Source organism: Mytilus galloprovincialis, chromosome 6 (assembly GCF_965363235.1).
Source record: "Mytilus galloprovincialis chromosome 6, xbMytGall1.hap1.1, whole genome shotgun sequence".
Lineage (NCBI taxonomy): Eukaryota > Metazoa > Mollusca > Bivalvia > Mytilida > Mytilidae > Mytilus > Mytilus galloprovincialis.
This window is the reverse complement of record NC_134843.1, coordinates 91,502,702-91,574,790: the sequence shown is the minus strand read 5'-3', so window position 1 is coordinate 91,574,790 and position 72,089 is coordinate 91,502,702. Positions and strand designations below refer to the sequence as shown.

At 32.2% G+C, this 72,089-nt stretch overlaps 1 protein-coding gene across 4 annotated transcripts; it reads left to right on the top strand.

Moving 5' to 3' along the window:
* Positions 1–15,246: 15,246 nt before the first annotated feature.
* LOC143080700 (sodium-coupled monocarboxylate transporter 1-like) lies at positions 15,247–70,140 on the top strand. Of its 4 annotated transcripts, none has more exons than XM_076256691.1 (15): positions 15,247–15,620; positions 51,647–51,712; positions 53,932–53,983; positions 54,785–54,852; positions 55,831–55,985; positions 56,395–56,535; positions 57,447–57,573; positions 58,359–58,447; positions 62,546–62,831; positions 64,379–64,608; positions 64,837–64,937; positions 65,829–65,852; positions 66,926–67,023; positions 68,328–68,509; positions 69,060–70,140. In XM_076256691.1, the coding sequence occupies exons 1-14, from the start codon at positions 15,273–15,275 to the stop codon at positions 68,493–68,495; spliced, it is 1,953 nt and encodes a 650-aa protein (XP_076112806.1). In that variant the 5' UTR covers positions 15,247–15,272; the 3' UTR covers positions 68,496–68,509; positions 69,060–70,140. The 4 variants fall into 4 exon arrangements, with proteins under 4 accessions (XP_076112806.1, XP_076112805.1, XP_076112807.1 ...); XM_076256690.1 differs by lacking the exon at positions 15,247–15,620 and adding an exon at positions 37,476–37,946; XM_076256693.1 differs by lacking the exon at positions 15,247–15,620 and adding an exon at positions 48,892–48,911.
* The last annotated feature ends 1,949 nt before the right edge of the window (positions 70,141–72,089 follow it).

Below are 72,089 nucleotides of genomic sequence, written 5' to 3'. Positions count from 1 at the left end.
AAATGATTGAACCATCAATTTAGAGTCATTTCACATTCAAGTTTCTTCTTCTGTAGTTTATACCTTAAATTGAGAGATGATTGGAAATCACGGTATACAGTATGCATATAACTGTGTTCGTGCGCCGCTAGTTTACAATATTTATTTTGAAAATGCAATACATTCAACGTTTTAAGTCTGACAAAGATTAAGGACGACATGGATACAATTGTTCAAAATTGCAAACATATGTTTGACATATGCAACCCTGAACTATTAATCAAAAGAGAGTTTAATTTGGATTACAACTAGTTAATTCACTAACATATTTTCAAGTTTCTCCATGTCTGTTGTAATTATAATCACATATTGTAACAGTAACTTTATACAAAAATACAATATAGCATCTGTTTTCCTGAAGGTAAATCTGTTTTTATCTATCATGGATGTTTGGCTGTTATTGCAATAACCTGCTTTTTAGATCATATGATAATAAGTGACATAAACCATGCATACAAATCATCTTCCTATATTTACTAGCTGTATAGTATACAGTCTGATATGCAAACAAGAATATTGCAACTGTTAAAATAGTAACAATACTCTTACAACAATATTATAACAGTTATTTTATATACGAAAAGAACACTAAATACACAATTTGAAAGAAGACAATGAGTACAACAACTTATCTGGCTCTGCTTGATGGGTTTCTTCTAATTGACATATTTAGTAACAATGAGTCCCCCCACCCCTCGCTTCTTAGACACGAAACAATATTAGTATTCAATAGCATCATTTATTTTGCCTCAGATACGCCGAGTTAGAATGTTTCATTTAAACTCCAACCTTTTATTTTCGTCAAATAAGACTTCTGAAACCAACTATTATAAAAAAAAGTTGCAAAAATCATCATTCAGACGTATGATAAATTTTACCAAAAGTTAAAAGTACGAATAAAGTATCAAATAAAAGATACACACATAAAACATTCAAAGAACACAAGTGTCAGTACAATTGTATTTTAGTCATAATAACAGTGGCGGATCTAGAAATTTTCATAAGTTGGGGACCACTGACTGCCTAAAAGGGGGCCTACTCCAGTCATGCTTCCCTATATTATTTATCTTTTTTTTCAGAAAAGGGGGCGGACCCCCTTCCCCCTGTCCCATACCCCCTAAATCATAATGAATAATTTCTATAATAAAAACTAGATTCAAAATCATGCAACAATTTATTAAGATACGAAAATTACGCAATTTTGACACGTTAACGAATATAACCAACACCACACTACAAACCATTAAAAGTCTGAAATGGCCTATATCTGTATTCGACTGTACTGATTTTTACTCGACCAGTCTGAATTCGTCTGAGATTTACTTGATAATACTCGACTGTAGTCTGAACCATACTTAACAGTCTGAATGTGTACTTGACCAGTACTTAACCATTTTATACTAGTCTAAACCGTACTCGACCTAGTCTGAACCGTACTCGACCTAGTCTGAACCGTACTGGACCTAGTCTGAACCATACTCGACCTAGTCTGAACCATACTCGACCAAGTCTTAACCATACTCGATCTAGTCTGAACCATACTCGACCAAGTCTTAACCAACCTAGACCTATTCTTTGTATCTATCAACTGAATTTTATCAATTTAGGATTTTTTTTAAATAAAAATGAAATTTGAACAACAAATTGAAATTAAAAATGTATTCAATACAGTATTGAAATTAAAATTTCACAATAATCAATCATAATATAACGTCAACACAATATTAATCATCACTTACGTAAAAATATATATCAACTTTTAAAATATAAATAAAACAAGCTGATCACATAATCTAAAAAATTGAATTGTGACTAACAAATGACTAATATTTTCAATATTTATTCAAAATTTTATGAATACTTCGGAAGCATTTTATGGTAACTGGACTATTTTCACCATTAACTTAAACCTATTAAAGATTTAGTTGAGTTGAATTAATAATGCAGTGAATGGTTTTTTTTTATTAATATATATATAAAATAGTATATAAAACAACTTAATAAATTTAAAAAAATGAGAGCTTAATTGTTTTGTTTTATTAAACCAAGAATTTAATGTAATCATGATAATAGAATTTCCATAGCAATCCTTGATAACCTTTTTAAAAAAAGAAATGTATTCCAAAGTAACAGTAAAAATTTATTTCAATTAATTTAAGTAATTTTTTTTGTCAAATTAACATGGCATACAGAAAGCACTTTAACATGTTCTAATTACCTCAATACATGTGTGTTGTTTTACAGGTAAAAAGAAAGCCCTATTTTCTTAAATTCGTGTATTACTTATCTAGTACATACATGTATATTTGAAAGGCCTTGTTATTTAACTTAAACAGGATGTTGCAATTTTGAATCAAAGTTATTTAGAATTTAATACCTCTGACCAGGTGTGATCTTATTTATGAGTTTGCCACAAACAGAGGTTATTCTTTATATTTCACCACTAATCAGAAAAACAATTTTATTTATTTATTTAATATTATCCCTTTTTGATATAAGTTTTATATAATATATTTTTTTTCATCCTAAATATAATCATAGATATATTTCTAATATAAGGTTAATTTTTTTTATAAATTTTGTTGGCTGTTGTTATATATGTCATTAAATAGAAATTTATTTTAACAGTTAAAAAAAGTAGAGTTGTTTGGTCTAGTATGGTTCAGACTGGTCGAGTACTGTTCAGACCTTTGGTTAAGTATGGTTCAGACTGGAAAAATAGGTCGAGTACAAGTCGAGAATGGGTTAAGACTGTTTCAGACTGGTCGAGTAATAGTTCAGACTATTTTCAACGGCAAAGATAAGGGTCAAGTACGATTCAGTAGAGTCAAGTATGGTTCAGACTGGGGTCGAGTAATGTCAAGTAAAAGTCAGACCAATTCAGACTGGTCGAGTAAAAATCAGTACAGTCGAGTACAGATATAGGCCATTTCAGACTTTAATGGTTTGTAGTGCCAGTATCATGTGTTTTAGAAAGTAGTTTATAGTTAATTTTTTAATTATAATTCATTTGTCTGTATGAAAACAATCTTTTTGCTATAACAAAACAAACGAACCAAAACAAAATACCTATAACAAACAGAAACACAAATCTATATTTAGAATCTAAAGGTCGTGTCAATTTCAACTCAGTTCGTTTAAGGTCTGTTTGATTCATCCACTTGTGCATAACAAAGTTATTCCAAAAAGAATCATAAACAAAGGGTTCTAGAAACGTTAAAATCGCTATCAAATAAATCGTTAAGTTAGATTTTTGGTGATACGCAAAACTTTTGAGTTTTGACGATCTATTCATATGTATTGAACAATGTTACGTTTATCAGTTCTTGCTATACGGTGATAATGCATTTAAATTGTATAAACAATGAAATTCCCCCGATCATGAACCGTTGTAAATTTTCAGCTCATTCTGCTAACAACCATTCTTGCATATCTGTGTATAAAGTTATATATCATATTTTAATAGGTATTCGGTATCATAGGTATGCATTTCGACTCCCGTTTCATTCCTGAGCATCTATGTTCTGCATGGTTGAAATGGTGTTACTGAATATTTTGTTTTCTGTGAATATATGTTGCCTTGTAAAATGCAGTATGGTGAATGACTGATCCTAAAATAAATTTCATGTGGAATCAGGGGAAATATTCTTATTAGCTATCATACCTCATCTACCTATTTTTTTATTGTTTGTTTCTTTTTCGTTTTTATACGCCTTTGATAGAAAAGGGGCATGATGTTTCCAGTTATGTACATTCGTCAAATCAACAAAAAAACATAGTTCACATGTTCATAACTTTAGTGGACTGTTTAATATATTTGCCCAATTTCCACAGTTTCCCGAACTTCGAAAGATGATAGTCTGAGCGGGTATGGGTTCTTTTCTAATATGTGTGATGGAGCAAAATATATTACCCTTATCGTAAGAAAAATCCAAGGAGCCGAATTTTAGAATTAACTTTTTCCTGCCAAACTTAATTACAGAAATTGATTTGCAAATCCAGCAACAAGATTAGGAGCAGACAAGAAACAAACATGAACTCACAAAAGGAGCAATAACATGTGTGTAAATATAGGACAATTACACCTGGTGAGCATATATTTCTCTCTTTAAGAATTCACACTCAGTCAACAGAACACAATGAATGAAGTTTCAAACCAAACTACTACAGCTAGTGTATTAAGATCAAGAACACATGTTGCTCTTAGTACAGCTTTTTGCTTTCTGCAAAACCTGAAATTATGAAGATGTGAAATGATTGCCAATTAGAAGGATATGGCATCATTGCCAATTTGAAGAGGATTTGGAATGATTGCCAATTAGATAAAAATGAGGAATGATTGCCAATTAAAATAAGAAGTTCTGTTATTTTTGCAAATAATCTGTAGAATGGAATAAAAGTAAGAAAAGATGGATGAAATTTAAAGTAAATATTTTTTTTAACTGTATCACATGGCTGAAATGTCTTTATCTGACGCCTTGTCTTATTATACTATGCAACTTTGCACATTTCAGGAGTTTCTAGTACACAAGAGTGAAACAATTTAATGTGTGATGATTTCTTTTAAAAACATTAGGTAATTATAACCATAACATTTCACGAAAACGTCGATGAAACAACTTTTGTTTACGTTTACGTGGACAAAATAAATACGTATGATTTTATGAATTTAAGGCATTTATTATTATTTTTTCTTTGAATTGGGTAAAGATCTAATGAATATGAGTATATCGTCTGAAGAGCTCATCTGAGTTAACCTTTACCAGGATCGCCCACACCTTAAACATTTAAAAATTGGAATTAGATTTAAAACAAAGCCATCGCCTTGGTTAACTTAAATAAAATAACTAGGTTAGTTTAGTTCACGAATATGAAAGGTACAATTTATTATGAAACCAAACAAAATAGTAATGCACTACATGACTTTAAGTAAGAGGAAGACGAAATCAGAGGATAGGGCAATCCGAACCAATAAGTCGACAAAAAAAACAAAAAAAAACATCATGACCAAATAAACACTGATGAAAGAAACCGGCGTATCATTTGTTCCGTTTATGTAAGAATCATCAGTGGCACTCAAATAAAATCAGTTTTAAAAGCGAACATTCTAAAAATGCTGTGCTACATACGACTATGGCCACCTTTACCTGTAGAACACATAAGGCTTCCGACAATTGAAACAAATGCAGCCGAAATAAGACCTTCAAGTCGTAATTTATCCTTAATTTGGATTTCGACTGAGAAAACGTGATTCACTTTTATAATTTTAGGATTATACCCCTTTACACAACATTTTGTCATTAAAAAAAAGTCATGCGTCAACTTCATTTCCCCTCCTGATTTCTGTATCATAGAAATACTAAATATATATAAATATAAATAACATTGATCAAAATTATTCTGCAAAGATTATCTATCATTTTCGACATAAGAAAATACCTATACTAAGTCAGAAATATGACAGTTATTTACCATTTGTTTGCTAGTTTTAGAGCTTAGATTTAGTTTTGCCATTTGATGAGGGATTTTTTATTTGATATTTTAATTGGAGTTCTGTATTTTGTTATTTTATTTTTTACAGCAATACTGAAAAAATATGATATGTGATGCAGAATCAGAGCGTGTATTAAACTGTTTCAATTCAAGACTTTAAAACAGTTAAATTGTTTTTCATGTATCTATTCATTGTTTTCGTGAATCTATTGATAGTTTTGTTCTCAAACAAACAAAAAAATTTAGCTCATCTTTTTTTAGGTTTGTTCAATGAATACTATGAAATGAAGCCATTTGTTCACAAAATTGAACGCGGAACTATGTAGACAAAGGCTATACTTGGTAAGACATTATGATTTACATTAGATGTATATAGGTAGTTTATTGAAGGTCAATATTACAACTCTTTTGTTCATAGCCTTTAAACATTAATTAAAACAGATAAAATGTATGATTTTAAATAATTCAAAACTCGACTTTATATATCTCTACAACAATCTTTTTTTCAATTAACTTTTTCAATTAACTTTTTCAATTAACTTTCAAGACAGCGTCATCACCTAACACATGTACAGTGGCTGGTGATAGGGTATGATTTTGTAAAAGAACTTATGTTCTACTCTTTACATTAAGTAATTATTTATTTGAATAACAATTCTTATAACTTTTTTTGCTGGTTCGTTTCCTACTAAGACAGTTACCTGTAATCCATGTACTGGAATTTCATTACTGTACATAGAAATGAAAAATTCACAATTGAAATCCATCTTTTCTGTCGTTATGTTTAGTTTTTATCTGACTGTCACTTTTAATTTTAAATGTAAATTGATAAAGACTTAAAATATACTTGAGTGTGTCTTGTGTATCCTTCTTCAATACTCAATGAGATAAATGTGATTAACATAGTCTTTAAACTTTCTTATAATAATTAAGGTAGAACACGTTTATATTTACTGCTGAATGGGATTCCAATCTATAATTGTGACTTCCTGGCATTCTCCTTGAGTGTGCTATTTGTCTGTCTATAAGTCAGGCGTCTTAACATTATTCTTAAGGTGTATGCTATTCGTCTGTTTTTAATTTAAACGTCCTAGCATCTTTCTTAAGACGTTGGCTTTTAGTTGTTTTTAATTCTAGTTTGCTAGTATTCTTTCTTTAGAAGTGTGATATTCGTCTGTCTTTAATTCTAGCTTCCTAAATAAAGGCATACTTCTTAAGAAGTGTACTATATATCTGTTTATTATTCAATGAGTCTGATCATTGTTTTTTACACGGAAGTAATCTGGTAATAAGCATATTGCTTCCATGTGATCATATATTTATCGTAGACTCGATAGAATGTCATAGCATCATAATTACCCTGAATTTCGCTGTCAAGTAGTATTCATTGGATTTCTACTGCAGCTGATCAATAAACTGTCATAAACACATTGTAGTTTATTGTATAAAAATGTATATAGCTTATTCGTTTATATTTTGACAAAAATTTAAGTTGATGTGCATTTAAAATACCACACTTTTATAAAATGTTGCCGCTTGCATACATATGTTACTTAAACGTACTCCACATGTTATCGTGTCTGTTGTTCACTTGTTAACTGGTAATTAAAATAGCAAACCTAAATACTTAGCAAGTATGTTACAATTACTACAAGCAGCAAAGTAATCACTCGTTTTCTTAGGGCACAATTTTTCATTCAGTTTGCCAAAGATATTTGGCTTCTTCAATTAAAACTTGAACATTCGCACGTTACACTACATCTGACCTATAAACATATTTTTCGTATTGATTTATTAAATACTGATTTAAAACGTTTATATCAGTAGAACTTTTAAACAATTTTCTTGGACTAAGTAGTATTCCGTTTATTTAGAAGAACACAAAACTTACGAAATAAACCGTTTACAGTAGTTTAATCTTTAAAATACTAAGACTCTTCTACATCATAAATAGACTAGCTATATTTGGTAAAAAAAAAAAAAGGAATTTTTGATCCTCAATGCTCTCCAACTTCGTAATTTATTTGGCCGTTTTAATTTTGATTCGAGCGTCTCTGATGAGTCGGGCGCAAATACAAAATTTCAATCCTGGTATCAATGATGAGTTTATTTACAACCACCGGGTCGATCCACTGCATGTTGAGTTTATCACCAGCCCAGTAGTCAGTACTTCTGTATTAACTTAAATTATCACTAATATAGTCCGGCGGCTACAAGCATATTTCAGACGAATTGTGCACATCCTGCTACAAGCATGAAATTTGGCATAGACCTTCCTCAACTATTACTCTATTATTTCAGATAGAAAGGCATTTGAAAAAAAATGTCTCACTTCCGGTAAAATCCAAAATGGCGGACATCATACTTAAATCAGCCCTATATCAAAGGCTAGTATGTGAAAAGGTGTTATTATCATGCTACTAACATACTATTTGTTACCAACCTTTTTTATACACTACTTTTAGATATATGATATAGATAAGATGTCTTCAAAAACCCTACTTCCGGTAAAATTCAACATGGCGGATATAGTACTAGGATAAGCTTATTTTTAGAGAGGGTAATTGAAATGTTTTTAAATGTATTGCTACTATAATTACATTGTACAGGAACCTTTATTTTGTGCTTCTCATGGATACAATGTATAAGACATATCTCTTTAAAAACCTTACTTCCGGTAATATCCAAAATGGCGGATATAGAACTATCAATATTCTATTCATCTTTTTTCAAAATGTAAAGAAAATTTTTTTTGTTGTTTTTTTTTTTTTTTTGCTTGTCATTCAACTATTGGCTTCTAGTTATCCTCAAAACCACTAACTTTATTCTGTTGTAAATTTTTAAATCACACTTCCGGTAAAAAAAAAACCACCAATATGGTGTAAATTTCAAAAATGAGTCCTCAATCCATATCTTTGAATTATAGTTTTAGATAGATTGGATCAAACAAAATAAAATTACTGAAGTATTAAAACATTTTTCAAATTACTACTATTTGGCTAAAAATGCATGTTTATTTACAGTCACCACCACATGCAAACAAAGCAGTGCACGGGAGACCCGATTTTCCACATTAACAACGACCGCGACATCCTCGGTATCTGTATCTGTATCTGTATGAATACGTTGTCGATACCAATTCTGGCTTTAATACAACGGTTCGAGAGAGCGCCGCCGATTTATTGACGAGGCGTAAGAGCAGATTTGACGCTCTCTACGCTTGATGCGCGCACTACAGTGTCGTCTAGCTGATTCGACGCGATCACTGTCTTTACAAAGAATGAGTTTGAGTATTGTGGTGTTTTGCTTAGTGGAATGTTTAAGAACTTTAGTGATTTTATTTTGTTTAAATCAATCTATCCAAAACTCTACATCGAAGATATGGATTGAGGACTCATCTATGTAATTTACGCCATATTGGTTTTTTTTACCGGAAGTGTTAACTTTAGTGGTTTTGAGGATGACTTAAAGCCAAAAGTTAAAGACCAGCTAAAAAAAAACCATTTTATTTACATTTTAAAAAAAGTTGAATATTAAAATGAAAAGTTATAAATTTTTCTATGTCTGCCATATTGGATATTACCGGAAGTGTGGGTTTTAAAGACTTATGTCTTATACATTGTATTCATGAGAAGCACCGAAGAAAGGTTCCTGCACAATATAATGATAGTAACAATACTCTAAAACACATTTCAATTACCCTCCCTAAAAATAAGCTTATTTTAGTACAATGTCCACCATGTTGGATTTTACCGGAAGTAGGGTTTTTGAAGACATCTAATCTATATCATATATCCAAAAGTAGTAAATAACAAAGGTTTGTACCAAATATTATGATAGTAGCATATTAATAACACCTTTTCACATAGTAGCCTTCGATATAGGGCTAATTGAAGTATGATGTCCGCCATTTTGGATTGTACCGGAAGTGAGACTTTTTTTTCAAATGCCTCCCTATCTGAAATAAAAGAGTAATAGTTGAGGAAGATCTATGCCAAATTTCATGCTTGCAGCAGGATGTGCATAATTTTTCACAAAGCCGCCGTACTAATATGGTCATTTTTATAAATTAAATGTTTACCAAACTTTGAAGTTATGAAATACTAAAGTTTTTTATGTCAGGAATAGATTACCTTAGCTGTATTTGGGAAAACATTGAGGTATTTTTGGTCATCAATGCTCTTTGATTCGTTTTATTCGAGCGTCACTGATGAGTCTTCTGAAGAAACGCGAGTCTGACGCAAATACGAAATGTCAATCCTGGTATCCATGATGGTTTTGTTTACGTACGTCTAGTCTCATATATTCACCTGGAAATTGTAGGTTGAGATACACATTTTACTGTAAAAGAGATGATTTCAGATACCAATTGTGATATTTCCATACCTTTGTAGAAACATCCCACCAGCGCCTGCAAAAGCAGTATTATATATCTCAGATGCAATGTTCAATGGTTTGTGTTTCCTATGACGATTTATTTGAAACAGGGTTGGTGCTCAAAACGAAGTAATTAAACCAAAAGTTCGAAGTGGTGAAATTGAATTAATTCCAGTCATTTTACGGACCCAATCTGGAGTTGGTTGGCCGTTATTAAATATCTGTTTTAAGGATGACGACTGATATGTTCCAATCGCTGATGTCTCAATCCTGTCATCCTGGTCTCTAAATTTGACCTACCGAGTTTATACTTTTAAAAATGAGCAACACAACAGGTTAGACCAGGATCTGCTTACACTTCTGGAGCACCTTACATCACCCTAAGTTTGTTAGGGTTCTTGTTTTCAGTCTTTAGTTTTTCTATGTTGTAATTTTACACTGTTATTTGTCATTTTGGTCTTTCTTTTCTTCATGGCTTTGTCCGTATATATTTGACTTATGAGTAAGAATTTCCCTATTGGTGTTATAAGCCTCTCAGTCATTCACATGACATTCACTTCAATATAAAAAAAAATGGTATAACAAAAAAAATGAACTTTTGTGTTTAAAAAAGTTATCACCCCCAACAACTTACACAAAAAGTAATATCCCTCTAACAATTTTTTTCACATTATTGGTCTATTATTAGTTTTATGTTTTATGCAAAAAGTCTACTATAAACAAGCTGTTGAAAATATGTATATGCCCTTTGTTTTTATGTTTTGTATGCGTGGTAATGTGTGTGATTCTTCCTTAGCCACAGAGGCACACATGTTTTATCCCAAAGTATTTTTGGAATAGTGTGTTGATGCACTTTTTGCACTTCTTTTTCGAAAGAACTGAGTTCTTTGAAATATTTTCATGTAGTCTATGTGAGGAATTTTGTATACGTTTGTAATTAACTAATCGTTACTTGAATTACAAAATGTGTTGTAAATCTTTCATTTTTCTCTGCAGAGAGGTAGCAGGTTTATAATACTTAACGTTGCACTTACATCGATGCTAATTTTATCAAACTAACAAAGGTATGTACGTGAAAAAAATAACAAATAATGTTTTGCACTAAGAACAGAATACTGTAACGTAAAATAAGACAGCAGGCGCAAGATACCAAGGGGACAACAAAACTCGTATTGACCAGGCTACAGAACATGGGCCACGTACATAATGCCACTGTGAAACGTGTTTTGTGAACACCAGTTTGAATATTTCGAAAAACTAAGGATTTTCTTATCCCAGGCATAGATTACCGTAGCCGTATTTGGAATTTTGAATCCTCAATGCTTTTAAACTTTGTACTTGTATGACTTTATAACTATTTTGATATGACCGTCACTGATGAGTCTTATGTAGACGAAACGCAGGTCTGACGTACTAAATTTTAATCCTGGTACATTTGATAACTTTTGTATTGTTTTCATTTTTGAAATATAAAAAAAAAATTTAAATATCACCATTGTGTTTCCCCTATAAGTCTTTGTTAACTTGCTCTTTTCCAAAAAATTGTGCAGAATTTATTTTTGTTTCAAATAAAGAATTACTTCGCATGATTTAAGATTTTTTTCTGTCCAGTACTAAAGAAAAAAATTCACATATCATTTTATTGCATGTAAGAAAAATAACCATCACTGAAAGTAAAGTTAACCAATCAAATGTTCACCCCTTTTTTCCTGCGTACAAACTTAGTAACCATGTAACCTGAAAACATGGAAACAACAAATAAAAATAGAATGCACTCAAGATATATGTGTATGACTCAGAATTGTTTTACTGCAATGAAATGTAGAATTAACTTCCTACAACTGGGTGACAATAAAAAAAATTTAAAGAGGACTGAATTTAACGTTTTTTTGGTTTTTTTCTTACGTAGAATTTCCGAAATTCGAGCGTTACAATCGTCACATCATCTCTTGTCTGGTTAAGAATTAATTGTAAAAGTCGGCATCAACAGTGAAATTGCGCTTTATTCAGAATTTTATTGTACAATCTGTCATTCAATATCAACCTAATTTTTGTCATAAAACAACAACCTAATCATATAATATGATGGTACTTATTGATAAAAATGGCATTTTCCCATTATAAACCATTAAGTTATGTCCAATTGATTCTAGCAAATGATATCATATAATGCAACGTTAATTGATGCTGTCGCCCAGAACTGTCCCATATGGCTGAGAGACCTTGGGTAAACTATGCCAATGAGGCTGTCATTGAGGACTCATTTTGAAAACTGATATATAGTTGCACCTATTTACATTTGTGCAAGTGTTACATATTAACTTTTTTATATCTAATATTACATTTAATCAATTGTTTTATAGAATTATCTTAAAAAAGTGGCGATACTAATATTAAACATTCATTTTCAATTGCGTTTGAAACAAACTTGTATGGTGAATGTACATGATACAAAAAAATAATGATATACTAGAAAGGCGTTTGGCTTTTTTGATAATTACCTTAATATATCATGCTTAGAGATGTATCCAACAATTTAGTCAATACTTAAGTTGACTAACTACATGTATGTTAAACGACAACAGCTGCATGTTTTTTAAGGAGAAAATAATTTTGGGACCTATTATTTATAGATATTGGTGGTGGCTTCAAACAAAATGATCATAACAAACATAACACAAGACAGAACGGACAAAACAGCCATAAATTCAGTATGTTCTTGAAAGAAAAATCGTGGCTACAACCAATTTACATTTGTCGTTGCAAAATTATGTATATATATATAGAATGAGCATTAGTTCATCAACGGAAATGAATGAATATAACATATTAATGTGTCTGTCAAATTATCACTACACGAACAATAAATTAAAAAAAAACAAAGAAAAAGCGGTTTTATTGCTCTTATTCATCTTAAATTCACAGGGAAACCTTCTACGCCGAGCAAAATTTCTATCTCACTGTATGTTCAAGATGTCCCTTTTTGACTGAGACAAACTTGAAAAAAGTACTCTTTTGTATTTGTACAGAAATATATATATATGAAAAAGTAAAAGGTTCACGCCATGATATGCAGCTTTACTTCGATAAGTTTTCGTTACATTTCGTGAAATCATTTCATTCATTAGGACTATTTTTCCATTTTTCCCCTTAAACACCAATTTAATCCTCCTGCTTTGTATTTGCCATTCTAACTATATATTCAAATTGACAGCTCATGCTCCAAGTATTCATTATGTTTTATGTTTTTGGGAGACAGATTAGAATAAGCAATGCTGCTTGTTTCTCGTCCCTATTGTTTATAATGACCTAGATTATATAACATGATATGATTTATTGAATAAACTATTGTTTAAACCATCTTGAGAACGATTATTCATAGAACGTGTGTTGAGGCTAAGACCACATATCATGCAGTTTATTATATTTTATCGCTCTCTAAACATTTACAGTTTATTTGGAGAGTACTATTCACGGAAATGTTCTGTTTACCCAATGCTGTTTAGCATCATCAATGTGAATTTATGAATGCAATAAGGTTGTCGACTATCCCATAATTGGATATCGTCTTAAACAATAATAAATTGATCGGTAGCCTAATATATGATATTTGTCTCAATGATAGAGAACGTTAACAGTCCTTAAAATCGAGAATGGACATGGAGAATGTATTACATGCACACTTATGAACAACATTGGAGCTTATGAACAACGATGGAAATGGGGAATATGTCACATGCATACATATGAACATCATTTCAATCGAACTTTTAAACTCTCAAATATGCACCTGCAATAGTTTTCTAAATATCTTTCGGTAAAAAACTTTTGAAGTTTTTTTGTCTTCTATGAAAGGGAATGAATTTATTTTTGCTAAGCCTATTTGTAATGTTCAGTTATATTGTGTTTATAATGTAAATATCCATCATTTTGTCTACCATTCAGCCTCTTCCTGTTTATCAATTGTTTTAAGGTTCCCATGGCTTAAATTATTTTATAGAAGGCTCTGTTCTGGAATTGTTCTTGTTTTCCTTTTTCTAGAACTGTTGTTGAAGGGTTATATTTGATGAGTTATTTTTTAATTAAATGAGTAAACATCAATCTCAACCGTTTAAAATCATTATCATTATGGAATAACCGTCATAGGAGACATTCGAGACAAACAAATGGAAAGACATTTACATGTACGTAATACACCTCAGAGGATAAATTTGGTTATCAATTAAGGGTAGTGCTCACTACCATAAAAGCCATCTTTTACAATAGGTTATGCGTACCCTACCAGAGCACCCAAAATCACATACTGTTTCAGGTGGGGTTCGTGTTGAGAAAACATAGATTTCTAGACTTTTGTGTTGTTTGCCGTTTTCCATTTTTTGTCTGTTTTTTTTTTGTGTGTTTGTTTTCAACTTGTGAGTTTCATTGATCTCTATGGTATCGTCAGTCTCACTTTAAATACATGTATAGTACTCTAAAAAGAAATTTAAAAGGATTGAGTTTGCATAAGTGTATGAGATAAAAAGGGTTTGCAAAATATTTATCGTCTAATTTCTAAACTTACATCTAATTTCAAAAAATAATCTTTTCCTATATAAAAAAAGCCGACCATGTTGAAAAAAATTATTAGATGAATAGATCGTTTGCTAAATGTCCAGGGGAAAATATTTCATGACTATACATATAATATTATGAAAATGTGTTGGTTTAAACTGGTTACCTGGGATAATGATAGAAATTCTACTTTTCTGCATGAAACAAACTGGTCCGGCATAGAGGTGTAGCAGAGGTTGTATAGCATAAACAAATCGTTTAACAAATGAAAAAAGCTTGTATTCATTTCAAGTTTTATCACCTGGAATCTACGATTATCTATTATCCATGTTCAAGTTAAGGTATCTCAGCGCAATGTAAACAATTTGACTTATTTATTTAAACGAAAGAACATTTGTAGAGACTCAAAATTCCGGAGGAAAAAAAGAAAACACTATAGCAAATCATACTTCTGACAGATGTTTAGTAGCCAACATTTTTATTTAATTGGAGTTTCAAGTACTGACAAAAACATATTGATATAATTAGATCAAGTACTTGACATGCTTCTGTATAATTATCTACAGTGGAATAAACCATATGCAATGACTAACTGTAGCTTTTGGAGGATACAAATCGATTTAATTCATATTCAATTAACATTTCGGCCTACCAATTGAAACAAAATAAAATATTGTTATTTATTGATGAATTATAGATAATACACATAATTTGCGTAAATCCGGTCAATGTGAATATATATTTATAAAATTAGGAAGTAGAAACAACTAGTGAAATTCGTTCTTAGAAGCGGATATATCTAACAATAAAAGATGGAAAAGATGGTGAAAGCAACATTCCATCCCGTGGATTACATTATTTTCACTGTAATTCTCTTAATTTCAGCGGGTATTGGTATCTTTTATGCATGGCGAGATAGAAATCGCCAAAATACGAATGAGTTTTTACTAGGAGGGAGAAAAATGCCTCTCCTACCCGTCACACTATCAGTAATGGCAAGCTTTTTGTCTTCCGTATCGGTGCTTGGAATTCCAACGGAAGTGTTTTATAATGGTGCCATCTACTGGGTAGGAATATTTTCTGGATTCCTCGGATTTCCATTCATAGTTCACTTCATCATACCTGTGTTTCATAACATTGGATGTGCCAGTTCATTTGAGGTGAGTTTGCCCTTTTCAACTATGTTTTAAATATTTCATTTTATCGTAGCATGGTAACAGAAATTTTATTTTTTGTTGGATTACTGTTTTTTATATTCAATTTGTTAATCTATCATTTGAAAAATATACAGCTTAACAATCATTCGTTTTCAATTTAAAAGGGTAGCTACACAATACAAAATCAGATATTACGAAAGAAAGAATTTCTTTTTGAAAATATAGAACTAAATCACATTTTATACTGTTTGTAAATAGTATTGTAGAATGTTACAAATGTCCTTCGTTCTAAAAAATGAATGTTTCAATTTTTTTTTTTTTAATATATTCACCTGCAATAGTCGTCAAAAAAGCTTTTCCAAGAAAATTTGTAGTGTTATTGTCTTCTATCAAAGGGAATGATTTTATTTTCGGTAGGCCTATTTGTTATGTTCAGTTAAATCTTGTTTATCGCTTCAATATCCACCATTTTGTCCACCATTCAGCCTTTTCCTGTTTATCAATCGTTTCATCAAGGTTTCCATGGCTTAAATTGTTTTAGGGAATAATCTGTTGTACTTCAATAATTATGTTACCCCAATCAGTATGCAGCGATGCAGGTCAAAAAGTGGTATTGTTCTAGTTTTCCTTTCTCTAGAACTGTTGTTGAAGGGTTATATTTGATGAGTTACTTTTTAATTAAATGAGTAAACATCAATCTCAACCGTGTTAAATCATTATCATTATGGAATAACCGGAATAGGAGACATTAGAGACAAACAAATTGAAAGACATTTACATGTTCGTAATACACCTCAGAGGATAAATTTGGTTATCCATTGAAGGTAGTGCTCACTACTTTAAAAGCCGTCTTTTACAATAGGTTATGCGTACCCTTCCAGCGCACCCAAAATCACATACTGTTCCTGGTGGGGGTGGTGTTGTTTAGCCATGGCGTTTATTTTAGATTGATGAGTTTGACTGTCCCTTTGGTATCTTTCGCCCCTCTTTTCTAGACTGTTGTTTGTCTTTTTGTCTTGTCTGCCGTTTTCCATTTCTTGTCTTGTTTTTATGTGTTCGTTTTCAACTTGTGAGTTTCATTGATCTCTATTGTATCTTCAGTCTCACTTTAAATACATGTATAGTACTCTAAAAAGAAATTTAAAAGGATTGAGTTTGCATAAGTGTATAAGTTAAAAAGTTAAAGCGAAATATATATCGTCGTATTTCTTAACTTACACCTAATCTCAAATAATAATATGTTCCTATAAAGATAAACAGAGCATGTTGAAAAATATTGACTGAAAAAAGTAAAATCACAATCCGAGGAAAATTCAAAACGGAAAGTTCCTAACCTAACGGTGATATGAACGATGAATGAAAATTTAAATCATGAATAAAATCAGATTCAAATCAAATCTTTCCAACAGATTTAATCGCGATTCCAAAATAGTTTAATCTTACAAAAACTGAATAAAGTGGAAAAGAGTACACTTAAATTGCCGAACATTCGGTTTTATGAACGATTCGTAAGAATTCGAAGACGGACAATAAAAAAGATCGACAAAAATTATCATGAAGGAAAGAAAAGGACGAATAGACAAAACATGTCACCCATGGCCAATTGAGCCTGAAATAGTAGGAATAGATATGATAATTAAAAACCAATTCTTCAGAGAACAATTGAAGGTCTTTCCACCTCGATAAAAAGAAAGAAATTAAAAAATTTACGTTAGAAAATGTCACTCCGTGTTAATGTATTGTGGTAAATCAAACTGATATGAAAAAAATAAGATTTATAGGTTTATGCAGAAGACTTAATTGTTTTATAATGAACCAGAAAGAATTTTTAGCAAAGGTCTAAATCTAGAACGTCAAATTGACCTTTGACCTTGACCTCAATTTTGAGGTCAAAGGTCAGTGATCTCAAATCAAAAGACCCCAGGTCAAACACTTGCATGGTTGTAGAGAAATACTGATTTCAAATACATAAGGGGAGAAAACTCCTATAAGGGTTAACCAAAACTCTTCGACTTAAATAGTTTAGTTTAGTTTAAACATATTTATTTATAGTGGATTGGGAAACAAGTTTTGCAACTTATATTAATCCCTTTCCACTTTGCGGGAGCGAGTGCTGCCTTGTAGCGGCATTAGCCTGCTCTTTTTCGAAATCTACAAGGGTGTCTTTAACGTGCAAGAGATATGGCTCTCCCTTCCGACGGACTATCATCGTTTCCTCGAGACCATACTCGTAAATGGTGTCAAGGGAGAGCCGAAAATTAAGTTCCTGAAATTTTCATCCCAGACGGGAATCGAACCAGGAACCTTCGTGTTAGTAGTCCGATGCACTAACCACGTTGAAGTTGCGCCTTATTGTAAACAGTTATTTGGCAAACACATCATATCATTTACTGTCACAGTTTCTTTTGAATAACGATAACAAACAAAATTCAAAATTTATAACATGACCTTGACCTTTGACCTTGACCTCAATTTCCTTTAAATGGACCAAGTATTTCATATCAAAAGACTGTAGACTTAGAATGTATGAATTTATCCAACAAATCGTCTATCTTAAATTTTCAAAGGGAAATAACTCCCATAAGATGTCTTCCGATCACTCCAGTCAAATGAAACAAAATCATTCTTAAGAGTAGACAAACAATTTGGTGAAAACAGTTTGTGAAAATCTTTTACGGTTTTAGAGATATAGCGATAACAAGAAAAGGGGACGCGGGGAGATAACTCCTATAAGAATAAGTGTTCGGTCACACAGGTCGAGTTTTGAAACCCCAATTACTGTACACATCATTGGCCAAAAAATTCATTTGACATGTTGCAAGACAAAAAAGCATCTCAGACGGCAGAAGAAAAAAAAATAATAATCAGAAGAAAAACAAAAGGTCTTTCCACGAAAAGTGGAAAGACCTAATAATATGAAAACTATGATAGAGATAAGCAATGTACGGGCATGAAGTTTTGTTTACATGTGACATTATGTAACCATTGATCTTGATATGCTTCCATCACAAAAGTCACTACATGCCATACATACACTGACATATTAACTTGAAATTTTATTTTGATGATTGATGAATGGAAATAACGATTACTCTGAAAAATTGACTTGCAAATTATAGTAACTGGCACTGTAAGGTATTTTGTTTTTTTTTACTAAAGGTATGCTTATTCTACTGTCATATGTATTTATCCTAATAAATGCATCTTGATTTTTTCTTCTTGAAATGTTTCATAGTGTGTTTTTTTTAACTATAGTACATGTAACACTATTTGAGAGATGATCGATAAACAGTTTATCCAGAAAATGTGTTCTTTTTCAATATTCGTATTGAGTGCATTATGTAGAGGTAGAAGAACTGAGGTTTGTAAAAAATGTACTTTGTGTCGAAAGTGTCTAGATTAACATGCATAGACTATTAAAAAGAGCAAGTGGTAATTTAAACTATGCGGGGATTATATAAGTATTATAAGTCGGTTAATATATATTAAACTGTGTGCATGTGTTATTACTTAAGTATATTTTAAGGTCCTTTTTATAAATTTAGCTTAAGTCGTGATATTGATCGTATGTTATTGAATTAAGATCATCTATGAATACAAACGCTTAAAGTAGTCATATAGCATATCGTTTCTTCTTCCGATTTTGTAGTAATATACATATATTCATAAGACAAAGTTAATATAAATGCATTCATGCTTATGAATAGCTAATGAAAGTAATGTTTGAGGTCAAGTTCCAGTAAATGGGTCATGTCGCACATTTATATAAGATTTTGCATAAAACATCAGCTTGTATCACCTGAACTAAAGATTGAAAAAATAATGATGCATTTTCCTTTTTTTTTTTTTAGATATAATAAAATGAATGCTACAGGATAATCAAAAGGTCGCCGACTTTGTTCTCTGTGCATTTATCAACGAATTACAAGTACCTTATAGCTAGTAATCATGTGAAAACGCTATTTTTTTTTTAATTTTATACTGAATTGACGTGACGCTTATTTATATTTATTGTAGTTTTATTCCAACAACAATATACAACATCAACATAAAAAAAACTATCGGTGACCCTATGGTCATTTTACATCACAAAAACGGATACAATATTGCATCTATTGTTAAGAAAAATCTTTTACGAGTTTTTATAATTTAATTGCTGGTAGAGATGTCCTTATATTTTACACGAATTCTATATAAATGCATTTAATGTTTTGTTATGATGATTGATTTCGGTTTTTGGGAAGCTTTCTATAAATCTTCATGTCTTGTTTTAATGTGTACCACCAAAGAGTAACATATGGCCAAATAACTTACGGACTTAGTGACATAGATAAATCAATTAGAGTTCCATCTCCGAATGCAAATATTCCTATCGAAAGAAAACGCATCAATCCAAAGCCCCTTAACACTTAGTCTTTGATGTTGAAAAACGTAAGGTAAATATTGTTTTAAAAAAAACTTCGACATTGTTGTTCAAATTTGAAATTATGACCCTTTTAAGCTTTAATCTACCAAAGATGTCGGTACGATAGTCCGACTGAAGACAATTTTCGTTTTCTATGAATGCCTGTTTTATACACAAAAACAAAATTCATAAATAAGTTTTTGTTGCGTCTCTAGATTTGTTGTCATTCTTCGTTTAAAAACCTCGAAAGCCTGTAGATCTATGTAGTAGAACTACTGTATCACTAGACAGTCAACACTAATGATGAAAGTGTTTTGTTGCGTCTTTCGATTTTAGTTACTTGACCTTACTTTACTAAATTGATACAATTTCACCTTTAGATTTATCTTTTCTTCGTTTCGTTTTGACATATCTTTATTTTAAAATATTTTGTTCAAATAATCATGGTGTTATTTACTTTGGAAATTATATTCAAGTTTCTGCTCTCGAATGATATCCTGTTTCTTACTCGCTATGTATTTGATCCTTATTCGATATTTATATATTGTATCTGTTTAATGCTTTCTTTTCTTTTCTTTTTTTTTTTTTTGCCTTTTGTGTTAGTTTTTGGTTCGTAGTGGTGAATCTAACTTTTTTAGCGCGTATGTACCCGTTTGTGCGCTCCACTTCTACATGCGATACTTATTCGTTCCTTATTTGCATTTTATACGTTGCACCTTTTAAATTTTGTCTCATGGATTAGTTGTTGGTTGGTGGTGGTGGGGGAATACCCTCGTAAGTTAAGTGTGTATGCACCCGTCTATGCGTTCGATTGTACGCTATTACTTATTCGTTTTTTATTTGTTCCTCATTCGATTTTTTTATACGTGGCATTTTTTAACATGGAACACTTTTTTTTAATATTTCTGATGTTAGTTCTTCGTTCGTAGAGGTGTAATAATCCCATCACGCATGTACCCATTTTTTGCGTTCGACTGATACCTTGTTACGTATTCGCTACTTATTTGTTCCTTATATGTATTTTATGCTTTCCACGTTTTAAATGATTTCCTTTTTTCTTTTCCTGACTCTGGAGAGTGTTCTTGGTATATATTCTAGTTTCTGCGTTCGACTGTTAGTCTGTAAGGTCTTAGGTCTTGGAATTGAAATTACCCTTTAAGCGGGTTTTCCATGCCAACAGGTCCATTGTGCCAGAAGTAGATATAAACAAGGTCTTCAATGGTTTACTTTTACAAACTGTGGCCTGGGTGGAGAAAAGTTGTCTCATCGGCACTCATACCGCATCTTCCTATGTCTCTTGAAAATGGTTCATAACACTTATATGCGATAGATCTATACAAGTTCATCAGCATACAATTGGGGTACCCTTGTATGTTACTTAACTATTACCGGCATGCCAAACTAGTAACTTAAATAAGCCACATAAACATATTATTCATGTGGAACAGAGCTTGAGGTAAACATGATCGTTAAATATGGCACATAACACCTATAGCCTAGACACTAACGAGATAATCAGTCTAATACGCAGGGGGATACCTAACCCGAATAATTCAGTCGTTATATTCCGCTGATCTACGAAGGCTACATTAACGCCTGAACGTCTTCCTCGATCAAGACCGTCAACCGGAAAATTCACACCGCTATGCAATATGGGAATTTCGATTTAAATTGGCAGCTAAAGAAGGAGGAGTTCCGGATGTTAATTGATGTTAAATGATGTTAATTGATGTTAAATGATGTTAATTGATGTTAATGAATTATTATCGAATTTGTGTTAATTGAACACACGTGTTTGGTAAGACAATTACAAGACAGTTGCGCAGACTCATTATCCTGATCGCCACCGATTGGCTCTCTCTTACAGAGAGCAGGCGACGCGGCCAATGATCATAAGGAGTTCAAGCCCTCGTGTGGTAGAAAATCGGACACGGAAAGGGCTTGAATTATTCGAGTTAGGGGATACCTCGGTTTATCATATACTTAGCATTGATATGATAGCTTTTGCATATGTGTAATGAGCGGAAGTACACAAGTCATAATTTCCCACCCGGGCTGATAACCCATATCAGGGGCATCTCGTGCACAAAACCTATAATAGTGCCTCTCGTGCGAGTTACTTCCGGTATTTCCGGTATCGGTTGTTTACTTTTCCATTGTGACGTCATATATTTTTTATGACAACGTCAAAATTTACGGGAACTTTTGTGGGGATAGTTTAGTACTTGCTAACAAATGCCATTGACAATTACGAATTATTTTATAGTACAAAAAACATGGAGTAATAATGATCATAAAACTCTTCCAAATTTTCAATGTTTCAAAATGCCTCTATAGGAAATAGTAACATAAATAAATATAGAGGTTGTGATGTTATTGTTGGGCAATTATAGTGTATTTGTTGGATTCATAATTTAACTTTTATATAAAGTTTTTGACTGTTTTATTTTTTATTTTGTTAATATGACAATATAAAACAATTGTCGGAAGTATATGATAAAGCGATTAATACATGGCCTTTTCCATATCGGCCCGGGTATCATCCCTCGACCCATATCAGCACCTCGACTACGTCTCGGGCTGATATGGGGGTCTCGGGATGATACCCGGGCCGATATGGAAAAAGCCATGTATTAATCTCTATATTTTACATAGACCAATTCAACTATTTCCGCCTGGCTTTTCCAAAGTGGCAATTTCATAGAGGTAAAGATAGACATGGCCTTTAATATGGTTCAAAGCACTTATACCCTAGATCCATGCATATTTGTCAGAATATAGTTGGGTACCCTACATGTCACAATGTCTATTTCTTCTATTGATATCTGGACAAGCTGGGAGATTCTTCAGGAGGTCCTTGGAACTAGAAGTAGAGGTAGGCATGACCGTTACCAAGAACAACCTAGACCTTTACGTGTTTCCTAACATAGGTTCGGGTAACCCGGTATGTTACACAATCCATCTTATATGTTTGTAACCATTGCCAGATGGCCATACGAAGATTTTGTTCAAATGGTACAAAAATACGCAGTGTCGATTCTGACTTACAATTGTTTTTAGATAGGTCAATGGGCAGTTGAACATATTTAATATATATATATAATTTCAGAATCGACACTTTCCTAATACCTACCTTTGTATCATTCTTCACTTCAGTACTTATACATTGAATTTCAAATATCCGACTTTAAGTGTAAATGATGAAGATAAATGCTACAAAAATAGCTTCGGACGCATGAAACACTAGTAAATAAAGTGTTGTTTTCATTTTTAACACCACTGTGTCGGTACCTCTGCTGGTGGACTATCTGAGGGTAGCATAAACTCTGTAGTCTGTGCTGACAAGAATGATAACAATAAACTAATCAGGTAGGTACCAGGATGGAAATTTTAATTAAGGCCAGACTCACGTTTAGTCTACAAAAGACTTATCAGGGACGCTTGTATAAAAAAAAAATTAAAAAGGCCAAAAATATACGAAGATGAAGAGCATCGAAGACCACAAATTCCTAAACGTTTTACCAAATACAGCTATTAAAGGTTATCTATTCCGGAGGTAGTAAAGCCTCAGTATTTCAAAAATTCAAAGTTTTGTAAACAGTAAATTTATAATTATGACCATATCAATGATAATTCATGTCAGCACAGAAGTGCTTACTACTGGGCTGGTGATAAAAGTGGAATAAAAGCACCACCAGCATTGACCCAGTGGTTGTAAATAAACTCATCATAAATACTTGAATTGAATTTTTTGTATATATGCCAGACGCGAGTTTCGTCTACAAAAAAACTAACCAGTGACGCTCGAAGAAAACAAATTAAAAGGGCTAAAATGAACGAAGAAGAATTCTCTCTAAAATTGTCTATTGATCAATTTGAAATTATACAGAAAGGCAATATGACCTTATATGACTTTGGCCATTTTGTTTTGTTTTTTGTCCATAGATTTACGAGTTTTGAACAGCGGTATACTACTGTTGCCTTTATGTAGCAAATAAGTAACAATGTATTAGTTGAGCGCCACATCGGCTACATACGTATTTAATGGGTAGATATATCTCTACCAACCAAGTACTAGCACCAGAGACAATAAAATAAAGCATCGTTAAAAAGATGTGTGTCTAAGGTGAACGCCACAAGAACCCTGTAATACTAGTACGAGAGTATAGCATGTAAACATTCCTTCTCAATAATATGGTTGTATTGGAAATCTTTTCATACAGATTGACAACTCATTGTCCGATCTGCATGTAATATTTGCCACATGACGCCCATAGTTCTTTCTACCATCATCATCTTATTCTGTGATATTGCTGTAAACATCGATGGTTCACACCCAAACAAAATGGGAGTAATGGACCTTCAGAGCTTCTCCGTGTTATACACTTGTGAAATATATAGACAAAATTTCTGTATTGAAATGAATCTACATCTCACAAACAGGATTTTCAAATAACGATTGTGAGTAATCACCTTACAAACCAATATAAACGTATGGCAAGATATAACCATGAAGGAATTTAGTTTTTGTCAGACGCAAGAACTCATCACTATATATATCATAAACGTATACGTATATATATGCATACAGTTTCAAATATTAAGAACAAGCGGTCGATGTCGATAGTCTGTTTTCTAACTGTTCAGACTTAGACATGTCACTTGTTCATTCTTGGAAGCCTTCATATTCCCCGTCTAACGATGGGAACTCTTTCTGATTGTGTTGACTATAAATGCTTGTATGGTAATTCTGTCGTTTATCTGTACAAGCGGTTACATTTCCTCTCCTTTCCCAACAAACAAACGAACGAAACGCCACTAGTCTGATTTCTCTGGAGCTCATCCTCAATGGCTCTTATACGTCAGGAAACTTACATGTATACTAATAATGATTGTTTCAAGAACAACGATGTATGAACGAACTATTATAAATTCGTCAATATCAGTTATGCATGACTAAAATATAACTTTTATTACAACTACTGTATTACTTATTTGGATTAATGACGGCTATCATGTTCAACATTGCACAAATATTATCATAGAATTTAAAAAAAAATCCTCAAAAATCCTCAAAAGAAATAATGCCTTAGCTTAGATAATTGATATTCTTTTCACAAAAAGTTCGTGTAAATGATTGTCAAATGAATTTAATTATGTAAGAATAAAATGTTAAAAAGAAACTAAAAAAAATCATGCATGTTGTATGTTGTATTTTTTTTGTCAATTAAAAACTTTAAAATTGCAATAGTTTTATTAGCATTTAAACACAGCCAGATTTGAATACAAGTTAAGAAATTCCGGTAAAGTCAATGATATCAAACAGATGTACAATGGTATATCAAATTGGGTAATATTGCATTTAGTTTTTATAAAAGATTAAAACTACTATTTTTTGCTTCATATTTGAATCTTTACGCCAATTGCCGCTAAGAAAGTAATCAAAAATTGTTTCCTTTTATTTTTATACACTTTCGGAATTACGAATCTGAATTTTATTTTCAATTAATTTACACAATTTAATTATTGTATCTTTATTCTCATCGTGTATTAAATCTTAGTGTATTAACATCGTGACAGCATACTCTTTCTGATCCTTTCTGTTTATCCTTTCCAAACAACATTTATACCTGTGTACACTTGAACTCACACCTGCGGCTAAATAGCTACAAGGTAAACGAATTGACCTCAAGCCGAGAAATATACAGTGACCTTTACAAAATAATATACACACTCTGCTCACACATTAGTTGCATTGAAATGATTATCAAAACACTAACGGTTAATAGAACTGAAATATTTTCAGTTCAATATCAGTAAAAAGTTCAATAAATATTTTATAAAAAAAAATCTCAACAATAATTAATTAAATTTATTCAAAAACATTTACTAGAGATAATTTTATAGGAGTTTAATTCAATCAATACAAAACGGTATATGCATATTCATTTTCGTTCATTCTTATATTGTGGTTAATAACTTCGACCATTCGTCAGCTGTGCGCTTTTAATTACGTATATTGTCGATAAGCTATAAGAGTTAAACAGATTTTATTTTTTCCCAGAATTCAATAAATCGGGCTAATACGTCACGACCCACTCGAGAATTCAACCAAAAAAGTTACAAATACTTGATTTTCTCCGTTATTAGAAGGAATATAAATTTAAAACTTTGCAAATGTGTTTTTTATGTTAAGATGAACATAATTAGATGATAAGTAAAAAATCGCGGAATTTCCCTTTAATATAAGTAATTTAAGTATCGAGTAAGGAACAAATAAATACAGAATATATAACAGGGTATTTAACGAGCATAGAAACTAGTTAATACGCGCTTATATGGTATTTTAATCTGTAGGAACCCAAAAATAACACAAGTAAACATAAAAAAAAATAGAATAGAAACCATTCAAAAGGTGCAAAGTCTAAAAAACGAATAAGGAACAAATAAATAGCGAATAAATAATATGGTATCAATCGAGCGCAGAAACGAGTGCATACATGCTAAAAGGATAATTTCACCTCTACTAAGGGAGAATAAACACATGAGAAATGTGAAGAAAAGAAATGAAAATATTCAAATTGTGCAACGTATAAAAAGCCAACAAAGAACGATTAAGTAACAGTGTATCAGTTGATTTCGGAAACGGATACATAAGCGCTAAAGAGATAGTTTCACCTCTACGAACCAAAAACTAACACCAGAAACAATAAAAAATAAAAGAGGACAAATCATTTAAAAGGTACAAAGTAACATTAAGTTAATAAAGAACGAATAAGACGTAACAGGGTATCAGCCGAGTGCACAGTAGTTGCATACCCGCTAATAAGATCATACAGCATCTACCAACCAAATTCTGTTCAGAGACAAAAGAGAGACGAAATTACCAAAGGAACATTCAAAACCATTAGTCAAAATGAAACAACAATACACAAAATTGATATAAACTAAACACTGAGCAACACGAACCGCGCAAAAAATTAGGAGTTATTTCATGTGCTCTGGAGGGTAAGTAGATCCTGGTCTATATGAGGAACCGTCGTGTTTTTCATGTAAGTACAAACAAGGTGATATTTCTGATTATGTAGATCACGTTTGGGGAAAAGGTACTAGATTATAGTTACAACAATTGGAATATATCCGACGTCATATGTAAAACAGATTTTCATAACGGTTAACCAACTCTTGATGGCGTCCGTAAAATTAATGATGGGATGACTTCAACTTCACCACTTAGAACTCTTAGTATAATAGCTTCCATGAAAGCAGCCAAACTCTATCAAGGAAATGATGATAGGGAATCAATGCAAGGCCTGGAATATCGTATCAACTTGGAGATATGTACTCCATATACAGGCGCGGTTACATAGAAAGTTTGTAACTGGGAAGCGGAATCATTACTTATGTCGTAAAATTTTGTTTCGTCAATTCATACATGTAAGTCAAGATATGATGCAGACCTTATGGTAGCTGCTGTATCTGTTCAAGTTCAATGGAATGGATGCGTTCAACATGTTCAACAAATTTTTAATTATTTAGTGAGAGAATATCAAATATAAAGCGGAAAGTGAAATCAAAGGATACTGCTAACTTATTTCCTTTTTTCATGCAATTTCTTATGAATTTATCCTCATATGATTGAAGTAGGCCAGAAGAGGAGCACAGTTGGTTCCAATGGGAATGCCGATTGATTGTTGAAAAACATATTCTATTAACGTATCAAATTTATTAACAATCAAGAAATTAAGCATCTTGATAGTGTCAGGTTCAGACATATTTTAGTTTAAATCAGAGTGATTTTTTACAACGTACGATTTATCCCTCCATATATAAGACAAGAAACGTGTGTCAACTTAAGCAATATTTTTTTTTAGAAACATAGCACTACCAACTTTTTAAATTTGTGTTTTAGTTTACAATGGGGAAATTCAAAATTTGTGTAAAAAGTAGAAAAAGTAGATTGTACGTACTCTAAAGGATCTTTGGAATTTTAAGTATTCATATCTGATTAAATCACCTCTAGAATAGGTAGTTTGACAATAACTTTGAAGCCCGACTTTGACTGCTGATAAAGTTGATTTTAAATTTAGAATGAGGTTTCACTAGTAAGATAGTTTTTTGATAGTTAACTAAGGTACCAGGCTTATAATTTCAAAATACGCCAGACGTATTTCGCCGGTCTACATAAGACTCGTCAGTGACGCTCAGATCAAAATAGTTAAAAGGCCAACTTATTTAGTTTATACATACAATGAAGGAATATCTAGTTCTTCGTTTTTGGTATAAATTCGAAAGGATCATATAACTATCCAGGATTTCCTCTTTGGAACGTCTCGTGGGGGTATATGTTGAGAATTGTCAATAGCTTCTTCATTTATCAGGAAATGTATGTAATGTAATTTACATACATACATGATGTTTTTTTAGATTTATCTGCGCGGACAACATATTTGTCATAAAGGTGGGACAGGTGTTTTGCCATACTTTGTAGCATTGGTTTTCATATAACTATTCAGTTTTTTTTATTATAATTTGTATCAACGACCTGCCGATCTTTATCCATTCCAAAAGTGTCTCTAAATCTTCTTTCTCACGTTTAACCAATTGCTGGCATAATCCTCCATTGAATTTATCAGAATAATTAAGTTATAATTCCAGTGGATATAGCTGCGCCATATTTCGGGCATTTGGAGAACACATTTTGCACATAAGTTTTATAAGCAATGTTTAGGTCACCAGACATAACGTAACTCGGCGGATAAGTAACGATTAAGTGACAGAGTATCAGACGATCTCGGAAACGTATACATAAGCACTAAATGAATAATTTCACCTCTACGAACCAAAAAATAACACCAGAGACAAGAAAATAAAAAAGAAGAAAAGGTGCAAAAATGCACGAAAATGGTTACATACCCGAAAAAATATATGAATTGGGAAGTGGCATAGGTGCAATCAGGAGTTTTAGACGTTTTAAATTCGTCATGAGATCCTGCTAAAAATGTTTATAATTGAACATTTTAGTTATAAGACATGTTGGTACAGACGGACGACAGGAAATGAAAAAAAACATTAAAAAGGTGTTACGTACATGTATCGAATGAGGAACAAATAAGTAGCTAATTAGTAACAGGGTATCAGTCGAGCGCAGAAACTGAAACATACGCGCTAAAAGGGCATTTGTCACTTATTCCTTGTTCCTTTTTCGTTACTTATTTTTATTCCTTATTCGTTACTTAATTCTTATTCCTTTTTCGTTTTCACTTTAAATGCTATTATTTGCCTTTACTTTCTTGTCTCTGGTGCTAATTCTTGATTTGAAGATGTAAGTAAAAAATAAGGAAAAGAGAAATTAACTAACTTGACTACTCTCTACAATATTACAAGGAATACCTCAAAATACTTCAATACTGTAACATCTCCATTCCTGTGAAAACTGTTTAACACACTTATATTTGTTCTTATGAAAATCTTCTTCAAATATGAATAAATAATTTTAAAAGCGACAATTATTGTATATGTTAGAATAATCTTAACATTTCAAATGGTTAATATTAAAGTATGATTTTCGTGAGAGCGGAAATAAAATATTTCAAAATCAATTATAACAGACAGAGGACTCATACAACAAAATAAACTACAGACTGATATGCAGACCGTGCGGGAGAGATCTGTTTGAGCCAAAAATGTGTCCTTTTGCGCCACAACTTTTTCTCTCAAATGCTACGTTAGCGCCACATGTTTTTAAATTACATGGTATCATTTGCGCCAAAAATAAAACATACGATTTCGACAATTAGAAGAAAAATTACTTTCCTACTCCTTTATTCGGACTTGGAACCGGCATTTTACACGGCAAATAACATATCTTCTTCTTACTGTTGTTGCATGGGTAATCCCCAATTAAATGTATGTAGTAGCTTGTAACTTCACTTTTCTGTCCAAAAACACAAACATTGAAGGATGAAATGCATAAAATAGTTCATAATAATTCCTAATAATAGTAAAGCCCATACGCATGGTTGGAACAAAGGACTGTTTCATCAACTATGTGGCTAAAACATAATCAGCATGAGTAAAGCTTCTATTTTCATCTCTATTGGTATATCTTTATTAAATAGTCAGCAAAGCAATAAGTTTTATTCTCTCTCTGCATGGTACATGTACATTGACTGTCTAATGCATTTTAAGTCATTTCTCTCCAGATGCTCATATTCATGGTTAAATATCTCCGAACATATGATACTTTTTAAGCAAAAATAAGAATAAATATATATAAATCATTAATATTTATGATAGATACATGTATGTGAACAGGTAATTGGCGCAAATGAGTTCCGAATATTGGCGCAATTGATACATTTGGAAAACAAAATGATATCCCTGAAAAACAGTAATTGGCGCAAAAAGAATGCTGCCGACCGTGCAAGGGTTGTATAGCCAGTCAAGGTCGTTAAAAACTTCCATCATCAGAAAATCGATATTATTACAAACTATACTACTAGAACTGGCATGGTACAGGTCTTGTCACCAATCTGGGACAATAGTTATATATACTGTATGTCAATTCGAAGGGAAACGTGGGCGGAGAATGAGAAGTGAAAATCTAAATGATTTCCTTTACAAATAATTATATAAATGTCATTTTCATGTTCAAGCACAAATGCTGGAAAACTAGGTCAAATATGACATTCTGTACGTTAATTGATAGCGCGGAATGAAAACAAGAATTGTTTTCATTTGCATATACAGATTTTTATTTGATTTATAAATGGATTTCATAAACTTGAGTACATGTATACAATATATTTAGCGGTATCCAAATCGGAAGACAAACAGTGAAATGTATACGTCCCTTCCGATAGGATATAACACGGACCCTGAATTGATGTAAGCAAACTAGGATGGATAAATAAAATAGATAGAAATTATCATTGTTTTGTTAACAAAACGTTCCTGTCCACACCTAATATATACAATCAGTATTTCTGAGAAGCAACAGGTTAATTTTACAAATACGAATATGAACATGCCATTCTATAAAATATATGAGATTTCGAAATGGAAACATCTGTTACATAGAACCTTGAATATAGGCTTGCCACTTTTACTTATGTTCTTAGGAACTTGACGTTAGCATTTAATAAAAGAGAGATAACTGGGCTGTTATCTCAAAATAAACAAAAATGTATTATATCGTGAAGTATGGAAATAGCTGTGATCTGGTGAAATAGCACCATTGGAATAGAAAAGTGTTACGCTTCTTTTTCTTTTTATGTGAAGCCTCGTTGGCTAAGTGGACTAAGTATTCCAACTCCTGTATCACTATTCTGTAAACACTGAGGTTGTGAAATCGAATTAAACTAGTTGGGTGGCTTCAAACAATCCCCCTAACCTGTGATAGTGGTGTAGAACAGTTGTGGGGCGTCAAACAATCCACCTAACCTGTGATAGTGGTGTAGAACAGTTGTGTGGCGTCAAACAATCCCCCTAACCTGTGATAGTGGTGTAGAACAGTTGGGTGGCGTCAAACAATCCCCCTAACCTGTGATAGTGGTGTAATACAGTTGGGTGGCGTCAAACAATCCCCCTAACCTGTGATAGTGGTGTAGAACAGTTGGGAGGCGTCAAACAATCCCCCTAACCTGTGATAGTGGTGTAGAACAGTTGGGTGGCGTCAAACAATCCCCATAACCTGTGATAGTGGTGTAGAACAGTTGGGTGGCGTCAAACAATCCCCCTAACCTGTGATAGTGGTGTAGAACAGTTGTGTGGCGTCAAACAATCCACCTAACCTGTGATAGTGGTGTAGAACAGTTGGGTGGCATCAAACAATCCCCCTAACCTGTGATAGTGGTGTAGAACAGTTGGGAGGCGTCAAACAATCCCCCTAACCTGTGATAGTGGTGTAGAACAGTTGGGTGGCGTCAAACAATCCCCATAACCTGTGATATTGGTGTAGAACCAGGGGCGGATCCAGAACCTTGATGTCTGGGGGGGGGGGGCACCATGAAACCAAAATTTTAGATTTTTTAGAGATGTTTATAAATACGGTATATGCGAGTGTGAGTGTTTTTTTTTGGTTGTTGTTTTTTAAAAGGGGGGGGGGGGTCAGATCATCGTTTCTATATTTTTATTTTTCTAGATTTTTTTTATTGTTTTTACTATTTCACTTTATACTTTCTTTTCCTGCCAATTGATCGGTTATTATATTTGTCCTCAACATGCATCAAATATTTGCCACTGGACGTTAAACAACATACAATCAATCAATATTTTCTTCATCACCTCTATATTTTTTTGGCCTTGCTTCCAGACTTACTTTTTTGTACATTATTCTAATATCTGTAAAACACTTTCATATCCTTACAAATGGTGACCTTTTTTAGCCTCATACATGTACATGGCAATTGAAACAATAAAAATAAACAAATATAACTGTATGCTCGGGCATTTAAAGAAATGATTAAGTCCCAGATTCAGTTACAAAATAGATCTTAGGAAAATAATTTAGCATTTTATTAATGATTTTTTTATAAGAAAATGTCAATTAATCATGTTTTTTCCTAGACCGGTGAACAAAAGGGGGTTTGACAAATTGTCGATTTCCCTTGAAAATAAGAGGGAAGTAAATAGGACATTCCATTCCATTTAAAAAACAAACGTGTATGGTATTAAAAAAAAATGATTTGATTTGTTGCTTAATAAATTCACAAAAAGACCGTTTTGAAGAGAGAAAAAACATAAATTCTAAATAGAATGGTAATGTGAGTACTGTATTTTGGAATGGAGAGAAACTAAGAACCTAAATATAGATGTATACCAACATTATCGACATAAACATATAATTTGTACCTATTCTTTAAAAACACAGATCAGAAGTTTCACCTGGTATTCGATTTTAATCTGTATTGTATTATAAACCAATAAAAATTCGTACAATTCCAATCAACATGTAAATGTATTTTCCATAATTTAAGCTTGCAAAGAGAAATTAAAAACACACAAAGGTGTCAATATTTACACACCCATCGATAAGTTGTCATAAATCACGCATGTGGACGCTGGCATTAATTAACGGCCAGTATAAGAAGTCAAATTAAGCTGTGAATCATTTCTGCTCTAGATATTAAGAAGATTCAGTAGCAATAAAATTATGTTAAAAAAAAATTTGGTGACCTGAACTGGGGGGGGGGGCACATGCCCCCTGTGCCCCCCGGTAGATCCGCCACTGAGAACAGTTGGGTGGCGTCAAACAATCCCCCTAACCTGTGATAGTGGTGTAGAACAGTTGTGTGGCGTCAAACAATCCCCCTAACCTGTGATAGTGGTGTAGAACAGTTGGGTGGCGTCAAACAATCCCCCTAACCTGTGATAGTGGTGTAGAACAGTTGGGTGGCGTCAAACAATCCCCCTAACCTGTGATAGTGGTGTAGAACAGTTGGGTGGCGTCAAACAATCCCCCTAACCTGTGATAGTGGTGTAGAACAGTTGGGTGGCGTCAAACAATCCCCCTAACCTGTGATAGTGGTGTAGAACAGTTGGGTGGCGTCAAACAATCCCCCTAACCTGTGATAGTGGTGTAGAACAGTTGTGTGGCGTCAAAAAATCCCCCTAACCTGTGATAGTGGTGTAGAACAGTTGTGTGGCGTCAAACAATCCCCTAACCTGTGATAGTGGTGTAGAACAGTTGGGAGGCGTCAAACAATCCCCCTAACCTGTGATAGTGGTGTAGAACAGTTGGGTGGCGTCAAACAATCCCCCTAACCTGTGATAGTGCTGTAGAACAGTTGGGTGGCGTCAAACAATCCCCCTAACCTGTGATAGTGGTGTAGAACAGTTGTGTGGCGTCAAACAATCCCCCTAACCTGTGATAGTGGTGTAGAACAGTTGGGTGGCGTCAAACAATCCCCCTAACCTGTGATAGTGGTGTAGAACAGTTGGGTGGCGTCAAACAATCCCCCTAAACTGTGATAGTGGTGTAGAACAGTTGTGTGGCGTCAAACAATCCCCCTAACCTGTGATAGTGCTGTAGAACAGTTGGGTGGCGTCAAACAATCCCCCTAACCTGTGATAGTGGTGTAGAACAGTTGTGTGGCGTCAAAAAATCCCCCTAACCTGTGATAGTGGTGTAGAACAGTTGTGTGGCGTCAAACAACCCCCCTAACCTGTGATAGTGGTGTAGAACAGTTGGGTGGCGTCAAACAATCCCCCTAACCTGTGATAGTGGTGTAGAACAGTTGGGTGGCGTCAAACAATCCCCCTAACCTGTGATAGTGGTGTAGAACAGTTGGGTGGCGTCAAACAATCCCCCTAACCTGTGATAGTGGTGTAGAACAGTTGGGTGGCGTCAAACAATCCCCCTAACCTGTGATAGTGGTGTAGAACAGTTGGGTGGCGTCAAACAATCCCCCTAACCTGTGATAGTGGTGTAGAACAGTTGTGTGGCGTCAAACAATCCCCCTAACCTGTGATAGTGGTATAGAACAGTTGTGTGGCGTCAAACAATCCCCCTAACCTGTGATAGTGGTGTAGAATAGTTGTGTGGCGTCAAACAATCCCCCTAACTTGTGATAGTGGTGTAGAACAAACTATAAAAATCAGTTGAAAAGGACTTAACTTATCATATCGACACATAGCAGAAAGATATATAACATCAACATGAAGTCTATTTACTTGACATTAAATACAATTCATCATCATAATCATAATTTCATAATTACACACTTTTAGTACACGTCCTAATATCATAATTTGTTAAATGTTGGCAATATTTATGAGTAAGTTTGCTGCATATGCATGTAGTCTGAATCTGATAGATATAGTCATATAAAACAATAATGCATGAAAGATATTTTCACGTGTCGGTCATATATATTGTAATTTCAATGCCCAATTTACTATTGGTATCATAAGCCTTGAATCTAGGGAATCTTATTCACCTGTGATTCATTTATTTTCATTCCTTAGTATATGTAATTAATATGCCTGTCTGTCTGTTTGTTTTTGTTTTTATTTTGTATTTTAGTAACAATCCTATTGTTTGGATTTTAGACTAATACAATTCTTATTCTTATTCTTATTCTTATAGTTTTGTAATATATTATAAATGGATTGAATAACTATTAAGATGGATGGAGTTAAAATACAATTATAAAGGATTAATCAAAAGATGGAATCAAAAATATAAATATAGTTCATAGTATATGCAACTCGTCTAAACATCAACCCAACAATGTTAGATCTGTAAATTTGCTTTCGCAAATATTTTGTTCTTCCCTCGCCGGGATTCGAACCCATGCTACTGAGATATCGTGACACCAAATCACCTGCACTGTAGCCGTCCCGCTAGACCACACGACCACCTGGGCTTCACAAAAATAAAGCTTTCGGTGGTCGTGTGTTACCTTTCCTCGTCAGTTTTAATCTAGCGTCGTACTACAGTACATGATAAATTGTTCATAGTATATATATATAACAGGTCGCGTATCAACCCACGTCCAGGAAATAGACAAACCAAGACAATAGAGAACAAGATATTTATCTTGATTAAGTCGTGTTTCCTAATTAAAAGGGGAAGTGTGTAGGGGGGACACGATCAGGAAGAAGTAATTTGCATATTTTAAGTTCTCTATATTTTTTATTATTATAAATGTTTTTATTTTGCTTATTCATGATATTATTATACAGAAATGACATAATTATATTAATCGTGTCGGCAATAATAAATATGTTTTATTAATTCACTATTTGCTCCAGATATTTACTAAATGTTAGTTTTTCTATAAATGTTTTATATGTTACATGAATAACATAAGACCATGTTAGATACATATTTGAAATAAAAATCATGACATACCTTTTAAGTTGACGGCCTTATCAAAGTATGCTGAGTCAATGTTATAATTGCAACATTAACAAAACCGATTTGGAGTTCAATTCAAGAAGCATGTAAAAAAAATAGTAATTTACATGCTAATCAAGTAACATACAAAATTCTTGGAGATATTCTCTAGTAAGCAAGAGTAGACAAAGCAGTTATATATATATTTATATTGTCTTTTGTCGTTTGGAGTAATTATGTAACAAAGTTACGGATAAATGCTCGCAATATTGCTCCTATAAAAAAGAAGATGTGGTATGATTGCCAATGAGACAACTCTCCACAAGAGACCAAAATGACACAGAAATTAACATCTATAGATTACCGTACGGCCTTCAACAATGAGCAAAGCCCATACCGCATAGTCAGCTATAAAAGACCCCGAAATGACAATGTAAAACTATTCAAACGAGAAAACTAACGACCTTATCTATGTAGATTCCTACTCTACCATTTTCCAACATTGCTCCAATACCCACCCATCTTTACTTCATCGTTTATGATTTTAGATTAGAGTAATGGTAAGAATTAAATGACAAATGTATGCTTTGGACGACTCAACATATAAAAAAAACCATATTCATTCCATCAGATCGATATCGCTTCTGATGGATTGCTACTCCCCGGTGATATCATCAGCTCAGTATAGTTCGGTCTCTTGTGAAATTATAATAAATGCCACATAAGTTAGGATATGGTCTTCCCTTTGTAAAAAAAAAATAAAAGTAATTTATCATCCAAAGAGATAAACTGTTTGTTTTTATTATTGTTTATTTGTTTACATTTGTAGTAATCAATATAGGAAGTCAGAAATTATTAAGACAAGTCAGAAATCAACCACTGGATATGTACGGAAAAGTAGCATTTCACGAAACAGCGCATGATTTATATATCAATTGTATATAATGAAGTGTTTGATTAGAAAATTTATAAATATGTTTAATAGCAATAATGAAAATACATAAAGTCCAGCTCACTGCTTCATATATGTAGGTAGGGTTTACATGCAATTAAGTAGGTTTTATTCACTTTTCGAAGATGTAAAAAAAAATATTCTCCCGTATATACTCATTCTCTTCGACTAATTCTCATTTCTTATCCAATTCATGTTTCGGTTTTTTGAATATTAATGAAATATTTTCCGCTAGACGGAGTTTATAGTCATTAATAAACAATTCATTATTGTATACATAATGACTGTCATGATGCATGGTGAACATTGTGTGGTCCATTTAACTAATTACCAGATACGCAATACATCTTCAGATGCTGAACAGGTTCTCAAAGAAAGAAAAAAAGTTATTTAAATGCCGACCTAATATCTTTTGTATCATGCTGTTTCCATCTATGATGAAGATGTTAAACTGATAAGGTAATCGCTCCAGTGCTAAATAACTATGTTCAACATGATGATTTTGTTGTTTTTTCGTAACAAAATCTGTTAAATACTATCTTTTACTTGCAAATTACTTAACCACTGCTCCAAAGAGATTTTTTTTGTATCCAAACCATTTCTTGAACAATGTGTACGGTTTTATTCACTTATATTCACGGAAATGGGATGACACTTTTAAAACGAGTTTTTTTATATCTCCAATTTATACACCTGTGCAAAAATGGGCACAATATACCTGTTTGTGAATTCAAGCAAATGTAAACGTTAAAATTTTAGTGGATTTAATATATGCGCACCGAAATACCTTTAACGATGAAAACATTTCATATCATTGACTATATTATTTTTATTTTGACGCTACTAATTTCTTCAGCAATTGGAATCTTTTATGCATGGAAGGACAAAAAATGTCAGAATACAACAGACTTTTTACTAGGAGGGAGAAAAATGCCTCTGTTTCCTGTTGCCCTGTCACTGATGGCAAGTTTTCTGTCTTCTGTTTCCGTACTTGGAGTTCCTACAGAAATCTTCTACAATGGCGCCATTTATTGGGTCGGAGCGTTTTCTGCCTTTCTTTTTATTCCATTTACTGTTCACTTCATCTTACCGGTTTTATATAATGCTGGATTATCAAGTGCTTTCGAGGTAAGATTTTTATTAAGAAAGATATTTAGTAAATTTTCAAATAGTTAGCACGACTTATGTTGTGTCGGATATATCTTCATTGAAAAAAGCGAACGCTCTGCTTTCGTGCTATGTCGTTTCTTTATTTATAAAAAAAAAAAAAAAATGATTTTTATCTCAGCTCTATTTTATCTGGTTTTTTTTTTTTTTTTTGGTTTTTTTTTTTGCCCCGATGCATGCTTTTAAATTTTTGTTAAGTAATCAAGTACCGAATTTTTGTGAAGATACTCTTTAGTTTAGATCTAGAAATGAGATCTATAATAAAAAGATGCGGAAAATTGATGTAATTACATTCAGATGATATGAAATATTACATATTACTACTAAATGTCGATAGATTCAAGCGTATATTGATATACGTAAAATGTAACAAACACTTCAAAGAGCTTTGGTTCCGATGAAAGTAGAAGAAAAAGTCATGAACTAATTTAAACATTTAAAGTCTTTAAGTCTATATTATTGGATCGCACCACAGTAAATAGAAGGAGGGGAATCTCTTAGTTTCACCTTAAAGATAAAAAAAAAAAAAAGTCTGCACATAAGCTTTGAAATTCACAGTATACTGTACTTCTTTTAAACCATTACGTTTTAACCAACTTAATTGTTATAGATTAAAATCAGGGTCAGGCAAATTTTTGGAAAATTATGTGTTACAATTTATTTTTAATCGTTGCGTGAAAAGTGTGTTATTTTTACCACTAACCATCACCACCTTGCGATATAGTGGACCGGTAATTCTTGCGAAGCGAACTATCGATATAGATATCTTTATTGAATACAAACTTGAAAGCAGGGTCAGATGTGATTAGTTTAAAGTAAATATATTCGGAAAAAGTTGTTTTCAAGATTTGTCTAATGTAGCAATTGATTAAAATGATGGAAAAAAATTGATCATAACCTATAAAAGCCTTGTAATCATATACAATATCAATTGTCAGTGATCCATTTATTTTTATATGTATGTGTTAGCGGCAATAAGTGAAATTAGGCATTAAGATTAAATCCTAGCAGTCAGGATTGTACTTCGTAAAATTATCTCCCCATTACGCAAGTTCATTTTCATAATCGTAGAAATGGAAGCCATTGTAGGGATGACGCGCTGCCAATTTTGCTCTTAAAAACCGATAAATTTATCCACATAGCACTATTACGATCCTTATATGTCAGTTGTATTTTAAAAGACAAATGTATCTACTGGCTAATGATCTTGTCTGCATTGCTTCAACTTAAAACTATTGTCTGATCGGTTGGCAAGTGGAATTTTCGAAAATTCTTAAACATTTAAAAAAAAATCTAATTGAATATTTCGTGGAAGGGCAGACTAATCTTTTCATACAGTGATTTTTTATGTTATAAAGTTAACTTGTAGCTTTGATATATAAAAATGATAGAATCTGAAGCGAGATGATATATCAAATACTCGTGCTTTGTACGTCTTAAAGACAAAATATACACCCCAAACACGCCCTAACATAAAAGGGTGCATTCGATTTTCTCTTTTCGATACAATTGTTACCCATTTTTGGGAATTTTTTCGTGAGTCACATCATGAATGGAAGAGCAGATACGAAAGTTACTGAACTAATAGATTGACATGTTCTCCGTCCGTGGTAATTTTTTTTTAAATCGGAGGTTATACATTTTCTTCATCCAATTTGGTAGATACCCATGCCGTCGACTTGATATATAATTGTTCTGCATTACTATGTAATAGATAAATGAAACTTATGAAAATGGTGCTTTTAAAATAACACACTTCGTTATTGAGAAGAAAATTGTTGTTTTATTTGTTTCGATTAACTTTTAAATTTTTATGTTACTATAGTAAACATTACAGTTAGTATTTATCGCCTTCTCCTAACAAAGATGTTCCATTTCAACTGGGTTTCCGCCTGCTAGGCAATAAGCTATACACGCCTATAGGTAGTAAGTCTATTGTCTAAATAATGTTAGGCATTATTCTTAAATGCTAGGATTTAAACTTAAATCCTGAAAATAGTATCCAGGCATTAATGCTAAAATGAAAATAAGAGTAAATTCATTCAAAGTTAAAATACAGCCGTATCTATAATACTAAAATTACGAGGTCCAATTTGTCAGCCGTCATCACGTTAAAACGACGAATCAAAGAATTCAGCTTTATATATAACTAATATAGTACAAAGGTGTAGATTAAAAATTACACCACTCCAGGACCTTTTGTTTTCCACGTAATTAATATTGCCAATAATTAAGAAGTTCCGGGTCGAGTCCGATACCGATACCAATAGTATATTCACCTGTTACCTATTACCTTATCTGTACGTTCCGCATCTAACAGGTGCACCACCAAACGGTGTATTTAGGATTATGCTATATACACGCATCATAATCACAGGGTTGACACTACTAAATTCAATCATTGTCAAATTGTTACCTATTGTAGTATTTTAATCAGTAATAATACGAATACTATAAATCTGGACTAAAAATAAGGTGTATATAGGAACCGTTTTCAATTTGTTAGCGGGCATGACATAAAACAGTGAATCAAAGAATTCAACTTTATTTATAACTAACATAGGACAATGCTGTTGATTAAAAAATACTCCATTCCAGGACCTTTTGTTATCCAAATAATTAATATTACCAATAATTGATAAGTACCAGTTCGACGGGTTCAAACAGAAATATTTGAAAGCAGAGAAAACTGTGTATCTTATAATCGGCATCACTTTATCAGATAAAAAATAATACTAAAATAAGGCTTGCGCATAGTTATATACTTTAATTCAGTCACGGACCCGCGATATCACGGGTGTGTTCTAGTATATTATAATAGTGTCTCGTTAGCAGTCTTATTGCATGAAATGATGTTTGGTAATAGGTTGAATAATCATCATCAGATTTCTGGAAATAAGCTTGATGAATCCAAATTTCAGGCAATAACTTAATGTCTAGACGTTACCTTATTGCCTATTATTTAAGCTTAGTACCTAATTTCTCGTATTGCCGCTAACATATGCTTAATGGTCGTCGTAGTAGCTCATTCATCAGTGATATTGCAGACTAAATGCATTGCTGTTGCACCGGTACCTGAATTGAAATAAATTTGAGAATGGAAACGGGGAATGTGTCGAAGAGACTACAATCCGACCAAAGAGCAGACAACAGCCGAAGGCCACCAATGGGTCTTTAATGCACGAAACTCCTGCACCTGGAGGCGCGCTTCAGCTGGCCCCTTACAAAAGTGTAAACTAGTTCAGTCATTGTGGACGTCATACTAGACTCCGAAATATACACAAAAAACTAAAATTTAAAATCATACACGACAAACAAAGGTCAGAGGCTCCTGACTTTGGACTGGCCCAAAAATGCGGCGGTGTTTAACATGTTTTTTTTAAGATCTCAGCCCTCCCCCTATACCTCTGTAAACCAACTTTCTCATCTACCGTACTTTAACTGGAAAAAAAATTAAATATGTCAAATAAACGCTTGTATATAAAAGTTTACGCTTAGCTGCGCAACTTCTGTGTGTCGTTTTGTTAAGATCAATGTACTTTTATTTTCTTCAATATCAGTAAAAAAAGGTTTTGGTTTGTATTATAGTCAATTTCATTTCCATTTAACTTGACATTGTTCAGTGTAATATAAGACAAGTTAGATAATATATGACAGGTTACACTTAATAGTTAAAAGGCAATTTGTTCATATTGAAGGATAAGTGGGATTGTTAGCGTGGGTAGGGCTATTTACTTGTATTATAATAAACAAATAGCCTTTATAACAAACTAACTGATAAACAGGTACTCACTATTAAAAATATACCAGACGCCGTCAGAAGGGTTTATTTTTAAAATCAATTTATATGCCTGGGTATTTTATTTTTTTTTATAATATTTAAATGCTCTTAATTTGACGTCAAATTTTGTAAATAATGAAATTTGAGCATAGGCACTTGTCTCTAACAAATAAACATAAATGCCAGAATATTTTTGTCTCTGATAAATTCATGTGTATCAGACAAGTACCTGTGATATATAGAGATTAATACATGGCCTTTTCCATATCAGTCTGGGTATCATCCCGAGACCCCCATATCAGCCCGAGACGGAGTCGAGGTGCTGATATGAGGGTCTCGGGATGATACCCAGGCTGGTATAGAAAAGGCCATGTATTAATCGCTTTTTAATTAACTTGTAAAGGTATATCGAATAGTATCGCAACGACAAGTGTTAGTGAAATAAAGATAAAATGAATTATATGCAATGTAACACTTAAAAATTTGAACAATACAATGTCCTAGAACAGGAAAGATATTCAATGATAACTATATATACGAGTATAAACATCAATTTAACATACAGAGACGCACACCGTTTCTGTGCGTGTAACGGACGGACACCAAAAATATATGATCTATAATACATCTTCTGACAGGTAATTAGATTTGCTGCATATATTTTGACATTCGTTTTTTCAGCCATAAATATTCATAGATCGATTCATAATTATGTCTGTCAAATTTTGACTGCACTTGCATTTAAATATAGATTGTGTTAATGAAATTCTCTTGAAAAAAAGTGTCAGCACAATATATGTTCATAACATTCTTCAATTGCAGACTTAATGAACCTGATATAAAGCCAAGACGGTATCAAGTATTTGTTACATTTTTAAGATTAGACATGTTATAAAAGACAATAGTATTTCATAATAATTCTAGCAGGATCGCAACTGCAACCTTTGTGTACTTATTATGCCCCATTTAGGGGCATTATGTTTTCTGGTCTGTGCGTCCGTTCGTCCGTCTGTTCGTTCGTCCGTTCGTCCGTCTGTCCCGCTTCAGGTTAAAGTTTTTGGTCGAGGTAGTTTTTGATGAAGTTGAAGTCTAATCAACTTGAAACTTAGTATATATGTTCTTTATGATATGATCTTTCTAATTTTAATTCCAAATTAGAGATTTAACCCCATTTTCACGGTCCACTGAACATAGAAAATGATAGTGCGGATGGGGCATCCGTGTACTGGGGACACATTCTTGTTTTTTTAGGTTTTAAGGATCTATGATGATTTAGCAAAGTTTGGTACCTTTATTAACTTTGTCGAAAAATGACTCAAGTTCCCTAGTTTTAAAACCTGGGACAAATTTCATCAAACAATTTAACAATTATTGCAGAGAACAAATACAACATTGGTTAAACTTTCTATGAGGTTTCAGACATCTAGAGTTGAAAATTGTAAGAGTTCATTAGACAAAACTGTAACCCTCTTTTGTAAAATAAGCTTCTCAAGAATGCGTCCATAGTATACGGATGCCCCATTCGCACTGTCATTTTCTATGGACCGGGAAATTTGGGTCAAAACTCTAATTTGGCATTAAAATAACAAAATAATATCATAGGAAACATGAGTTGATTGAACTTCAACTTCCTCAAAAACTAACTTGACCAACAACTTTAACCTGCAGCGGGACAGACAGTCGGACGACTGAACGAACGAATGGACGGACGGACGGACGGACGAACGAACACACTGACATAATAACCTAGGTTGAGCATAAAAATAACAAAAATAAAAGGTGCATTCTGAAAGGGAAATTGAAGAGATATGAGTTAAAAACGGTTGAAATTATTGCATTTTAGCGAACATTTAAAACTACTAGCGTCGTCTTAATCCGATCACCTTTATTTTCAACAGCCATTTTAACGATAACTTAACTGGTTGAATAATACACACCATGCGAAAACCATGAACAGCCATTTATGCTGGCTAACTACTTTTAAAAGAGTACAATTCGTTTTAAAATTGAAATACATGCTGTCTTAACAAACAGAAAATGAAATAGCAATTATATATACACATGGAAAAAAGTATTGCAACACCAAATTGAAATTGAAATAAAAAAAAAAAAACACTTTTTATTTTTTTGTGATATAACTTGGTAAAATAGAACAACTTAAACATTATTTAAGTATCACCTGAGCTTAATCAATAAATATCGATATAAGTTTTTATCTGCACATGCAGCTACTGTACCCGTAAACAGCAAAACAGATGTTTTCATCCTCATTGTTTTCAACACTTTAAATAACCAAGTTTTTAATGTTATGTGATTGACACCTTGTAATGGGTCCTCGACAACTCTAAACTGCAGCAAGATGGCATATTATCAGCATGAGAGAAGCGGGGATGTCGCTGTAACAACTGCACGTATTGTTGGTCATCACCATTCCACTATAAGTCGTTTTGAGTTAAAAATAAGGCACTAAACGATGTTCAAGACCTTCCGAGATAAAGAAGACCCCCTATACCATTTGCTAGGGAAAATCAAGCATAATGAAGGTTGGTCAGAAGGAAACCCATTGCATACAATACAATCCTAAAAAGAGAGTGGTGGGCATACAGGAGCTTTTTAACAAGAACTGTTCGTGATCGACTCATCGCTACTGGTTATCGTGCGATAAGACCATTTCAGAGACCTTTGCTTACAAACAGACACACAGTTTTCCGTATCCAATGTAGTGCAGAGCTCGTTAAAGTTGAAAATTAGCATCGTGGAGGAAGATCCATTGTTCCAATGGAACTCGGTTCATCTTCCTTGGACGGATCGTAGCCCGGATTTGAACCATATCGAGCATATATGGAACACTATTGGGCGGAACGTGCGCGAAAGGACACCCAGTTCAAACACATCATGAAATAAACAATGCTCTTCATCAGAAATGGTTGCTGCTACCTTAGCAACAAATTAGTCAATTTTTGGCAGGAATCAGAAGACGTTTAGATGCGGTTATCCGTTTGAATGGAGGCTGCGCACAAAGTACTAATTCTTTGGCGTATAACGATCAACCATGATGTGAACAGTCATCTGAAGATTAATTTTGAAATGTCTGACATTGTAAGGTTCGACTACAGTAAAAGTTGTAAAATCCATTTTTTTGTACAAAAAACACTTCATTTTGTTATTAAAATTGTGGTTATATAAATCATTTTTTTTTTTCAAACATTTTTTGTTCGTTTCAATGCCAATGTTATCATAAACTATGTTTCAATAATATTATACAAATATTTTATTATATTCCATCCCAAAAAAGAGGCTGATTTTTCAAATTTTAAAAAATCAAGGTGTTGCAATACTTTTTTCCATGTGTATATAATACTGGATACTTTTATCAAATTACAAAAACAAGATATATTTAATAAAAAATGTCTCGATGAATCTGCATCGCGATCTAAACACGATAATGAGAATGAATAATCCAATTTTATGAACAGTCTTGTTTTAGGTGGCATATGAAGAAACACAATACACATGTGCAATGTTAGTTAAATTCCAGTCTTTATACAGGCTGGTAACGTTTGAGTTAACTTTTTAAACATGGAGTGCTGTAATAAAGTGGAGTGGTATTTTATGTTGTGTTGTCTTGATTCTTAGCTTATTGATTATCCTAAAATAAAATACAATTAACAATATGTATTGATTTGATATCTGTTGCTAAAATGGGCATTGGTAATTACAATTTTCGCTTCAATGGGCTAAAACCCTTGCGCTTAAATGGGTGTTAAAATGTGCGATTGTTTCGCTAAAATGTCACCATCACCATACTAAAAGTCGGATTTGAACATCGTCCAACCCGTCAAATAAGGGACAGTCTTGTGCTAGTTATTCTGATCCGTGTTGAAGGCCTCCGATGATTGTGACTTTGAGATGAAGAACAGCAAGAAAAGTGCTGTTTTGGTTTTTTTGGGTTTTTTTTGTAATAGATCTTTTCTTTTTTTATTACCAAGGAAGTAAAAAAGGATAAGCAATTACGAAGGTATTCTGGGGTAATGTGTCGTGGTTTTGGCTCAGTATTTATATGTTGAGTACAACTTCGACACAAATATCGAACTTTTATCTGAGTCGAAATTATAAATACACAGCTCAGTATATTTAGAATCAATTCAACGAAAAGAACGTCATTTTGACTCTGTGGGAGCTTTAAATACACTGCAACGTCCAATCGAAAGTAGGACATTGAATCCTAGTCCGCCCAAATACAAAGTGCCACATTCTCTGCATTTCAAAGGTGTTTTGCAATTATCCAATACATCATCATTTACAGTGCCAATTCAAATCCCCTGCCTGCATTCCGTTCGTTTAAAGACAGTTTTTGTTTTAAAAGCTGAGATATCAAAACCACGTTACAGGGAAGAATCTTTCATAACAAAATTTCATATAAGATATACATTTATTTGGTACAAAAAGTTCAAAATGCTGTTTTTTAATTGATACTAGTCAACCAAAACATAACTGGCGTACATATTCATTGTCCATAAATTATCACATATTTAATTATTTGTAACATAAATTCTTCTGTATTTATACTTGCTGTGAAAGATAGGCTTTGTTTTAATCAGATTTTTGATAACTTCATGTTTCTTTCTAAAAACGATGTGCAGATGCAGATGCATGTTTTACGTGTAAATATTCTTTATTGAAACTGTAAACGTTCTTTTTATGTTTACGACCCAAAGTCAACATCTTAGATCAATGTTTATATTACATAGAATCTTTCTCAAGTTTTCTTTATTGTTGATGCATGTTTCTCGTAGTTTACATAAAACTACATTCTTGATGAAGTACAGTACATACAGTTGTCTTTGTTGAAAATTTGCATCTTTTAAAATGAATATATTATTGAATGAGTTTAGAGATTAAAATAAAGAGATACTTCCAACAGTAGGTTTGTTTGTTTGGTTTCTTCAGCTCAAAATCACTTTAATAATAAATTCTTATCCTTTCAACTTAACATCGTAATAATAGATTTCAATTGTATACTACAATACTGAAGATGTTTACATAAAGACTTTTTTAGTTCTAATTTCTAAATTTCACTTTTATATAGTTTTACATGTAAATATCAATAATACTTTCTATTCGTACACTTATCTATGTTAATGAACGACTTTAAAAACAAAAGTTGTTTATCTAATTTCAACAAAACTGCCGTTAAGATATAATCAATGGGGCAAAAGGCTTATCATACAGGTTATATAAGGATATTAAGTTTGAGTTCGAAAAATATTTAGATATATTACTAGATAGAGATATTAGGATTATATTTTGAAGATTTATGCCAAAGTCTGAAGGATTACAATTAGGGGACGAATTTCATTTTCTTTTGAATTGTAGATATCTAAACAATTCACGAAATCTGTTCAGAAAAATCTTACTGTAACAGAGTTAGTTTAATCAAATTTTAAAGATTATTACAAACCCATTGATTCTTTTTTTTTTTAAATATGTAAATTTATAAACTTAAGGTAATAAATTAACAAGGTCTCATAGTTGGTATTTGCCTATATGTTTTTCAATTATGCTAACTTAATAATAGTATTGTAACATTCTTATTTGGTCGTTTTCACAAAGTATGTAGTAGGGTTAAGCAACTAACAATCAATCAATGTAGTAGGGTTATTGCATGAATATTGGGATCATGTTTGAGGGAAGGCACCTGCCAGGTTACAGCAAAATTTACTGAAATGTCAAATGAGAAATTGACTGAGATCATTATCAACCTAATCACGTAATCTGCCTGCTATCTTTCATTTCGACAAAGAAATATTGCATCGTTTTGGATCATATAAAACAGATGAGTTCAGTTTTAACTCATCATGACATTAAACTATATATTTTCTTAATTTTATATTTCATAATTTAAGCCCAATTTTTCACTACCGAATGCAGATATGACATTAGACAGTTGTTTCATATTCCATTGATTTATTGCCTCCAAAATTAAAAAAAACCTTTATAAATTGGCTTGTCTGATATGAACTTTTCCTAATATATCTCTGCCAATAAAGTTTCAGGTGAAAAGATTTAAAATGCTAGCATACTTTGGGGTGAAATAAGATTTAAAGGCACATTAAAAGAATAGCCAAATCAAATTCAGTTTTTCATCTTCAGTATACCTCATTTTAAAAGAATTTTAAGAAAGAAAATATCTTAGAAGGGAATGCAGCATGTTTGAATAAATTGCTCCTACTACATAATTATACACCAGTAGCTATTGATTCTAACCATCATCAGTTACATACACTTTGACCTATTCGCCGTTTCAGAATCTCAAGGATTGTGTGTTATTTCATTTTCCGTACACAAAATTGAAAATTACATCACGTTATTATTTGAATTTCCATTTTTTGGCGTTTTAGACAATCATAACATTTTAGTGTACGCTTTTTAAATCCTTTTTAAGATTTTGCAACGGCGGATTCCTGATTTTCTTTTTATAATTATAAAGAATAAAAGCGTGTTCCACCTTCCGTAAGATAATGTGATTGCACTTGATTTCAAGGGTAAATTTGATAATTCATAACTGGGCATTGACAAGTAATGATTTATTATAATCATGTATTTGTAAAGTTCAGTATTTATAAGAAAGTATCGTCAGCATTCATGTATGTGTATAGCCATTTTACTTTGATACTAGTGTTGGTCTAAAAATGTACATATCTGACCCCTTTATTTGCAAATATCTACCCTGAATTACATTGTTAACACATAAGAGGACGAAATTTTTATTTATCCTATGAAAAGATTTAAAAAGATTGACCACTTGTGCTTTAAGCCTCAAATACAATTTGTTTAGTCAGTAGGCTTATTTTAGTTAAAAGTAGAAAATCTGTCTTTAGACGAATGCATTTCCTAAAATGATATATATATTATATATCGTAGTGGCCATACCTTTAAATTTTTTTAGACTTGACCCAATTATAATACCGTTGTAACTGTAATTCAAAGTAAGATATATCTGTATCGTAGTGGCCTTACCCTCAGAAATTTTAGACTTGTAACCATTATAATGTTGCAACTGTAATTCAAATAATATGATTTTTTAATATGAAATCTTCAATTCTTCAGTTTCAGTGGAATGACTATTCGAATTTTGTTTTGACGTGAGTTTTGTCTGCTGTAATTGGAATTTTTATTAATTTTATAATATGCCGCATGGGCAGACAAATAATTCCGACTTTCTGCTTTCAATAATGTTATTTTTCTTGTCAGGTTATTGTCCGCTATATTAGTCCTTGGGGTGTCCACAGCAATGTTATACAATGTACTATGTATTGTTTTTTTTTTTTGTTGTTGTTGTTTTTTAACATATCGCTGTACGTTTTATATTGTCTGCAGTCCTAAAGGAAATAACGAGTGCTTGTCGGGTAATAAAATGTTTTTTTTTCAAATGATATACAGACACTCTCGTAAATCATACACCACTGTTATTCCCAGTAATTGCACAAAAATATCAATAATCGAGCTGATGAAATGTGTAGTCTGATGGCATAGATGTATATATACTCTATTTTACAATTATAGTTTCGTGAAAAATCCCTTTACAGTATATCAAAAGAAACAAAACATACATTCTTTTGAGCATAGACTAGAGAATCCTAAAGATTGTAGAATTGTATTTCGTCATTCAATGGCTGCAGCTACACTGTTTTGAATATGTTTCTATGTATTTGTTTATATTATATATTGTTCGTATTGTATGACTAATAAAGGTTTGCTTGACCACAGTAGATTCTGGTCTCAGTATTTTAATCTAACTGTTTGTATCGTTGATTATAACTACATCTAGGACTAAAAGTCAAACTAAGGTCAAACGGTTCAATGTTTTTTTTTTATTATTATTAAAACACGAGAACAGGGATTTGTGGAATATATTTCAATGTGCTTTATAGCGTCCAGTGGCAAATATTTCGACTCTCTGTCATTTTCTTAATAGTCTCGTGTCGAATCCTTATATCCTTATTATGTCAAGTCAATGCATTATTGATTTCTTTATCTTTATCTTTTTTTTCAATATCAAACAAGTGTATGCTCATTTAGTGATATCATGTGGTTTATATATGTATATGGGTCATTTTCAAAAAATGTCGAATTTTGGAAATGAAAAATTTATTAAAAGTTACTTATTCAAACAACCCTCTACATAAGCAAATCAAAACAAACAGTACTTTAAGAACAACATATTAAAAGATGCAATCTTAATGATGTCATACAAGAATATCTTGAAACATTTTTTGATCGGTGGTACAATATTTTGTCTATCCTGTTACCATTTTCAAAAGAAATTTTGGGTTATTAAGAAAAGCCTCAAATTTAAGGTTTAGATAAAATGTTAAGCTTGTTTTACGTTACCAATTAGATGGTTTTCAAGAGAATAAACTTCTCTATAGATTCATTCTGTAAAATAAAAGATTATTTGGCAATTTTCTAGGTTGTACTGAAAAATGGCTCTAAAAATTGGTTTTCAAAGGTTGTAAAAATTACTACCAGTAATGCAAGTCTAAGATAGCAATTTATATTGTTCGGCCTTTTTTCACCCTTTCAAATAAACCCAACATCAAGTAAATCCCTCATAAGTTAATTTACTTTTCTCTTTATTTCGTTGGTAACAGGAACGTACGTTTCTGATATATCACTATATAAAAGTCTATCCTGTTACCTTTTTGTCTATCATGTTACCGATATCAGTATTGCACCTGCAAATGCTTAATTTGGAAGATTAAGACGTTATAACCTTTAGATGAGTTCAAACAATGAAATATTTCATTCATTTTCCACAAACATGTTAAGATAAAAAATTTAACGACGTTTTTGTCTATAATTGTCTATCATGTTACTGTAACCATAGCAACCACAGTAACAGGATAGACATAACAGGATAGACAAATTTCTTCGTTTTTAATTGCTGTTGTGAAATAACTACTCCCTTTGGTGAAGTGATTATGGTTTTCTATTGTGAATTTGGTTTCCAACACGTTACTGCACTTTTTACAACCATACTGTTAGTGTAATTAATCAAAATGGTTGGTAACAGCATAGACATGAAAAAAAGTACGCTCTATTTTTTTCACTAAATGTCTTGAAATTTCTTTTCTGTACACTGTCGTTCAAGAAAGGAGGCGTTTTAAATGTAAAGATTACTTTGCATTTTTGAAATCAACACTGACTGATTCAATATTCATAGGGAGAATAATTTACGACTGATTTAAGTAGCGGTAACAGGATAGACATGAACCTCCTGTACGCTGATTGAATTTAGTTTGTAGATAATCTGTTACATACAATGATAAAGAAGCTACGATTTTTCGTTAGAATTATAATTAACGTTCTTAAAAAGTCCCTTTTGCAGATATCAAGGCGATCAGAAAATCGGAAAAAAATCATTTGAAATGTGTTTTTCTGAAAATGTACGCACACAAATACCCCCAAAATCGGACTTAAATGCAATTTAATCTTATCAAAATAAATGTAAGGTGTGTTTATTATTAATGTTCTGAATCACAAATCCGACAAGCTTTCATTTAAACCATTACAACTGAAATTTCCATTAGAAATACAAATTTTAGCATGGGTGTACTGAAAATTCGACATTTTTTGAAAATGACCCATATATGAATGTCTTCAAACTGGTTTTAAAGGTCCGCCCTTTTGAGGGCCTTTTTACATTGGAGGTGACAAATTGTCTTGTTTCAGATGTGTCTTTTTTAGCCAGAATTCGTATAAAAAAGTAAGGAAAGGACTTTATAATTTATGCAATTTTATCATTTAGAAAAGACAACATAAAAATATCAGCTTGATTTTTTCGTCATATGTAACAATACATTTTCTGCTTTTTCAGTATCTGGAGATGAGATTTAACAAACTAGTAAGAATTATTGGTTGCCTAGTTTTTCAGCTTCAAATGGTAAGTGTGGACGATGTATACAATTATAATTTAAATTTGGATGTAATGCATCTTCTGATTGGCTTAGAGTGTTTTGTCTATCAGCTCACAGACATAATTTTGTCATGTGACCATGAGGTCATCAACGTTTTTTTCATGATTTACTTCGGCTTAAAACTAGAATTAAGAATTGAACTATACGGAATGACTGAAATATGTTTTCGAAATAACATAAACACTCTAAATTAACCCGCTACAAGGGTACACCACATTTTTTATGTTATTTTTTCAAAAACAGAAAAAAATATTACAGTCATTCCTTAAATAAGTAGAAAAGAAAAAATATGTATTATCAATTCTTTACATGAGATCAGAAAACGCGCAGAAAAAAAATACAACACAAAAAGCAAAGGAACAGAGCTTGCTTGTATTGATGTTCATCATAAAGTGATAGGGAGACCTTTAACATAGAGCAAAAGCTCTCTAGTTTACAATACCTTGACAAAACAAATATAAGCTATTTCTGCACGTGTAATGCATATTTTGTTTATATTAATGAGCTATTTCCGCACGTGTAATGCATATTTTGTTTATATTAATGAGCTATTTCCGCACGTGTAATACATATTTTGTTTATATTAATGAGCTATTTCCGCACGTGTAATGCATAATTTGTTTATATTAATGAGCTATTTCCGCACGTGTAATGCATGATTTGTTTATATTAATGAGCTATTTCCGCACGTGTAATGCATATTTTGTTTATATTAATGAGCTATTTCCGCACGTGTAATGCATATTTTGTTTATATTAATGAGCTTTTTCCGCACGTGTAATGCATAATTTGTTTATATTAATGAGCTAATTCCGCACGTGTGATGCATAATTTGTTTATATTAATGAGCTATTTCCGCACGTGTAATTCATATTTTGTTTATATTAATGACCAATCATTGAAGGAATAGATTCTTTTAGAGTGAATGTTGTAACTGTGGTAACTACATGCACATAGCTTGAATACTGAAATATTCGAAGTTACATAATCTAATGAATTTGCATGTTTCCGTTCTCAAAAATAAGTGCATATAGTCTCCAATGTTGCTAAAAAATAAATTTAGATATAATACTGAAACGACTATTATTACTGCTATACTTTCACCTTTTCCGGGCATTTCTTTGCAATCTGTCATTCTCATTTTCTTACATTATATATGCATTTTTTTTTTATTTCTTTGTAGTAAGATATCCAAGCATGCGTCGACTTTACAATTTGATTTATAATATACACGGCTCATACTCTTGCAACTATGTTCGTCTGAGGAATTTGATAATAGAAAAATGTGTGTACTATTTTACTACCAATCTCTATCTTTTTTTCTCTAAAAATTCTGGTTAACTCTTTTTTTTATTCGAGCATTGGTGAGTCTTCTGTAGGAGAACCATGCATCTAGCGTACAAAAGTATAAGCCTAGTATATTTGAGGTACCACAAGAGACTAAATGACATAGTGTTTATTTAATTTTTGTATACAGCCTATCGAAATCGCATGAAAAAAAATTTACATTTGGACAAGATGATTATACGTTTTGCTTTAGTTAAGTATCAAATTTCTGCCTTATATTGTCATGACCTTAGAAAATGCTAAATGTTCTTTTAATATATTATAAATATCATTTCTTTCAGCTTTAAAAATTGAAAGATATAAATGCACTTACCGGATGTTTACTTCCAATGCATTTACCTTGGCATTTTAAGATTATTTTTAAAATTGTTTTTCAGTTCAGGGCTACAGTGAATTTATAAATATCGTAAACCTAATTGTAAAGTCTTTTGGCTCTTTCGCGTTTCGCCGTTTTGCTTTTTAAATTCTATAGGGCGGAAAAGCGAAAACATAATCATACCCTAAAATGAAACGTCGGTTTTGAAGCTTCTGGTTGAAAAAGGGGACAATCGAGTGTTATCACTGCAACTTATTGTAAGCTTCAATTGTTATTTGGACACATATTATACTCAAGACCAAAGTAACCATGTTCGACCGGAACATTCAACGCATTGCTTTCAACAATATTCATCATAACTATATTGTATTAACGCCGAGCGACTTGGGACAGACAAGTGAGTATGCATCGGGGTTAAACAATAAGAAGTCTCTTTTTCTAAACTGTTCGTGTGAGAAAATTTAAACACAATTTGCCAAATATTATGGTTTTCATGATGTCATGTTTTTCTCTTTAATGCAGATACTGTACATGGCTGTAGTACTGTATGCACCAGCACTTGCTCTTAATCAGGGTAAGTTATATAAAAGATATATAAAGTTATTTTACATGGCTGTGCTATTATATTTAATATGCGCCAGCGCTTGGTCTTAATCAGGTTTAGTAACGAAATTGAAAAATAGTATATGTTCAATACGGTTAAAAATATTCTGATTTCAACATGAAAAAAAAACTTTTTATATTATACTTGTTTTTATAAGATAGAATATTGATACAATAAAAGTTTTTTTAGTGATTGTTATATTTTTTCACTCCTCTAACAGACTGTTTCCTCTTACCACACCAGCCCACGCACAAGCATACAATGTTCCAGGTTCAATTGTTTGCTGCTTATCCTATATGTTCCGGGTTAAATCATTTAAAGTAAAGCCTACGTATTTTTGTTTGATTCTCGAAATGATATAAATACAGGTTAAATGTAGGGTTAATCAATTGTCAATCCCATATTTTTCAAATGCGTGTCAAGAGACTATAATCTAATACCAGTTACCCAGATACATAATATAACCATTGACGTATAATGATAAACGGGTATTTTGTTGACATCTTATCTAATTTTATATAAAAAATAAAGTATTATATAATTATGTTGACGTTCTTAGGAAGGATAGTTTCATGTACAAAACCATTTAAATCATTCAGCCGAAAGTGATTTGCAAAATAGAAATTCAAGAAATGTCATTCATATTTTTTAACATGTTTGAAGTATCTACTTTTGTCAAATTAAGTTTAGACTTTTTAATGTAACAGTAGCAGACTTATGAGAATTGAACATTGTATTAAATTATTTCCCCTGTTTTATAATGTTTTACAGTGATGGGGATCGATATGCTGGTGTCTATATTGGTGATCGGACTGGTCTGCACATTTTACACAGCTATTGTAAGCACCGTAATTTTCTTTCACCAAGAAAAGTAATGCTTTTTTCACATAAAAAAAATCAAAATATAATTTCGATATATTTAGGACATAACCTTTTAAGAAACTTACTTAGAATTCTTTTGGCATAGGAATTACAAAATTACGACCCATTATGTGTATAGATTATTTCTGTTGTGCTTGTTACAAAGTTTATGAACTTGTTTGTCTATAATTCATAACAGTTTGGAGAAAGATTACTTTAGGCCCCCGATTCAGAAAAAGTGTAATGTTCAGAAATTCCATACATGTATGAACCTTGACTTCTTTTTGTTGAAAACCATTTCAGATCAAGGTTTTCCTGACCATTTTAGGTTTAAAGTGCTCACAATCATCTTTTTTTTTACATCAATAAATTGCGCTGACAGTTTAGCCTCGGATGTACCTTCAAGAAGTAATTTGTTTCACTTAGCTTTAAAGTTTTTGAAATTGCCCTTTTGAATCAAATTTTTACTTTTTGAAAATTTATAGAAAAAAATAAATTAAATACTAAAATAATTTAGGGAAATGTAAATCTTCGTCCTTGGTCTGTCCAAAACGTTTTTTTTTTTTTCATCGATGGAATTTTTGCTATGGTTAACTAAAAGTTTTGTCTTACGTACAACAGGCAATGAATGGATGATAAAAAGAGTTCGTGTATGTACATATAGAGTACTTGACCCTCCAAATTTATCGTATCCATTTTGATTCGTTTTATACGTTCCTAAAAAAAACTCAATAGACCCATGTACATATATGGTGAGGGTTCTTTAAGTATCTAGGAATCGTGATATCTTGTAAAACATTGTAAAAAATATTATACCAAGTATAACAAAGAGTAATCAATATTAAATGTATTCAGTAAATATTGTTTTTGAGTCGGCATACATTTGTAAAGTAAGTCTTATGCACTAAATATTGACATGCAAAATACAAAATGCGTTATACTATTTCTATTCAAAGGGTGGACTAAAAGCAGTAATGTGGACGGATGCGTTCCAAATGATTATTGTCTTTGCTGGGTTGATGACACTTATAATCAAAGCCACAATAGAAGTCGGTGGAATAGCAAAGGTCTTCGAAAAAGCTTCAGCGGGTGGAAAACTAGAAATTGATAAGTAGGGATATGTTGTTTTTGTCTGTTCAATCTATAATTGATTTAATTCAACTAGTAATTATTGAGGGAAAACAATGTTTGACAAGAGCACAAGGTACATCAACTACAGAAAAAGTATTTGGCAAAATAATATGTTTGTTCCATAGGTGTTGTTATTGAGAATCGTTACCGTTATTCATTTTTTGTGAAAATATTAACGTTACGTTTGTAAATGTATATTCGCTGCCGAAGCATTAATGAGACATACATACTTAAAAAACAAACAACAGCGCATTTATAAAAATTGATACTAGTTAAAACATTATTAAAATCGAAAGTAATTTTAGGTAATTGTCCATGATCCCTTGTATTGTTAACCTCCCAAAAGATGAGGAGTAACCGTATATAATTATGATAACTTTAAATTTTAGTTTTGATCCCAGTCCTATGGTGAGACACACGGTCTGGACACTTATACTCGGAGGCTTTATGACAGCACTGACAGTGTATGGCGGAAACCAAGCTATGGTCCAACGATACGTCAGCATGAAGAACTTACGAGGAGCTCAAACGTAAACACGGTTTATTCCTTGAATGCCAACATCCTTTGATCTACCGACAATTTAACTGCAAAATTATGTTGGCATTCCAGGAATAGGTGCAAATAGTTATCGCAACAAAAGTGCATGCTTGTTCGAGGAAGACACCGTAAAAACTATGTTAAGTGATAACAAACGCCTGGTCATCAAGTGGTCTAATTAAAATAAGGTTGAAAACATTTAATCTTCTTTTATTAATGTTAACCGTTTATTAAAGACTGACGAAAGATACCAGAGGGAAATTCACACTCATAGTTCGAAAACAAACTGATAACGCCATGGCTAAAAATGAAGAAAAAAAAATACAGACAAAAAATATTACACAAGACACAACATAGAAAACTGTAGATTATGCAAATTGAACCCCACCAAAAACCACCAAAGGGTGGCCCCAGGTGCTCCGGAAAGGGTAAGCAGATCCTGCTCCACATGTGGGATAAGAATTTTTATCTCAAGTAATGAAATACAAAAATAATACGGTAATAGAAATTTTCATTTATACAAATTCTCATTAGTTTCAAGAAACCAACACTTAATATTATATTCCATTTTTAAAATCTCCTTCATTTGTTTTTAACATTGAAATTGCTAACATCTACAAAAAACATGTTTCAATTGAATTATTTTTTTACATATCGATGAAATGAACTTTTTTTCTGAAGCTAACGAAGGAGCAACCGTTGAAAAGACAAAATCACATGTTTTTTTCTCTCGATCACAAGGTTGAGACGCCCATTATTTCGTTTCAGCAAATTTTTCATTTCTTTGTATGATGAAAACATTGATATAAATTTCAAATGTTAAGAGTCTATCATTCAAATTGTAAAAGTTTACATGTACATTTAGTTTCTTTTTTATAAATATTATTTCCTATATTCTTCTAGTGCTTTGTACCTACAGTTACCAGCAAGTATAGTATTTACATCTCTGCTTGTTTACACTGGACTTGTCTTATTTGCAAAATACGGAGACCAAAGTCCTGTGCCATGTATAATTCCAAAAGCAGATCAGGTATTTGGAACTAGTCCGTCTAGCGTAATATATATATTATTGCCAGATGTTAAAACATCTGTTTCAGACGTTTTTACGAATCTTTTATCTAAAAGTATGATGTTTTCTATTTGCATTGAATTATCCAATATTATAACAGATTATTTTTTGTTGACACAATGCAATTCATAAGAGTGTATTTTCTCCTATAAAACTTAAGCTCATATGGCGTTAGAGTCCTTATCTGAATTTTATTTCATATTCCCCAGATAAATCATTGATTTGTAGAACTTAAATATATTGCACGCATTTACTTCTTAAAATGAGAACATTTTTAAGTCTTATATATAGAAGACAAAAATCATCAACATCTGAAACAGAAACAAATTATACAAGAATATATATTTATATATTCAAATCCTGCTCGCGATTACAGCTCTTTGATAAGCCTGTGTTTTTACAATTATGACACTGTTCATTATGGGTATGTATGTTTCTCTTTAGAAGCAATACTTTATAATAATAAACACTTTTATATATAGATCTGTTCATTTGGCTGGACGATTTGATTTTTATTACAAAAGCGGTAAAGTTTTAACTTATAACTTCTAATCCCAAAAAGCTAGATCGCTCCATCATCTTCATAATATATTTCCCTCTGATACTACCGACAGGCTTATAGTGCTTACAAAATTCCACAATCGGGTGTCCTTGATCATTTTATTTCAATCTAATTATGCTTCATTGCTTTTATAAGCATTAAACACGAAGACATGTTACTTTACTAAATACCTTATTTTTTACAGTTAATACCATATTTGGTAATGGATGTGTTAGGTAATGTATATGGTGTACCAGGCTTGTTTGTTGCCTGTATATTCAGTGCATCCTTAAGGTGAGTTTATATCATATAATTTAAAGTAGTAAAGAAATGAATGATATTTCCAAAGCATAAAGACAGATGGGAACATTTAAAAATTCTTTGATTTGCATCTTAATCCACGTACTAGTTTATCAATTAAAATCACAATAAAACGAACCCTAATCAAACGGCAAAATAAGCTCAAACACAACATTCGAATGGATAACAAATGTCATATTCCTGACTTGAAAAGGATAAGAGGGAACCAATTTTGTCAATTCACCCTTTTTCTGATCACAATAATGGAAAATAAGTAACTGTAAAGTCATATGCTTTAGAATTAATTTCATAACAGTGTGGTCGACGGTAAAACGTTTGTAGGTTGTAACTTGTTTGTCAACGGCTATGATTTTATGCTCACCCAGTCTGTCAGAGGCCTTCCAGTGGGGATTGAAATATTCACTTGTTACACATTCCAATACATAAAATGAAACTTTATTTTTACAAAGCTTTAAAGGAATTTGTTTTAAATATTTGTTATATCATCACATACAACCGTGTCATTTATAAGAATAATAATGTTCAGAGATGATATCATTTAATAATAATAAAAAAAATAGGTTTATCCATTGTAAAAAAAACTATTAAGTTGATGGGGTTAATTCACAAAATATCTCATTTATTAAGAGCACAACTACTTCTACGTTGTGATCATTTAAGAATGGCATTCTATTTATTCAATGTATATACATGTGGGTTTTGTTTGTGAAGAGTTCTGGATAATTAAAAAATCATTTGATTTCTTTGTTTAATACCATAAAACGATTCATTCTTTCAGATATTTGTCACTTTGCCTTATCTTCAAGTCCAACACAATTTCTCACGTTTCTTACAAAACTTATATTCTTGTGATGTAGTCTTTTGCTGAAGAAAAAAATTGCACCTTTTTTAAATTTATTTTTTCGGTTTTTTTTTTTTTGTGTGTCTTGTTGCGTATAAGACAAACTGACTATCTCTTTATTCATATTAGAAAAACATACGAGATGGCATCAATACAAATTCATGACACAAAAATAACAAAATAACTTCAAGTTTCCTATAGACAATTTGTTTTAAATTTTACCAATACATTAACGTAAATTCAAATTTCACAAGATTTAATCCAAATAGCTTTTTGACTTTCCAATAACTTGCAAGTACGCAGATAGGGCAGAAGTATATTCTGTCTATATTTTTTATTTGCACAACTTTTGAAGGTGGATTATGCATTCGGTTTTAAATAAAACTAAAACCAGATAAAAGTTTAAAGATGACTTAATTCGACAACTGCAGTTGTTAAATCGCTTTGACGTCCGCAAAAAGATGATCAATCAACACATAGATATAGGAAGATGTGGTATGAGTGCCAATGAGACAACTCTACTTCCAAGTAATAATTCATAAAAGTAAACCATTATAGGTCAAGGTACGACCTGCAACACAAAGCCTTGGCTCACACCGAACAGCAAGCTATAGAGGGCCCCAAAAACTACTAATGTAAAACCATTCAAACGGGAAAACCAACGGCCCAATTTATATAAACACGAGAGACGAAAAACACATACGAACTACATAAACAGACGACAACATGCTTTTTAACTTTTAAAGCCAATTAAGTAAAAAAAAAATCTGAACGAACGTGAGATATCATAGGAAAATTGATGGTCAAACCATAAGAAAAAATCAAATAAAGAATTTTAAGTATTCAACCTTTATAGCTTGCTGTTCGGTGTGAGCCAAGGCTCCGTGTTGAAGGCCATTTTTATTTATATTCAAATCACAAAGGTTATTCCTGATTAGTATTTTTAATTATTTTATTTAGGCGTTTATAACCTTTGGTGACCTCACAGTTTAAATGTCTATAATAAGTACGTCGTGAGTAGCGGGCATTACAGACGAACGTTCACCTAATTTCTCCCAGTCAATAAATGGCTGTAGCTACACTGTTATGAATTTCATTCTATTATAAAACTCCATCAAAGAGTTTCCTTCTTGTTTTTTTTTTTTTTTTTCAAACATTGAATCCGATATTGTCAAAAGAAATATCTACCGTTAGAAATAAAATTGAGAATGGAAATAGGGAATGTGCCAAAGAGACAACAACCCGACCATTGAAAAAAACAACAGCAGAAGGTCACTAACAGGTCTTCAATGTAACGAGAAATTCACGCACCCGGAGGCGTCCTTCAGCTGGCCCCTTAACAAATATATGCTAGTTCAGTGATAATGAACGCCATACTAATTTCCAAATTGTACACAAGAAGCTAAAATTAAAATAATACAAGACTAACAAAGGCCAGAGGCTCCTGACTTGGGACAGGCGCAAAAAATGCGGCGGGGTTAAACATGTTTGTGAGATCTCAACCCTCCCCCTATACCTCTAGCCAATGTAGAAAAGTAAACGCATAACAATACGCACATTAAAATTCAGTCCAAGAGAAGTCCGAGTCTGATGTCAGAAGATGTAACCAAAGAAAATAAACAAAATGACAATAATACACAAATAACAAGAGACTACTAGCAGTTAACTGACATGCCAGCTCCAGACTTCAATTAAACTGACTGAAAGATTATGAGTTCATCATATGAACATCAGGCACAATCCTTCCCGTTAGGGGTTTAGTATCATACCATCATAACATTGATTAATTCTTGTATTGTTTTTTTTCAAATAATAGTGTTGTAAAAAGTAAAATCACAAAAATACTGAACTCAGAGGAAAATCAATTCGGAAAGTCCATAATCACATGGCAAAATCAAATAACAAAACGCATCAAAAACGAATGGACAAGAACTGTCATATTCCTGACTTGGTACAGGCATTTTCAAATGTAGAAAATGGTGGATTGAACCTGGTTTTATAGCTAACTAAACCTCTCACTTGTATGACAGTCGCATCAAATTCCATTATATAGTCACCGATGCGTGAACAAAACAAACAGACATAATAGGTAAAAATGTCAAAAATAGGGGTACAGCAGTCAACATTGTGTTATCATCTTAATCACTATAAAAACAACAAATGTAACGAAGAAGCACAAAAAGGCATACATCAAATTAACATCCTCATTTTGATTATATTATACGATTATATTTGTCTATGTAAAATGCACCCATCAAGGAAGGAGGGTATGGGTACTGGTGTAAAATTGCGCGTTTGAAATTCGCACAGGTAGACATGAAATAATTTTGTCGTTCAAAGTATGACGGGATGCATAAATACAGTCACGCAAAATAGATATAACAAACACTGACTTAGCAGTTAAAGTAATAATAATAAATAAAATAATAGTGTGGTTCAAAGTATGACGTGATACATAAGTACAGAGTCACGTAAAATGTATATCACAAAAAAAGTTGGTTAACAGTAAAAGTAATATTAATGAATAAAACAAATATTGACACGTAGTAAAAAAGTGAAATAACAAAAATACAGATCTCGAAGGAAATCAAAACAGAAAGTCCCATATCAAATGGCAAAATCAAAAACTCATGCACATCAAACGAATAGAAAACAGCTGCAGATAATGGTGGATTGAACCATGTTTTATAGCTTTTTAAACGTCTCACTTGTAATTCAATTCAGTATTTTATTAAAATTTGCATGACATTTGCATAATATTAGATATATTGACAATGTGTGAGCAAAAAAAACCCAACAGACATAGTAAGCGATAATTCATCTTCAGAGATGTAATTGTCAAATAAAAAGGTCGGCTGAGTAATTAGTACTTTTAATTGCCCACATAATCGCAATTGTAAAATACAAGGTTATAATCAGAGGCTAAATTGTTTACAAAAAAAGTAAAATCATAAAAATACTGATCTTAGAGGAAAATCAATTCGGAAAGTTCAAAATCACATGGCAAAATCAAATAACAAAACGCATAAAAAACGAATGGACAAGAACTGTCATATTCCTGACTTGGTACAGGCATTTTCAAATGTAGAAAATGGTGGATTAAACCTAATTTTATAGCGCTAACCCTCTCACTTTGATGACAGTCTCATCAAATTCCGTTATATTTACATTGATGTGTTAACTTAACCCCTCTGAAGCATCGTTGTTCTCAATAATTTGTTTTATTTTAGTACAGTGTCCTCCGGTGTCAATGCTCTTGCCTTGGTATTTATGACAGATATCTTCAAACCAGTTTACAAGAAAATAACTTTAACAGAAGTTAATGAAAGTAAAGCAACAGTGTATTCAAAAGTTGTTGCATTATTGTATGGCCTATTGACGATTGGACTGGCATTCCTGTCGCAGTATTTTGGAACTCTTATATTACAAATTTCCTTAAGTATCTTTGGAATGGTTGGTGGCCCGTTGCTGGCGCTTTTTGTGATGGCTTTGTTCTTCCCGTGTATAAATTCACTGGTGAGTAATATAGAAGTTTTAATAAACTAAAGAGGTGTGAAAAGAATCCATTATAACCTGAATATGACACTCAGCACCCTGACTGCAGGAAAAGCACAATTTATCAAATCCAGGTCATACTATCTGGACATTTTACTGTATATATGTGTGTTGTGATGCATTTGGATTTCTAACCATGGATGAATTGACACTCTTGATGAAAAGCTGGATGCAAAAAAAAAAAAAATAAAGACTCAATCAAACAGATAGTCTAACCACTTTAACAACGTAATAGAAATAAAGATAACTTCAGTACTCCGCTGTTTAAAAGTCATAAATCGATTTAGAGAAAACCAATCATGGTTACAAACTAAAACCGGGGGAAAAACATCAACTATAAGAGGATAACAATAAAATAACAGAAACTCTGAAATGCAACAAAAACATATGACAATGCAACAAACAAACTGTCATATTCCTGACTTGGTACAGGACATTTTAATAAAACACATAAACATATATAGATTGAAAGTATAAACATATAAACATATCATAGATTTCAATTTAATACGCAAGGCACGCATTTTTTTTCCACAACTCGCATAAGAGTTGCAAAATATATCTTAAGTCCAGACGGTTGACTGGTGTGTAGATATAGTCATTCGAAATTGTCCTAACCTGCAGCTGTTGTCGGTTTTTGTTTTACTATACATTGAAGACCTGTGTGTGACTTTTTGTTGTTGCCTGTTCTTTGGTCGGGTTGTTGTCTCTTTGACACACTCCCCATTTGTATTCTCAATTTTATCCTCGTAGAGCAATAGTGCCAATCTTTGTATGTGAATGAATCATAGCAACAGCTCATGTAAGTTACTGCCACAAGCAAGACAAAATATCAACCATGAAGCATATATATTAAATCTCGTCATAAATATGTATAATCGGGAGACTATACGTTAATAAATCAAAGCAATCGATCTATCGAAACATATTTCTGATGAGAGAAAAGGTCCACATACTTATCTGGGTCATTTTATACTACAATTGTTCACCCTTTGTTTTCTCAGATACAGTTCTTATGCCGATAAATCAAGCTTGAAGATCAGTGGCAAACTTTACATGGTGTTAATAAATGAACTGATGTTATTGATAAAAAGAAAATTATGTATCGGAAGCTCTAATTTATGCATCTTGTCGATTTTATTTTTAAGGATATGTAAAACAAGTTTATATGACCTGTGCATCATATATTGTGCCACCAGAAATGAAATGATATCTAAATAGATCAACAAATATATTATCTTCTATATAACTCACCAGTGAATTTTTCCACTTATAGTTGATGTGTTTACCTCAGTTTTAGTTTGTTACCCGGATTTGTTTTCCTTCAATCTATTTATGACTTTCTAACAGCAGTATACTGCTGTTGCCTTAAATTATCAATATAACCAAAAAAAATATTTTTTTGTGTCCGTAATTGTGCAATGACATATGCTTACAAATTTGAAAAGTCAATTATGGTAGATTCAAATTCTGGAGTAATTTCTATTGGCTATGATCTATCTTTTTAGGGTGCTACTGTAGGAATGATATGCAGTTTGACATTTTCATTTTGGCTAGCCATTGGAACTATTGCAAGTCGACCAAGTCCGCCAACATATTCATGTCCAGTGGATACAAATACCACTATGACCAATAATACAACACATTGGACCTCAAATTATACAACACTTAGCACGACGACTGCTTTATATAACTCATCTACAGATATTGAAAATATTCAAGTCGCTGCAGCTGAAAAGTAAGTCTTTATACAATAATGAGTAATAGAATTTAACGAGAATGTCTGCAACGATTTCTTAATTGTAATTTTTGGTATTCATATTGGAAATGGTTAAAACGAATAATACTTTTTGTAACAGTTGAACAGTTTATTTGCTGATGATATAAAAAGTTGGTTTTATTATGCACTGAGTGTTTCTTGCGAAAAAAAATAATATCAAATTGTTTATGCATTTGTTGTATCTAGGACAGGATTACAGACATTTTATAGTATCTCATACTTATGGTATAGTACACTTGCAGTTTTAGTGGCAGTATCTGTAGCACTATTGGTCAGCTGCTTTTCGGGTAAGTAATCAACCGATCATATATTGTGCCAATTATGATCTTTATTTTATACAGGTTTTGCTTTTGAAACCTGAATTTAGCAGATGTTTTATTTTATTTATAGAAAAAATACCTATTGTTGTTCTACAAAAGAATATACTTGGCTTTTTGAGTTCATGTTACTCCCGTAGTTTTGACAATACTTTTATATTCAAATCGAAATAAGATGCAAATATCTGCTACCCACCGTTTATAAGTCATTAGGTTTAAGACAGGAGCCTTTTCAGAGTATGTTGTGGGTTTATTTAAAAAATAAAATATGTGGTACAAATACTAATGAGAAACGTCTCCACAAGAAACTAAATGACAAAGAAGTTAACAGCTATAGGTTACGTTACGGTCTTCAACAATGAACAAATTCCAGATAATCAGATATATTTGGCACAGAGATGAAATAACTGCCCTATTTCTGTATATCATAATGATCGAAAAACAAATACAGAATAGAGAAAAATTGAGTAACAAAAGACAACCATACACTGCATTAAAGGCTTCTAACTTTGAACTTAGGACATACACAATGTATCTATTACATTAATTTTTCGTGGATTATTTGCTATACATAAGTCCGTTAGTTTTTGTCAATTCAATTGCTTCATATTTTGTAATGTAGGGGCCTTTAATTTTAAATACGACTTTAGGGTATTGGTTTTCTTTTCGTTTAAGATCGTACTGTTGCCTATTATTGCTTACATCCACTTCGGTGGATAGTTATCTCATTGGCAATAATAACACATCTCCATATGTTTAAATAGAAATATATTTTTAGAAGTATTCTGCCACCATGGTTCTACATTTTTGTTAGTTATACTTTCATAAACTAACTTTTGTAATGTACATTCTTATTTCTAGAATGGAGGACGACAAAGTATATTGGTATTCAAATGTATCTGACTCTTTGATAATTCCTGGTGCATGTGTCTAACATTTATCAGGGACATTCTTTCGTCTTTAACATCTGTGTATATATATGTGCTGAAAAAATTGTATGCAAAATAATAAAAGTCTGTTTCCTAAACTGTACAGTCGAGCGATATACAAATGTACCTGCACTGAACTGATTTAAAAGTTGCAAGGCATCAATACATTTTGCTTATTAAAAAAAGATATAAATGCAGAGTGTGTTAGAAAAAAGCAAGGTTGAGCATTGGCTATAAATATCATGTATTATTCATATTGTTTTGTTTTTTTTAGTCCTTAAATCTAAAGTTACTTTCTTTAATGTTTGACTTTATTTATCCATGTACATGTATTGTAATATAAATCTACACTTGCGCATGCTCTTATTAAAACTATCTTATACAACATTATTTATCTCAACTAAAAGACAAGATTTTTTATGTATTTTTTTTTATTCAAAACCTTTGTGACAAATAATTAGCTCAGTCTACATCTATCAAATTATTTTCCCTTTTCTTTTTTTGGAGCTTCCCTTTACTTTTTGGGGACCATGTTTTCCCAAACTTAAGGTAAATGTTTAAATTTCAAGGCTTTGTTTGATTAATTGCAGATTTTTTTCTCGAACCACTTATAGAAGTTAAGCAATTATTCAGTATGAAGCCATAATCTAGTGGAGAATACTTTTTCTAGTTCTAAAATGTATGATAAATACTATAAATGTGTTTTACGAAACAACTAATGACGTTCATAAAATATTTATACAAATTAAACAATTTTGTGCGATTGATAAAAAATACTAGCACATTAAAAAAAAATGGATGAAGGTGAAACAATTATGGTATAATATGTATAGCTGTACGTAATAAATTACAATGCTATAAAAGTGAAAAACAATAACTCATTTTTTCAGTGACAATTGTTATTTTAAATTTAATGATTGGTGTATTTATTTATGTTGTCTATTTAGTTCTTATTTCTTGTATACATTTGTATAACACAGTACAGTACATGCAGATGCCCACATGATTTCATACTTTTTTGCAATTAAGGTGGTACCAAGAAAAAGCCTGTCGATAGAAGATTATTGTCACCTTTATACCTCTGGATAGCATCTCTAGCAAATACATACAATTCAACAGACTTAGAGGTAAGGGAATATATAATGATGCAATGTGACAACTGTTACCGCTTATTTAAAAGAAAATCATTCTTTTTTAACTTAAACTGTAGATCTATCGGTCCTTATACATATTTGGCTTTCATTTTTTTCATTTTTTTCAGTAAGAGCGTTCCCGATAAAGATAAATCAAGAAAATCACCTCAGACGCATAGAATTGAATATCGTGTCATTGCTAAAGTCAGGGATATTTTTTACTGTTTTATTAAACATTTGTGTTTGTAATTTTTTTTTAAAAAAGGTTTTCATTCGCTTTATTCCATCAGAAAACATGTGATGCCAATTCACATGAGATTTTCAATTTCCAGCAACCATGAGCATTTACTGTCAACAATGTATCATGTACTTAAAGTGTAAAAAGGGGTATTGTGTAGCAATGGAAGAGAGAGGTGAAATATATCAGAGAGAAACTGGGAAATAAAGTGACAACACCATGTCGAATAAAAATATTTAAAAACAACAGTATACAAAACACAACATAGAAAACCAAAAACTAAGCGAAACGACCCCTCAACAAACTGGGGGAATCTTCTCTATACAAAACACAACATAGAAAACCAAAAACTAAGCGAAACGACCCCTCAACAAGCTGGGGGAATCTTCTCTATACAAAACACAACATAGAAAACCAAAAACTAAGCGAAACGACCCCTCAACAATCTGGGGGAATCTTCTCTATACAAAACACAACATAGAAAACCAAAAACTAAGCGAAACGAACCTCAACAAACTGGTGGAATCTTCTCTATACAAAACACAACATAGAAAACCAAAAACTAAGCGAAACGAACCTCAACAAACTGGGGGAATCTTCTCTATACAAAACACAACATAGAAAACCAAAAACTAAGCGAAACGACCCCTCAACAAGCTGGGGGAATCTTCTCTATACAAAACACAACATAGAACACCAAAAACTAAGCGAAACGACCCCTCAACAAGCTGGGGGAATCTTCTCTATACAAAACACAACATAGAAAACCAAAAACTAAGCGAAACGACCCCTCAACAAGCTGGGGGAATCTTCTCTATACAAAACACAACATAGAAAACCAAAAACTAAGCGAAACGAACCTCAACAAACTTGGGGAATCTTCTCTATACAAAACACAACATAGAAAACCAAAAACTAAGCGAAACGAACCTCAACAAACTGGGGGAATCTTCTCTATACAAAACACAACATAGAAAACCAAAAACTAAGCGAAACGACTCAACAAGCTGGGGGAATCTTCTCTATATATGTCACTGTTTGGTCGTATCTGTAATTTCAGATGCATATATTGAACAAAACCGATTCAAAACAGGGCTCTGAAGAAAAGATTAACGGTACTATCAATGCAAATGGTTCGCATACGGGAAATGGAGAGAAAGCGATCATTATAGAAAGAATGCAAAACGGAGAGAAGACAGTGATTGTAGAAAGGAGCGAACACTTATAAATACAGTCGTAAAGGTACGAAAATAAGGTTAAAGATGATTTACTAGCTTACTTGGTTAAACAAAAAATATTAATGTTGTTCAAAATGTTACATGAATGCTATTTCTTAATTGCTTTTTTTAATATTTTGCTTGTTTTAAGTTACATTTTAATTAAGTCTCAAAGCGACACAGCATTACGAATATTTATAAATTGATAACATTTACAGAATTGTACAATAACACCAGAGTAGAGTTTGGCCTCCAGCATCAATGAAATGAAATTAGTTAGCGAAATGTGCATCTGTGGCTGTAAATCAGTACCTGTAATGTTGTTGTGGTGAATTATGTTTCAATGAGAAGAAATGAACAGTTTGACTTAAACTTTACATCTTGTTGTACACCTATCTATATAAGACAATTATATTGTAGCGCAATTGCTATAGTGCATGTGTATGCATCTGGATTTAACAAAGGTATTTTACCTATCAGCACAATATTTTATTGCATCGTCTATTCTGGTAGAAAAACTCTTAATAAACTGTTGACCTATAAAATGAAATATTTTTTCATTATCATATTAATAGATTACGCAGTGAGTTTTTACTCAAAGAACTGGAGTGAACAAACAGGATGTTGACGGATATAGCTGTACATTACGGTGACTATAAGCCGCTGATACAAATGTCAAAAACGTGAACTTTGTTCTATCTGAATATGATCATTTTAAGTCTGTTGTAACTGTGATTCGTATGTATGTGTGTCATTGTAACAACTCAATGTTTTAAAAGGGTTGCTAATTTCACTGAACTATTTAACGGTAAGTGTATATGTCAGTGTTTATTTTCTGCAGGGTCTGTACATAAAGTGCAATGGCTATTATTCATTTAATAAAACTTAATTTTGTAAATTCCGTTTAAAGGATGTTTCATAATAGTGCCTTTAACAAAATATTTTAATCCATTATCTCTGTTTGTAAAGCTCATTGTGAAAAATATTACATTTTCATACAATTTACACATATGGTAAATTAACAAGTATGAGTCTGAACAAAGAAGATAAGTTTTCCCAGTCTAGAAAAAGAAGTCGATATCTGCAGATTTTTACCATCGCCATTCGAAGAAAGAGTGCTAAAAATTTTCAATCTATAATAGATGAACAGCAGCGAAACTATAGAAAAGTCAAATGTTTTGATAGTGTACATAAACTGAACATAATGTCGTATTTGATCGGACACAGGCAGTTTATTAATTTTTGTTTTCATTATAATTTTTTTTTTTTATATAACACGACTTGTTTAATTAGATGATCAACAATGAACATAACAAAAAGGTAGATGTCCAGAAGTGTTAGAAGTGTAAGGATGACCTACTTTGCACATTTTATACACAATTTAAAAAATGTGCATATTATGGGCAGACATTTCTTGTGGATTAACATCTTTAAATTATTCAGTGCAAGTAATATGCTTCATTAAGTTTTGTCTGTTTGCTTTTAAGTAATATATGGGTACGTTTCTTGTGCACTATAACGAATCAAATGTGAACTCTATATATATATGATAAGTCATTTTTATATCAATTAAATGTTTATAAACTATACTTTGTATCTACATACATGTAACACATATACAAATCAAACATTAAAGTGTTATATCTTACAATGTGATATGGGATTTTAGTCATTGTTGAAGGCCGTACGGTGATATATTGTTGTTTTCGTCTTATGTCATTTGGTCTCTTGTGGCAAGTTGTCTCACTGACAATCGTACCATATATTGTTACCTTTATATAAAACAGCAGAAATGCATTTAAAAAGTCTACTAACATGAAGGATTACATATAGAAAAAATTGTATGGCTACGTTTTAATGGGATCACTCTAAATAGTTATTTTGCAAATCAAAAAGACATTTATTTTAAGAAAAATTAAAATCAAAAATTCTGAACTCCGAGGAAAATTCAAAAAGAAAAGTCCCTAATCAAATGGCAAAATCATAGGCTCAAACACATCAAACAAATGGATAACAACTCTCATATTCCTGACTTTGTGCAAATATTTCTTATGAAGAAAATGGTGGATTAAACCTGGTTTTAAAGCTAGCTAAACCTCTCACTTGTATGACAGTCGTATCAAATTCCATTATAATTTGTGTACAAAAAAACCAGGACAATAATAGGTAAAAATGTCAAAAATAGGGATAAGGCCGTTAGTTTTCTCGTTTGAATTGTTTTACATTGTCTTATCGGGCCTTTTATAGCTGACTATGCGGTATGGGCTTTGCTCATTGTTGAAGGCCATACGGTGACCTATAGTTGTTAATGTCTGTGTCAGTTTGGTCTTTTGTGGATAGTTGTCTCATTGGCAATCATACCACATCTTCTTTTTTATATACACAATTTACCATGATAGTACAATAACACAATGACGGGATGTACAGAGCCACGTCCTATATGTACCAAAGAAACATAAAAAAAAAGGCTTAAAGACAAGGCACATTAGTATAAAAATGAAAGACAAGAATACAAATATGTTTTACAATAGTACAATAACGGGATGTATAAGTACAGAGCCACGAATCTACATCAAATTTCTTTTCTTCCATAAAGGGATGACCCTTTAAAATAATGATCGAGAAGATCACACAGGCTCAATCAGATTCCTGGGTCGATGGAGAACTGCCCATACCATAACCAGAAAAAAATAATGAAAAAAAAAAAACAAATCCGTCAATCACAACATTGCTAAGAAAGATACAACCACACTTATCCCTTAACATAGAGTGAACTGAAGGGATCCAGACAGGTTAATAGATCCTACTAAAATGAGTACATTATATGCTATCCTACGAAATTCTAATCATATTGTGTTCTAAAACAAACAACACAATATCCAAATACCCGCTCAAGTTGCCATCAGGGTGATGGATTATGTTTTGGAAATTTTTTTATCAACAGTTTACTGGGACAAAATGTGCATTTTTTGCATTCTAGATTTATATTTGTATTTTAGACATACTTCAGACGGGAACTTTAGATGAAGAATGGGTAAAAAAATTGTTGAGGTGATTAAGCCTTTGTCCTCTTGTGCATGATTACAAATATCATCATTTGGATGATCGCATCTATCCATTAAACTTGTATTTAACTGCTGCTACAAATTAATACCGATCGATACATTTGCGTCAAACATTCTGAATACTGGATTTAGAAATCGATAAAGGGGTTAGTTGGAGTTGAAATCTTCGTCAATAATGACTTTTTTACTGCCTTTTAAAAGTACTCAAAGTAAAATAACAAATATACCGAACTCCGAGGAAAATTCAAAACATAAAGTTGCAATCAAATGGCAAAATCAAAAGTACAAACACTTCAAACGAATGGAAATCAACTGTCATAACCTTAATTTATTACAAGCTTTTCATTATGAAGTAGTTGGAAAATTTAATCTGGCTTTTATCCAGCTTAACCCCTCATTTGTTTGACATTTGCATTAAATTTCATTATATTGAATACGATGTGTGAACTAATTCAACCGCCATAAATGTCAAAAATTGGGGAGTGCAGTTGACATTGTGTTTAATCAATCTTAATCACTATAAAAACAAACTATGGCAAC

Excerpts from the sequence above, each read along its gene's own strand:
- LOC143080700 (XM_076256690.1), top strand. The coding sequence starts at position 37,590 with ATGCGCACCGAAATACCTTTAACGATGAAAACATTTCATATCATTGAC. Across the intron at positions 58,448-62,545 it reads ATATTCAGTGCATCCTTAAG|TACAGTGTCCTCCGGTGTCA; the intron begins GTGAGTTTATAT and ends GTTTTATTTTAG. Across the intron at positions 62,832-64,378 it reads TCCCGTGTATAAATTCACTG|GGTGCTACTGTAGGAATGAT; the intron begins GTGAGTAATATA and ends CTATCTTTTTAG.